Source organism: Hoplias malabaricus, chromosome 6, assembly GCF_029633855.1.
Source record: "Hoplias malabaricus isolate fHopMal1 chromosome 6, fHopMal1.hap1, whole genome shotgun sequence".
Taxonomy (NCBI): Eukaryota; Metazoa; Chordata; class Actinopteri; order Characiformes; family Erythrinidae; genus Hoplias; species Hoplias malabaricus.
The window spans coordinates 23550555-23611502 of NC_089805.1; the positions used below are offsets into that span (position 1 = coordinate 23550555).

A 60948-nucleotide genomic window follows, 5' to 3' on the forward strand; every position below is an offset into this window, starting at 1 on the left:
GAAAACTCACCACTGTGGGTCTGAAAGAAAGTTGTTACCAAAAGTAAATAAATAAATAAATAAATAAATAAATAACATTTGCAAGTACAATGTACCCACTACCCCAAGGCCTAGACCTTGACTTTATATAATATCCTTTGGATTATTTGAATTGTGAAAAATATTAAAACACAACTAACTTCTAAAACTTTGGAGTGATGGAAAAAAATCTCCAGATTTTTTTCCAGAGAAACTTAGGGAAGGTCTGTAAAAAAATGATACAAGCAAAGAAAGAACACAGTGAATACTGAAACATTTTTTATAATAGTTGTTTTTTTTCTTTGTATATATTTTCTTTTTATTTTTTCCTGATGCCAAAGAATGAATAGCTTTAAGTGACCTGTTGACAGGAAATGACTGCATTGTACACGCACACAAACTTGAAGCATTTCCTTTGTATCTGCTTGAGCCCAGTAAGAATCAGTTCATGTGACTGAGGTCACTTCCTGTCTAGTTCTCTTATGAATTTTTGTACGGACCCCTGAATAGACCAACACAGCTGTAAAAGCCAGTATATGTGTGTGCATGTGTATGTTTGTGTGTATGAGAGAAAGAGAGAGGCTGGACACTGATGGATGACTGACTGTTGCACTCTCCTGCTACCCACTTCAGATTGGCTGCCCACACTCCAGCTACAGCCCCTTGCCTTGGACTAGCTGCCTATCCTACATTGACATTTTCATGGACTCCTAACCATTATTACTAGTACTAGTACTAATCTTACTCTTTATAGTAATGGTAAGTTTTAGATTTAGGAAGGCAGTAGATATAATTTAAGATTAGGGTAAGTCTCAACACGATGAATGGAAGCCATTATTTTGTTATTCGCAGTATCAAAGAGAGAGAGAGAGAGAGAGAGAGAGAGAGAGAGAGAGAGAGTGAGAGAGAGAGAGAGAGAGAGATTAGAAGGCAAAAAACAGCATAAACCAGTCCAAAGAGTTTAAAAAGAGAGGACTGAATATGATTTGCAGAGGAAGAAGAGTGTGGAACAGATGTGGCATGTGGCAGGGAAAGGGGGAAGGGAAGAAGAGAGGAAAAGATCGAAAGAGATACACAAAGATTTGTCTCCGATTATAAGATTCTCTGCAGGTGCTTCCTCTGTGACTTGTGAAGCCATACACAACTTCTTTTTAAACCCCATTAGACTGCTCAGCACGCTTGGAGGAGAATATTTATTGACCAGGGCCCAGTTTCCCAAAACCATCTTAGTGTTAACACAATCTTAGCAGGGAAAGACTGTTCAGTGTGACGCTCACCCTACTATATAACGATCTCCTTTGTTCTAATAAGGTTTTTCTTATACACAGCCCTGATCTGTTGTTGGCTAACAGACTACCCATACTGAGAGAGCAAGGCTTGTTTGACTTCAGGACTCAAATGGCTGAGACACCATGGTGATTGGGCCAGGGATCACATGATGATAAAAATAATCTGTTTAGCAATGTTCACCATCCATTCAGTTGATTACAAACAACCTCTATCTGTTTATAAACAGTAAGTGAGTAAATATTGTTTGTGGCAGAGATGCACATTTTCCTGGTATGAGAAATATAAAAACATAATGTATTACATTGTGGCCCACTCTCCCTGGCATAAACATAAGTGTAATTTATATAAATCTCATCTCTGTGACAGAAAATACTCAAAATATTCATCTAAACATTTGGAGACACATTTTCTAAAGTATGAAAACAGTTATTTTAGTGTGCATTCATTTTGAATACTCAGTTATTTCCACATGGCTTGTACAAACCCCATTTCCAGAAAATTTAGGACATTGGGCAAAATGTGGGGCAGCATGTAGTGTCGCAATCACACAGCTCCAGGGACCTGGAGTTCGATTCCCGCTCCGGGTGACTGTCTGTGAGGAGTTGGTGTGTTCTCCCCGTGTCCACGTGGGTTTCCTCCGGGTGCTCCGGTTTCCTCCCACAGTCCAAAAACACACGTTGGTAGGTGTTGGTAGGCCAATGCTGCTGTAAACCATGCACAATGTGGATCAGCATTGCCTTACTAAAATAAGAAAAAGAAAATCCTTGAATCAGACATCGTCTGGATGGCAAGCAAGTTACTGCAAAACTGTAAATATCATTCTGCATTAACAGTGCCTTCACAGTTCACAGATGCGAAAGTCATTCATTCCCCTTCATAACATCATAGATGCGGGCTTCCTCTTTTAAAGAGGATACTAATTTTGATTTTTCTGACCTCAGGACACTTTTCTACTTAAATGAGCTTGGGCCCAAACAAAGGCAGTGGTGTTTCTGAATCCTGTTTATATGTAATATCTTCTTTTGAATTGTTACACTATTTGCCCATGCAGTCATTCACAGAGTGGTGAATCCCCCTCTCCATCTTTATTTTTGTTAGGCCCAGCCTCGTTGAGATGCTTTTATAAACCCAATAATGTCACTGGCCTGTTGTCAATTAAACACATTTTTTATTTATTTTTATTGTAGCACGACACAACCAGTCTTCTGTTGCCCCATATCAACGTTTTGCCATGGCTGCTGGCATCAAATTCAAAATAGGACCACCCCTCAGTTCTCAGTTCTCAGTTTCTCAACATCAAACATGGGCTTTGTTTGGTTTTCAATTAAATACAGAGTTTGAATTATTTGCATATAGTTGCCTTCTGTTTTTATTTACATTTTGCACAATGTCCCAACTTTTCGGATGTAATTTGCAATCATTTCCACCAAAGAGCACAAAATAAAAAGAAGGCCATCGTGGACCAGCTGCATATGAGCATAAAGTCGCCATGCAGATATTGTGTTAGCTTAAATAAAGTGCTGGCTAGATGAGTACGAAGGCCTCTGAGACGACAAATAACCACTTCACAGCACAAACATTTGTCTTTATAGTTTATAAATGTAGTGCGTTAATATGATCAGAATGCCCAGCCAACATCTCTATCTCTTTCTCAGAGAAGGAACTCCAACTTATATCAGTCAGCAGTAATACAACACCAACATCAAACACTTCAGCTATAAAATGGGTTCAAATTCACCATGCAATTCCACTGAAGATTGCAATAATATACTTAACACTGCTCTGATTTCAAAAGGTTCTCAGTAACCTCAACAATGGCACACGAATGATCACACACACACATACACAGAGACACACACACACATACACACACAGGGGAGGGGGTGTCTTTAGTCATGATCTTTGGCTAAGAGAATGCTGAAGTAGAGTGTATTGGAAACACATGCTGTATGACTACCATCACTTCACAACACAGACACACACACACACACACACACACACACACACACACAAATGCAAATTAATAAAACATTTTTTATCCTGTATTCTTCCTTATGCATTTCATCAATATGCCATTGCATGTATGTGTCTGGAGCCTTTGTCACTGTTGTATGTGATAATTCTTATTGTGATATGACAATTTTCGTTCATTCATTTATTTGCTATAAACACTTTATACCTTTATCTTGTTTAACTATTATTTTGGGGATTTTAATATTTGTAATTATTATTATTATTATTTTTTTCATTTAAGCAGTTACAGTTGTAGTTGTAGTTACAGTTTCAGTAGTAGCATCTTATCTGTAGTAGTAGTACTTTTGTATATTATCAGCAGCTGTAGTACTAGAAGCAGTAGTAGTAGTGCTGATAGTGATAGTTTTAGCAGCACTTTTAGTAGTAGTATTTCAAGTAGTAATAGAAATGCTAATGGTAATTTTGGCAGTAATTTACTAGTACTGGTAGTATTTTAAGTATTAATAGCAGCAGTACTATTAATATTAACAAATATATGTAAACAATAATAATGCAAACTGTGGTAGTTTTAGAAGCATAGAATCATATCAGTAATTAGCATTACTTTTAGTAGTAGTAGTAATAGTAGTAGTAGTATAGTGATTGTTGTAGCTATAGTACCATTTTTAGCAGTAGTAGTGACAGTTTCAGTAATATTATAGTAGTAAGTTAAGCTTTATTATTTTTATTTATGGGAGTAATTATAGTAAAAATCCACATGGAGGAAGAATATAAGTGGGATTTTAATTTTCGTTGTAGTAAATAGCATTAACTGTACTACAGGAGGTGGTAGTAAATTGTTTTAATAGTGAAAATATTAGTATTAGAAGAACAAGTTTAACTCTTACTGGTATACACGACAGTTCCAGAAGTCTGTAGACACATCCCCATTGTCTTCTAAAATGAAAATGGAAATGGAACTCCTTTATTATTGCTGATACAACTGGAGTCTAACTCTTAATGTTGGAACATTGCTTCAAACATTTGATGGCATTCAACCACACGAGCATTACTGAGGTCAGACACTGTTGGAGGATTAGTTCTGGATCACAAACAGCACTCCAGCACATCCCAATGCTATTAGAATATGACCCATGGAGACCTTAGGTCATGTGTGGTCCTTTACAATGCTTTTCTATAAATAGTGTAGATGTTTGCTTTTTACATATATTTGCAGCATAAAGGAACACAGCTTGCTGCTTGGAAGAGCTGTGTGGATGCTCTTGTAGTCACAGTACCAGCTCACTGAATAAAACTCACTGAATATGTGACAGCTCATTTTTAATAAAACTTTGTTTATACTTAACTACAAACAAGACTTTCGTTTTTAACAAAGTGGCCCAAAAAGTGGACTATTCTGTCTTCTCTGCACATAAAGTGTACAGAACTGAATGTCGTGACAGTGAAGGAAGAAGGGAAAAGGAAGGAAAGACACAGAGGGGAGGGAGAGAGGGATTTGGAGGGTCAACCCCAGCAGCAGCTGCTCCGGTCATTAAGGCCTTTCAGCAGAAATCTGCTCCAACTGCATTAACTCCCTACTACCCTCACATAGCCAGAAAAAATATATATCTTTATGTGTGTATGTAGTGTAAGGTTGTATGTATATGTGTCCATATTTTTGAGTGAGAGAGAAAGCAAGCGAGAGTGAGTGAGAGAGAGAGAGAGAGAGAGAGAGAGAGAGAGAAACTGTGTGGGCACTAATATATATAATATACACTACATTGAATTGTATATAGAGTGTAACATGATTGTATACATGATAGAATTAACCTTATGTCATGATGACATCTACTGAACTCTCTCTCTCTCTGTGTGTGTGTGTGTGAGAGAGAGAGAGAGAGAGTATGGTAGAGTTAAAACAAGAAAGTGGGCCCCATACTGGACTTCCTTACCTCCAGGTGGAATTCATTTTAAAAAGGACTGTGTCTCACAAACACACACACACACACACAATAACTGTTTACAAAGTGTAACAGTATTTTTACGTCGCACAAATATTACAAGCAGGAGCAACTGTAGCCACAATGTTGTTTTATTTTAAAAGACATTTACTCCTTATTAAATAAAATACAATTAGTATTACACTGAAACAAGGACAGTGACGGATTGCAGATAAAGTAAGTAGGACAGTCTGTAGTGAATAAATAATAAATATCTTCTCACTATGCTCCGCTACACTTCTATCACCATTTCTCAAGTATACGTACTGTTTATTATACGTAAAATACTGCAATCAAATTACACATACATCTGTTTTTTATTCTTATGATTTTCTTTCTCTGCTATTGTTTGGGACATAGGTGTGAGATCAAAATCTTGCACTGAACTAGGAATGGAAATGGTCTTTTTATTTTCTTGTTTCCCCTTTAATGGCACTTAAACATTTAATATAAAGTGAATCCTCACAAATCCTAGACCACCATGCAGATACCAAAAATATGCTGATTGCCCAGTCCCTTATCTAACATTGTACTGAACGATCACTGGATTAGGAACACCTACCTGGTATCTCTCTCTCTCTCTCTCTCTCTCTCTCTCTCTCTCTCTCTCTCTCTCTCTCTCTCTTTCTCTGTCTCTCTCACACACGCACACATACAAATTATTCAAAGAAACAGCTGGACTACAGTCTGTAATTGTAGAACTATAAATTGCTCTTGTATAGTGGCGCTAATAAAATTCACAGTGAATATAAATGCTACGCAGTAGATCCTAATCCGGTGTCCAGTCAGTGTATAACCCACACACATCCTCCTGTATAATTTGATCATTTCTAGATTACAGTAGAAACGCGTAATGAAAGAGTATAGAGAAAAAGAATGACAAATACAAAATTTCGCATATGGTCAGACAGAGGCAAGTTGCTAACAAAGGAGATGTGAGGTTGACAATGATCAAACGAAGAATGCTGGAGAGGGTGATGATCATTTAATGGTGGTAGGGTCCAACAGGGCATTCCTACACATTACATCATTCATGTGGATTCAGTAGGCACCGGTTTTAAAAGTTTGGAAAATTTCAGGAAAGTATCATATTTTTTAATACTGTCAATGGTTTGTTGCATCAGTGGATACAGAGTGTTTACTGGCTGCATTTAAACTCTGCAATTGTTGAAAATTTAACTGGAAATAAGATAGTTAAAATCTTAAAATGCTCAGTGGAAATGTAGCTAATCAGGTTTTACTTTTTCAGTTGCATCCATGTATATATAGCCAAGCAACCTCTCCCGTTCATTAGGAATTCAGGAGATTACCTAAAGGCCTAAAGGGGTTCAATTAAATCAGGCATATAACACTCAACGTTCCACAAGTTATCACAGTTCTCTGGGATCTTGATGAAACTTCTGTGAAATGCTTCGGATAAAATGTAGCAAATAGTGTCGCTGTCACACAGCTCCAGGGACCTGGGGTTGGGGGTTCGAGTCCTGCTCCGGGTGACTGTCTGTGAGGAGTTTGGTGTGTTGGTCTGTGTGGGTTTCCTCCGGGTGCTCCAGTTTCTTCCACGGTCCAAAAGCACACATTGGTACGTGGATTGGTGACTCATGTGTCCATAGGTGTAAGTGCGTGTGTGTGTGTCACCCTGTGAAAGACTGGTGCCCCCTTCAGGGTGTGTCCCCACCTTGTGCCCAGTGATTCCGGGACCCACCGTGACCCTGAATTGGATAAGCGGTTACAGACAATGAATGAATCATCAATACTCTTATATCTTCACACGTTTGTTTTGCTCTATTTAACCTTGTTTTTGTGCCCTCACTCAAATGCAGGTCCAGTACTGTGTGTGCAAGAATATTTCAGAATATAACCCCTTGAATACCCAGCAAAAAACACATTGACAGTGGAATGCCAGTCTTTTTTTTTTTTTTTTTAATTGCCAAGAGATGACCTTCTGGAAGTCATGGCTATGTAACAGATCCATTATCCAAAGTCTACTCAGGTTTCATTTAAATGTTAAAAAGACGGCTCTATTTTAAATGTGAAACTATATTAGCTTAGCATTAAAATAATTGTGGACTGGCAGAAATTAACATTAACATGTCAAAGTAAAATATCTTTTTTTTTACTCTTATCGTCTTCATTTAGACCTTCAGATATGTCATCAAATTTGCCCCTTTCTTTTGCCATACAATTTGGAGTGTTTTATTAAAACTTGCTAAAATCTTGCTAAAAAGTCTTACGTCATGTACATTTTCCACCCCTTGCTGCAACAGAGCAAGTAAAGTAAAGCTAACAGAACAGGGTAAGGCTAATTGACTTGATTATTTACATATTTTGTTAAATAAGAAATAAAACTGAATTATGTAAAATTAATTTAAACTTTTTTTTAATAAGAGCAACTTCAGTGCCCTCTTTTTTCCTCTATATTCTTTGCTTTCAGTAAAATGCTAAAGGAAGTCACTTATAACATTTTCAGCAAATGCTCCAGCTACAGACGAAAGCTGTGCGAATCGCTCTCCTGGGGGGGAGAACAAGAGGGGGCAACATCTGGAAAACATTAAATCTAGTGCAGACACAGAGGGGGGAAAGAGAGAGAGAGAGAGAGAGAGAGAGAGGAATGTTATCCAGTGTTTCTGAGGTACTTCTAATTATATAGTTGTTCCACACCATTGCACTGCATAGCCTTTTTGCCTTCTTTCATCTCATCACAGCAGCCTTGTAGATATAAAACACACACACACACACACACACACACACGGATAGAAATCTGGGGGAATGCAAGGTAACACATGTGAACAACATTTGAGGGGAAAAAAGCGCTTTATGTTTCAGAGCAACAGAACGAAAGCAGCGACATCTGTTGGCCATTAACACACTGCTCATAGAGCTGAGCTCTACTACATTCCTTAAACACATTTAGAGCAAATGTATATATATTATATCGTCACTGTCATTACATGATAAAATATGACATTCTGAACATTAATTTGAGTTTTCCTTGTGTGCATTATACAGTCTCAATTTACTGTTATTATTTCTCTAACTGTTCCAAAACTACATGTTGAATAAAATAATAAAAAAGGGAACGCCGTAATTACTTTATCTTTACCCTCATACAGGTATTTAATTAGGGTGACCAGTCTGAGATGGTAAAAAGAATGCCGTTGTATGTTTAGCTGAACCTATGTGTGCTCTTAGGTCCTTTACACCTTTATTTGCTACACAACACATGGGAATTTCCTTTTTTAATTCACCCGAGAACTTACGTTTACGTTTCGGCATGAGCTTTGCCTGACGTAAACAAGGACTACTGACGTGCAGACTGAACAATTAAATGTTTACAGAGAAGGTTATCGACCAATAACGGTAGCTCTACAGTCAGACCGACCAATCAGAAGATTTTAGGCTACTTCACCACGCCCCCTTCTCACTCAAGCGAACCAATCGGAGTAGGGGAGGGCGGGACTAGTTTGTGAACGAAACGTTTCTCGAAGTTCTATGTAAGCTCTAGAAAAACAAAATCCTGGACGTTTGTGAAATTCCGACCGGACATTTTTTTAAGTCTAAAAAAGAGGCCATGTCCGGGTAAAAGAGGACGTCTGGTCACCCTAATTTAAGTTGTACAAAACCCAGCTCATAATTCAATTTAGAGCATTTTCTAATCTAGTACTTTTAGCTTATTGATATCCACTGTTCAATTTAAGTGGCTGTACTTAGGAAAGCACACTGTGGTAGCGCTTTTTGTCAAGGTAGCACAAGGTGCTCTCTTCTTTGCAGTGGGATTTTGGAGTGCCAGGTTGTCCCCATTGGAAAAGTCTGAGGACGTAAAAACCCTCTCTAATACGTTAGCTCAGTTCTCCACTGCCTTACATACACACCTCTTGCCATGTGCTGATCACTGGAGAACATTCCAGAAACATTTAGCATTTTGCTCGATTTCAGTGTTACATCTTCAGCTTGTTTTTAAATTCAACATTTAACATGGGTCTCTTTCACCAACGGGTCAGAAGACTGGATTCTGTGTGATGTGCACAACGGAGAAACATATCATTCAGGTCTTTAACTACCCAAAGCAGCTGCACTAAGCTCATGAGCTGTGAATGCTGTATTTAACAGATCTCATGTGTACACTGAGTGTGAACTATTTCTCCCTGTTTGTGAAAGTAACTATTGGATAGACCGTGTTTGATTGGACAGTAATTAAACAAGGGGTTCAGCATGATGTCTATCTACGTGTCCTTTGAGCATGTCTTAGAAGCAACGCATTAAAGCTCCTGGTCTGTGTCACGCTTTTGACCAGTTTCATGTTGTTCTGCTTTTTTTGTGTGTCTTTTCTGAGATTCCTTGTTGTGCTCCTTTTAGCTCATGGCCCTGTTTGGTTTGTTATCTCCTCCCTTGTCGCCACCTTAACCCCGCCTTGTCATTAGTGTTTCCACCTGTGCCTCCATTGTGGTACGGCCCATTTCATTATCCTTCCAAGGTGTTGCTTGTCTGTGCTCCTGTATATATAGCTCTTTGGTTTCAGTGTGTCTGGCCTTGTATGTAGATGTATGTTTATTTGCTTATGGTCACGGTTGTTTTCTGTTCGTTATTCTTCAGCTTTTAGTATACTGTAGTCTGTGTTGTGTTCAGCTTGCTTTGTTTTTGTATAATGTTGTTTGTGTTGTGTCTAGCTTTTTCAGATTGTGCATTGTGTTTGCTTTTGTTTGTTTAAAAAATGTTTATAAACTGTGAAAAGAAACTGTATTTCTTTATTAGCGCAGACAAAATACAGTGAAAAACATTCCACTGTTATGCTAATAGGTGCTAAATAATAGAATTGACCAAGCCTCTGTGAAAAGCACTTTCCCTAACATCTCAAAAGTGCTGCTAATCAAACTGAGGTGGTCTAACAATTAGAGAGGTCAAATGAGAAATGTAATATCAAACATGTATTTTTTACTCAAAGACTACAATGTACTAGATTTATGTACAAATTGCTTATTAAATGCTCGGTTTAGGCTGAATGCCCCTTTAAATGATGAAGTTGATGCTTACAGTCAAAGGCGTAGATTTGCTCTTGACATTGTTGGGGACCGTTGATTCTACCCCAGTACATGTCTGTCCTGTCCTCAGCCAGATATTTAGGAACTGTATGGAGTGCTGGTTCACTCTGGCCACAGTTGTGATGCTTGACATTGCCACTTCAAGGTCTCTCACACTGCACCTGTCCACAACAAAAACCTGTTCTGTTGAGTAAAACACTGCTCAATAACATTCTGCTGCCAAAAGTAACATTACATTCCCACCTTAATCTGTTTCAATGCATTTTTTAAATAAACGTGCCTCTTAAAAGGGACCTCAATTTTGTCTGAATGTTTCTTTTTTAAAACAGACGACAGATACACAAGCCTTAAAGGAGGATTAGGTTAGGAACTGTTGTTCTGTAATAGATTCTGTCCAAAAAAGATTTCGGAGTTTATAGCTTTCTTTAATTTGACCAAAGGGTACTGAATACAATAAAATAATGAACACATTTATTAGGCATACAAATACATTTCAAAGCCTTGTGAGCTATGAAGCTATGAATGCATGGCTGTCTTCCACTCTTCATCATACAGTCTGTAGATCTTACTTCAGATATGGTTGGGTCAAGAAAAGAAAGAGATAGGATCTAATTGTTAAAATGTTATGTATCTGTTAAGCTATCACAAACAGCAGTAAATTGTATGTCCCCTTAATGCCATTCTTATAACATCATGTTATGACCAAGGGATCTTGTGCTGACATCCATGTATTTAAAATAAAGGATACATGGGGAACTTCTGCATTTATTTTGGGAAAAAAAGTATGCCTTGTTTTGAACGCAATTGTATTTTCTGAGAACACAATTTCAAGTGCCTTTAACCCATTATTTCTTAATTTGTGAACAGGTGGTTATGAAAGACTATGGTTATGAACTCTGGCATAAAGTGAGCTGTTTTTGTTTTATGGAGGACAATGTGCTAAATATACACTTGTAGCAGTCACATTCAAAAGAAGTAAAATTAATGATATTAATAAAATGAATGCATAAAAGGTTTTTAAGTAAGTTGTTCACACCAAACCACCACCCTCACTGTGTCTGAATTCAGTCAATAGGAGACCACCATGGAACCATTTATTCCCTATCTGTAAATATTCCTGTAAAGCATCACAATATCTTCAGTCACAGTGGATTTTATTTCAGTCCAGATGTTTTTTTTTTTTTGTTTTTTTTTGCTTTACCAATAATCAGACTGAAAATGTTTCATTAGACAAGATCTGACATGTAAGGATCAATGACAGCAAACCAAACAAAAATGGCATAGAAATGTAATATAGGCTCATAAATAGAAAACACAACAAGAGCAAACAACAAGACTGGTGTACACTGCACTGAGAATAAATCATGATTTTTCAGTATGTAATCGCAGGTGGATGCTAGTATATAGTCTTGGAAAGGTTACGCTTAACTATGGGGTCTACATAGGTGCAACAATACCTGCTGACTGAACATTTATGTGCAACATGTCATGCAAAAATGGCTGCTACATATATAGGATCACCAGTACTGCCCTTGGGGCATTTCACAGAGTCTGTCTGAATAAGGCACATTTTTTTCAAACAATTTTTGTTGGTGTAGTGTAACAGGTAATAACACTGTCATCTATGTAGAAGACGAGTGTTTAATTCTCCTCCCCTAGGCAACTGTTGTTAGAAGTAATCATAGGCTAATCATAGTCATAGGCTAATGAACCATAAAGCGGTTTAGAAAAAAAACTTGAAGAATTTTACTGAACTGAAAGGCTGGGCAACGTTTCTTGTGTTTAGAAAATACAGTTTTTCCACATATACTTTGAGAGAAAACAGCATACGAGTTGAGGGCTAGCTGTTTTATCTTTATGGTCCCTTGACCTACCTCAAGCCAAACCATTTGGCCAGCTCTGATTTATTAAAATCCCCATCAAATGAAGCTCTAAACCAGGGGTAATTAATTAAAATTGAGTAAGGTCCAGTTAGAGAAAATTTTCTCAAGCCAAGGTCCTGAACATAATGTATAACTTGCATTAATGATCAGTGCCATATCAAGCGTATTGAAGTAGTCTTGTAGTTATAGCAACATTGTATGTACATGGTGGGCCATTTATATGGATACATCTTAATAAAATGGGAATGGCTGGTGATACTAACTTCCTGTTTGTGGCACATTAGTATATGGGAGTGGGGGGGGGGTCTTTTAAAGATGGGTGGTGACCATGGCGGCCATTTCGAAGTCAGCCATTTTGGATCCAACTTTTGTTTTTTCAATGGAAGAGGGTCATGTGACACATCAAACTTATTGGGAATTTCACAAGAAAAACAATGGTGTGGTTTTAACGTAACTTTATTCTTTCATGAGTTATTTACAAGTTTCTGAACACTTATAAAATGTGTTCAAAGTGCTGCCCATTGTGTTGGATTGTCAGTGCAACCCTCTTTTCCCACTCTTCACACACTGATAACAACACCGCAGGAGAAATGCTACCACAGGCTTTCAGTATCCGTAGTTTTAGGTGCTTCACATCTCGTATCTTTACAGTATAGACAGTTGCCTTCAGATGACCCCAAAGATAAAAGTCCTTGAGATAAAAGTGAGACCTTGGGGGCCGTTCAACTTCAAGTTTGCTGTGAATTTCTTACAGCACCTTTATCTCAGTCAGACCCTTATAGAAATGTAAGTCAGAAATAAACTAATTTTATAGTTGACAAGGGTATGTATTTTGGGTGTTTCTGTTTTTGAAATACCAGAAACACCTCTGTGACAATGGCTGTATGTCTAATGGCGTTCTGGAAACACTAGGTTTGCCTAGTTTCTCTTTGCTCTTGTTTTCTCCGTACCATGAGGTTTGATTGTTATCTGCCTCCAATTAGTCTTCCTGTTGCCTCCTATAGTCCCTTTTGGGCATGTAAACTCCCTTCCTACTAGACTACTGTCACTCAGTGGCCGCAGTAGGAATTGCAATGGCAAAATATGTGCCAGTTGTCACAAAAAAATCTTGCTTTTTTTGTTTTGTTTATTTTACAAACTATTTTTTTAACTAAGAAGAATCACAAATACTAAAACCCATTTTATTATACTATGCACTTATTTATCTGAACTAAGCTCTGACTGACTTTGCAATTGTTCGAAAAAAAAACCCCAAAAAAACAGTATATTCAACAATAATGGCAGACTCTTTTTCCCAGTGACAGAAACAGTAGCTCATGGAATGAACTGATTCCACACCCTGATATGATTTACAATGGCAGGATGCTGCAATAAGCTTTGCTCATGATGTTTGAATCTCTTGTTCTAAAGTTTGAAATCACTTTTTAATATTATGATTAGATAATATCATAGGACATTAATGTGCTATTTTATATGTGATAATAATGAAAACAATGCCAATTTAAACATTAGTATTTTAGGTGTTTTATTCAACATTTTATTGATATACACATTTAATTCTTAGTAGTTTTATGATCTTATAATTATAATGCTCATTATTATTGTAAAGAACATTCTTTGCATTTCCTTGTGTGTGTGTGTGTGTGTGTGTACTGTGCTAGTTTACGTGAAACTCTTCTGAACACTTGTGCCAATTATTCATGTCTCTCTCTCTCTCTCTCTCTCTCTCTCTCTCTCTCTCTCTCTCTCTCTCTCTCTCACACACACACACACACACACACACACACACACACACACACACACACACACACACACACACACACACTGGAAAGACATTCATTCATTCATTCATTATCTGTAAGCGCTTATCCAGTTCAGGGTCAATGGAAAGACAGTATTTAAGAAATTTGTATCAAGTACTATAATTGTCTGCACATGAACTTTCCTTAGTCCCATATGCATTTGTGGGTTTCTTCGTTTAAACATAAAAGACAAACATCAAACATGTGCGTACACACAGTTTAATAATATACTGTACTGAAATCTGTTTCTTTCAGGAGACCCACTCTACCAGTTAAACTGGCTGTGTATGTGTCTCTTCCTAGCCTCATGCTTCTGCAGAATGAGAGAGAGGAAGAGAAAGAGAGACGGGTTGGGGATGGGGTGGTGGGAATAGAGCGAGAGACAGAGATTATGCACTGACAGCTTGTTGCTGTGCTCTTTTTGCTCTTTGCTGATATGTCTCCATTTATATTATGTCCTTGGAGGAATTTGCATTAAACTATCCATATCATCCAGTTCACAGGCCTCTAAAGAGACAAAATGGACATGTTCAGTGAGCATGCTCTTACTGCCTCCCTTTGTTCAGTGTAAATGGCGAGATACTCCCAGTGATAATACAGTGGATGTTCAGAATTCCCTTGTGTTCCATATAAGTGAATTCAGTCTTTAAAAGTGTCGTTCACGAGTGCTCAAATGACAATTTTTCTCAAAAGGTTTTCTCACTATTTCTATACTACTTTCCAGTCTGTGCATTGAAAACCGGTTTAATTTGTTTACAGTAAACAAGTAAATAAAAAACAAAGCGTATCCCTCAGGCATGCTAGGCGTCCACTCTCTCTCATTGCTTTATTCCTCCTCCTTAGGTGAGTAATACTCACTTATTTTTGCAGTTTCAAATTATTCAGGTAGGAACTGATTCTAACTGCAAGAAAGTAAACACAGACCAAAAGTACAATAATTTTTGATAAACAAAAAGATAATACTACAGAACCCTGTGAAAGCACAAAGAGTAACAAAGAGACAATGTGACTCTCTAAAAGTAACACAAAATACAATATACCACAACATGAGATCACAAGGACAGAGCTTATAAAGGGACATTCAATTAGGAACAACTTTGAGCTTGGTCACATGACTGAATTCAGCTCACAGGTGTGGGGCGTAGCTAAGGAAAACATGAGGGAAAGAGACAAAGCAAACAAAAGACTAATGCTGTGTTCCATTTTCCATTTAAGTTGGATTTTGGAGCTGGGAATAATGTCCACTTTCCAGTGAAACATTCAGAAAAAACCTATGCAGTTATGTGATATTTAGGCATTCACACCCCTTGGAAACATGTCCATATACAGCAGTATTATTATTTTACATTAATATGTGTAAGACTCTGCAACCCTGAAATAATATCACAATATTTCAGGGTATTTTGGCGATAACGATATTCTTGGCAATATGAAAAAACACTGAAAATAACAGTGTAATAATAATATGTTTATTTAAAATAAACAAAATGTTATATTAGTATTAATAATTTTAAATAAATAATATAATTAATTTCTTATTTAAATTATACTTAGGGGCGGCACGGTGGTGCAGCAGGTAGTGTCGCAGTCACACCGCTCCAGGGACCTGGAAGTTGTGGGTTTGAGTCCCACTCCGGGTGTGATGTTTTTTCACATATCCTATTCAAGTGATTATATCAGTACCAGACTGAGATAACAGCAATGCTCTTGTGGTGGAATGTGGTTGAATGTGGTTGAACGTAATGTCTATCGGTAAATTAAAATCCTACTAAATCCTACTAAAATCATTATTTTTCAAAAATTATGGGATGCGTGTATCTCTAAAAGTCAAATTTGTCAACAATGTTCAGGGTTTAGTTTGGTGTTTCCTAGTTTATATACTGCCTTGACTTTCTCTAAGAGACCCACTACAACTCAGTAAGGCCTTTTAATTTAGCTGAATAGATCAAGTGTATTTTTCTGAAAATGTTTCTTGACAGCAGTTAAGCTGCACTATATCACAATGTCTGTATTAAAGTAACACTAGGTAAGATTTTGTATTTTTGCTTCTGGGCTTACCTATAATGTAAAGATACATTGTAGTGTTGCTTTAAACCTCTATGATGTCTCTGCAAAAATATAAACATTACAGGACAAACATAAGTGTGTTATTTGCAAGTGTAGAAATTCTTGTGATAAATGTGATAAAATTAATGAAAAATTTATTTCAGAATCATGCCAGTGTGTCTGAGTGATACCCACTCATTTATATAAGCGAGCACGTAAGTAGTTTTGGAACCTGTGCAGGACAGGGAGTCCCCAGGTATGCAGCAGCACCTGTACATTTTTCCAACACACTATTCTCTTCCCTGGTAACCAGCTCAGGGTGAAACAGCGAAAACCACATTCCTGGATATTTCCTCATGCTCATTCACCCTCTTGCTCTCATTCTCATTCCTCAGGTGCACTGATTTGAGAAACCGTTAGAGGTGGCATTCTTCACGATACCTGGCTCCACATCCTATAGCAACAGAAACTATTTTAGCAGCATTCCTAAGGCAACTCTCTCTGTGTTCTCAACACAGAAACTGTTTAGATATGCCAAGGCCGGAAGTATTGGCGTTTCGCTTAAACAGTATCTGGAGGGACCAAGATGTTTCAGACTTTCGCAGTCCCATCTGGATAACTATGATGACAATTTAAAATGTATAATGGAGTCAAACAAAGCTAGACAATGTATGAAAGGTACTGTAATCCGGCAACCTGTAATTATCCAGCAATGTTACCATTCATGCATTGTTGGGTTTTGTTGGTGTTGCTTGGCAAATCTATCCCTTTAAGTGTCAAATGATGGAAAACTATGTGTATACACTGTATACCGGCACATCTAGCATTTCGTCTAAAATAAAGAGCATAGGTTTCCGCCCTACAGTAGCAACAATCTGTTTTCTGCAAATATATACACAAGCTGTGTGAATATTTCTGTGGAAATTGATGGCTGAGAACTGCAATAAAATCTAATATCGATGCTGGTTCTGGATGTAACATGTCACTCCAAATCATTTCAAAGGTATTGTATGATGCTTCAATACACAAGAGAATGCAATTCCACAGGCCATGTGAGATTTGAACCTCTCTGGTCCACACTTGGCCCTGGCATGGTGACCTTAAACCTGTGCAGCTAGTCCAGAATGTCCTTTTCCATTTTGTGCTTTAAAATATATAAAAGCAGTGCATTACTGAATCCCATCTGCTATTTATTTCTTTTAGCTCAAAAAGCTTTGTCTTAAGGATCTCTCTGGGCACAAAGTCATACATTTTCTAATTCAGTTCCTCAAAAAATATATATGCAATCTAAACTGAATAAATATGCATGTTCATTGGCGATTTTGTCAGAAACACACACTTTTTTAATGTGCAATTTGTTGGTTTATAATGAATAGCTGTAGCTTGTCAGTTGTACCATGTCTCAGTTACCCAGCTGTAATAAAAATGATGTTAACACTAATTCCACCATTTTAAGCAGGCATGTTTATGGTGTAAGTGCCTCCAGATATCAGTAGATATCATCGGCTTTGTGTACTTTGCATGTATTTGTCCTTTTCATTGTCAAAGATTAGGAAAGTGGTAGCTCAAACCTCAGGGTAAGCGAACATGAATAACGTAACTGACTGTACAAACCAAAGTCCATCATAGACGATCAAATAAAAATATTAAAAAAGTCGTAATCAAAAATATATGTAATACAAAATGGAAACAATACAATTTTTGTCAAATTTTAAAATTTCCAGTCACAAGGAAGTATTATTTAGTATTTTTCACAAATCTTAAACTCTGAAATCGTACACACACAATGCCATAGATGTGAAACACTCAATAGTACCCTTTGTGGAGAATTGTGTTTAACATGAGTGAATATATGAGTGTGAGTTAGAAGCCTGTTCCATGAAATGCTTTGTATCAAAAACGGCATATTCATAAGTCCTCTAAACTTAGGTCTAAACTTAAGTACTCCTGGACAACTATTATCCACAAGTGATTATCAGTGTCCATCATCTGTGCTTATCATTGCTATTGTTGCAAAACACTTCTACCCAATCTCCACACCCATAAAAGACAGATATATGCGGAGATACAGTATGTAGAAAAAAAGCTCAACACAGATAAAATCAGAAAAAAACACTAATGCAGGTCACGTCAGTGCGTGGAATGTGTGGAATGTGAATAGACAGAAAAGCAGAAAGCCAAAGAGAGAGAAAAAGAGATGAAGGGAAGGAAAGAGGGAGGAACAGACACAACAACATTAATAGCTGATTTAAAGAAACTGACCTTAATCCCTAGAAGATCCAATGTGATGAAATGAAAGTTGTGGAACGTGCTCGGCTGCTAGCTCCACTGAAACTGGCAGTATTCCAGTTGTTGGTTCAAAACTTACGTCAGGAGCAGTCATGAGTGACAGTATTTTGCTAGAGTGAAACATGGGAATCCTCTCAGTTTGTAAATATCTATGTGATGGACAAATTGCTTCATGTCTTCCACCCTGTAGTTAAAGAACTTGTAACATATATCCCTAAGGAAATATGCTACTAACGACTATGCTAGAGATAGTTAGATAGAGAGAGAAAGCAAAAAAGAGAGGCCTCAACGTTAATTTATGAAGTGAATGAAGTATAGAACAGAGGCTTTTTAATGATATAAAATCAGTAGTATGAATAATAGGTAATAATAGAAGGATCTTGAAGTATTCTCAAGAATATTTTACTATCAGAAACAACACTGAAATTACAATTAATTCCAAAACTTTATCTCAAAATCTTATCTAAACTTTGCAGTGTTTTTTTTTTCATTTTTTCAAGTGCATGTACCTAATCAATATATAATACATTTAGATTTACAACTTTCTCTATTTTATTTAAGCAATAACAGGAGATGGAGTGTTATAACATGTTATATTATTAGCCCTGGTGGCAGGCCAAGTGCTGAAGATCAGTACCCCAGTTCCAAAATCTTACATTAAAGCATGAACCTCCAGTGTATTTTTGTGATTTTTCCACAGAAAGAATTATTTCTGCAAGATAAAACAATTGCATTCTATCTGTCTCATAAGATTTGTGTGTATGTGGCAGAGTAATGTTTGAACAGCTTTGTCCTAAGTGCCATTATATTGCAATTTTGGCACTCCTAGAACATCTCCCAGCCAATCATATTGCTGGGTCAGAACTAACTGTGGCATAATAGTGAATATATGCTATTACTTTTAAGCTGTTCATATTTAGCTGCTAATATATAGTGGAAAGTCACCCTTTTATCTAAATACCCAAGCAAGTAATGGGTGAGAGGTCCTATCTTTTAAACTACGTCTGGAATATGGCTGCCATCTTGAAAGCCGCCATATTGGATCAAGGGCAGGTTTTTCCAATGGGAGGGTTGTCATGTAGTATATCAAAGAAATAAAAAACATCCTGTATGATTTTGCAAGGATCCGTTGCAAGAATTCTTAGCTTTAGCATTTTGTTTCAAACCAAAAGGTTTAAAAAAGGAGAAAAAAAATGTATATGTAAAAACATTATGTCATATAATAGTATGTATGAAGAATATCCATAAAGTAATTATTTAGTCCAACAACAATAGACTAGTTTTACTTTGAGGACAGAGTACACATCGGTATTTAGGCCTTGTTTATGCATTTGTTTCACATTTATAAAAACATTTCAATCACATCCTAGCGTCTCAATGATAGTTAGCAGCAAATAAAAAGAGAGTCAGGCTAGAATGAATGTCTAACACACTGCATGTCAGTTGAGTAAACTGTTCAGTCATTCACAGTCCTGTCAGAAATAACAGAGCACTGCTGCAGCTCTACCCACTCGCCACATTCTGTATTCACCACAGCTATAATACAGCCCTTGTACTGACTGTAGTCTAAAGTGGCTATGATCTGGACGAGACATTTTAGCTGTACCCTTGTGAATCGCTAGTCCACAATGTTCAAAGCCTCCTCAATGCAACTTTCGACAGCCTCTAGAACACACGTCAAAGATGATGAAATCCTATCTGTAACGAGGCAGCTTCTATAAACTTTAACATGAAGACTCAGTAACAGCCCACATTGTAGTTAAGGGCTGGGTTCATGTGTTTAGAATGTTGAAAGATTGCTCCCCACCTAGAAAGATATATATATATATAGATAGATAGATAGATAGATAGATAGATAGATAGATAATCAGGAAAAAATGTACTGTATGTAAATTATTGTTCACTAAAAGTTTAACTAATATAAATTTACTTTTAAAGACACAACAGTGGTTTTAATGTCCAGTCGTGTTCTCTAAAGGTAAATTTGTGTTCTCAACTAGAATAAATATAGAATATAGTACAAATCCTTAAAAGTACTGTACTTTGAGCGTACCAACACAGTGACATATTTTCTGCGTGTAGAGAGAGAGAGAAACGGAGTGTATGTATGTGTATGTGTGTGTGGTGTGTGTGTGTGTGGTGTGTGTGTTTGTGAGAGAGAGAGAGAGAGAGAGAGAGAGAGAGCATACAAAGTTTCACAGAGGGGAAGGAAAGCGACTCTTGCTTTGTTGCCTGGTAACAGCAGGCGCCGCCCCACGCCTCTCTCAGGCCTACCTGAATCCAGCCCACGTGACCGATCCTCATACTGCTCGTCCAATCGGGAGAGGGCTCAGGTGTGCCGATGCCAGTTTCGGAGGTGTATTCTAAAGAGCCGAGTTAATCACGACGGCGCTATAAGAGTCCAGAACCGGAGATTCGTCCGACCCCTCCCGAACATTTCCGAGGAAGACATGCGCTTCATTTTACACAGTGCCTCCGGTAACGCGCGCAGTCTCTGTGTACGAAGAGTGTGTATACGTTGCGTGGAGTTTTTCTTCCGTTTCTCCAGTTTCTTCAGCAGCTGAGGATTGAGGGAGCACTGGGGCAGCCCACCTGTCCCACACCTGAGTGCGACCAGAGCTTTGACGTTGCCTCTCCTCAGAACGGGGGTTTATTTTGTTCTTATAGCTCTTCTCGTCGTCTCTTTGCAGGTGAGTCGCTGAGGCAAACGAGCAGCTGCGTTTCTGCGTCATGAATCACTGCCTATTACCGCCTCAAGGGCTTTTACCAACAAAACAAAAACCTCAAGGGGAGTATAGGCGAGCTAACAGCCTTCAAAAGAAATTTTAGGCTCCCACTCTGGTCAGGTTCAGCAGGTTTAGACGAGGCCAACTGTAGCATTTGCATTGAACAGAAACTTTGCTTACCCGCTGGAGTAGCTTCTTTAAAATCAGTGTTACACTACTGGTAAATCGTCTTGGTGAGTGAACACACGTGTAACGTTTTTAAACAGGCCAGACAGGTACACGGACTACACACGGTCAAGAGAAGGTATGATACTAAACTTAGAAAAGGATTCAAATAAACAGAAATAAATAGAGTAAAACTCTGAATAAGGGAGCCAAAAATTGTACATGTTAGTATGAAGAAAGCTGAGGAAACCTATCATTAGTAGCCTGTATTATTTACAGTAAATTAGAGGTGTATGAACATTGTATACTTGCGTATTATGTTACATGCGAGTTGGGCCACAATAAGAGAGCTCAGTGAGATTTTGTGTAAAGTGCACTCCTCTGGGAAGATGTTGGCAAGTATTGTTGTGCTGGCCTTGATGGCCCTGAGTCGTCTCCCATGTGGAAGTGGCTGGAATAGGGATGTCTGGGATAAGAGGGATCGGCAAATATCTTGTAGTGAGCTTTGTGACATTTGCAGAGTACAGCCCAAAACTGACTGCCCCATCTACAAAAGCTGCTGACAATGTTTACAATTTGTGACCAAAGTAATTCATTAAAATTCTTTCAAAGGAGGCTGATGGGAATCTACACAGTAGAAAGAATTAGACCTGCAATGTAATCACAAAATATTAATAATAAAAAATGATTTTCAGATTTATCTGTAATTTTACAGTTATCATAATTATATCACGCCTAGATTTGGATACTTGTGGCTTTGGAATATGAATCAAACTTAAATGGAAAAAATATGCTTATTAGATACTTTGACCCCTGGTTGCCATCACCACCACTGAAAAGAAATCAGATTAATATCAAAACACTCTCAATGTCTTTGTTTACATATTGATTTCAATTAAATTATTTTAAATTCAGTAGAGTTCTTTTAGTAAACCAGTGCTGTGTCCACAACTGTGCAAACTGTGTCCAAAACAAAAAGGAGTTTACACTTCTGTACATTAATAGTAGTTCTTTACAATCTTCCCTTGTACATGCTTTGTAAATTCTTTAAAATTATTTTAGTTTTTAGCTTAAAAAAACAACTTCAAAGCATCAAATATTATAGATTACATATGGAGGTCAACAGAGTCTTGTTACTTTCCAAAACTGAGCTCACGTTCATCTACCCTGCTAAACATCAGACCTTGCCTTTTCTTCTTTCATGCAGAGCTTCAGTCATCTTTATACAGGTCAGGTTCAAAAGACATTCATGAAATATAACAGGCACCAAATAAATAACCATTCATCAAAATTTTGGATCATTTATAAACAATCTGTGCATTCATAAATCTGTGCGTTTAACACATTCGTGGCAGTGAACTCACAAACGCACAATAGAGAGCAATTCTTTACACACACTAGGGGCAGTGGACACACACACAACCAGAGCAGGGGGCTGCCAACCACCTCACTGCCTAGGGAACTGCCTTTGGTGGTTAGGTTCCTTGCTCACTGAACTGTGATTAGTTTATATATTTTTCTATTTCTATTTAAACAGTGTCTGTTAGTTACTCTTAAAAAGGGGCTACACTGACTTCTGAATTGGCTCAAACGTACATAGCAGGTTGACAGAAGATTCCCAATATTGTTTAAGCCATATTATCATGTTCACGCCACTGATATTATTAATTGATGGGGTTCTAATCCTGATAAATCTTAACCAACTGTAGCCTAAGAGGTCTTAGTTCACTTTACACAGCATGGAACTGATCAGTGTGTGTGTGTGTGTGTGTGCGCTCAGGGTGTGAAACATGACTGAGAAAATTCCTCCGTGGTGGAGGTCGTTTGCAGGGAAGAGGAGGAAGGCGGCCAGAGAGTCAGCAGCCACGTTGGAGCAGGGAGCCTATCCTCCCTGGACAAATGTCACTACCATCACGTCCAACACAAAGAAAAGCACCCCCAAGCCAGAGGAACAGAAGGCTCCACAGACACATCAGAAAGCTGAAGGGGGCAGTTCGATGCTGACTGATGAAACATACGACGACTCTGCCATGCAGCCCACGTTCAGTGAGGATACAAGCCGCCGCCATCTGCGTGTGTCCCGCTCAGGACGTTTCAAGGAGAAACGCCACAATCGCGTCAGTCTGCCACAAAACCATGAGGACTCACCAAACCCAGCCAGTAAAGGAGAGTCAAAGCCTCCACACTGACTAGAAGACCACAGTTCCTGTGGTATCATTGCCTTAAATGTTTTGTAAAAGGTTGTTTGCCAATTCTACCAGCCTTGATTCAACTAATCCATGTAGGTTTCCCTGAAGTAAGCTATTGTTCCGATCTTGTTAACAGGTAGAGAGTGACGCATGCTCTGCAATTTAGGATTCGTATTAGTGCCAAGATGCTCTTGAGGAAATTCTACCCAGCTAATGTACAAACCTTTCATTAGTGTCAGTCTACTCTTAAAAACAAAGGTTATTTTAAAAATATATATTTTGGAAAGTTGTTTAGTGACTCCTCTGTACTTTTATTCCAAAAAAATCCTCTCTTAGCTAGAGCAGGCAAGACACTGTACAGGGCAGGGGTCCTTCAAAACCGGCTGTTGATTTTTACCTCTGAGGAACTGAAACATTGCACTTACGTTATTGTAGTATGCACTACAGGTTTATATGAAGATACAGTTATATATGAAGATAGTCATATATCAAAATACAGTGTATGGAGACCGATTTGCAATAGTCACAATGTTGCTTTCTAGATGTTGAGTATTCTGACATTAACACACGTGAGCAGAAAACTTTCAGATAGAAAGCAATAGTTGATTGTGAACCATATACGTGCACATAAACAAACTGTCATGTGGTTCTTTGAGTGATGTCAGAAAGAAGATTGTTTGGTTCACAAGAGAACAGAGTTTGGAAAAGAGATCTGTAAGTATGAACACGCTTTTAAAGGCACCATCACTTCATTTAAACGTTTTATACCAATTTAAGAGCTCTTCCTTGAAGTTGTACATTGTATTAGTGTAATTAACACTTTAAAAACTTATTTCCATTGAAATCTAATAAAGTTCTCTGGGAAACCATATATGGTTCTTCTAGCATTGCGCAAATGGCCTGTTTTGGCAGTTTTATTTTTAAATGTATGTCTGTGATTCACGTTTTCTCTTTTAATTAAGTTAATTCTATGAGTATATTTTTGTTTCATGAAGGATTTTTATATAATATATATTCATTATACTGTATTTTTATGAAGGTGGAATGATTGTTGTGAAGGTTCTTGTGAAATGTTTTATTAATAAGGAAATTGTTTTAATGAATTAATCACTTTAATCAATCAGTGTAAAATATGTACTTGCATGGCTCACGTGTTGATAATATCAGGTCAATGTTAACTTAATAAAGCCTTAAGTCTTAGATGAGACACGGCAAACATCTGCAGGGAAGCCAAGTCTAATACTGTTTAGCTAACTTGTAAGAAGTGTATTGAAGGAATCATCAGCTTGACTGTACAAATATACCTTTGTATGAGTAAGATGCCCTCTTGTTAATGCATTAATCCACTGCATTATGTGCTAGGAAATGATGGGACATGTATGTTCAGAGAACAATACAATGCAGAAAGGTATCAGAAGAATGGACAAAAGAAAGTGAGCTTAATGCACTTTGTATGTGTGTGTATATATGTATATTATTATTTTTTTTGTAAAACAATCCAAAATCATGAAGAAAATTAAACATGAAATCAATATTGAGAGCCTACAGAACCTTGTTATGCTTCAGATTTCCAATATTTTTACATGAAGGATGAACAACACATGTCTGTCATTGCCTGCCAAAATTGTGACCGGTGTAGTTGTAAAATATCTGCTGAGTCTGTTTTCTTATTATGACTCTGTGAAATTTGAATAAAGATAAATGCTGTTTTGGATTACATTAGAAGGCCATCTGTTTGTGTGGTGTGTACTCATTTGTGGAGACGTGAGATGACATTAGAGTGGCGTTATGCAGATTATACAGGTTAGACAATGAAACTGAAACACCTGACATATTAGTGTGGGAGGTTTCATAGCTAAATTGGAGCAGTCTGGTGGCCAATCTTCATTAATTTCACATTGCAGTAGTAAGACCATGTGCATCCAATGGTTCAAACATTGTATCCTGAAGGCGGTGCCGTGTATCAGGATGACAATGCACCAATACACACAGCAAGACTGGCGAAAGATCGGTTTGATGAACATGAAAGTGAAGTTGAACATCTCCCATGACCTGCACAGGCACCAGATCTAAATATTATTGAGCCACTTTGGGGTGTTTTGGAGGAGCGAGTCAGGAAACGTTTTCCTCCACCAGCATCACGTAGTGACCTGGCCACTATCCTGCAAGAAGAATGGCTTAAAATCCCTCTGACCACTGTGCAGGACTTGTATATATCATTACCAAGACAAATTGATGCTGTATTGGCTGCAAAAGGAGGCCCTACACCATACTAATAAATTATTGTGGTCTAAAACCTGGTGTTTCAGTTTCATTGTCCAACCCCTGTAGGTTTCTATTTATGACTGCAAAAATGTATCTGGATTCATTATAATGGGTGGAGAAGCCAGACTGGTCATGAACAAGCTGTTTGTGGTTTTTAAAACTTCATTAGGTAGCAATAATGGTTGTCACATTGCCCACAGCTGTCATCTTTAGGCCTGATCCACCCTGTGTCACAGCATTCTCTCTTTCTGTCTTTCGCAGTCTCTCCCTCCCTGAGGAAGCCGGAAATAGGTATCCTACAGGGGTGCCATCAACAAATTTAGAATACACCAGTTCCATTAATATGGTCTAATATGCCTGTAATTATATAAAGGGGGGAGAAAAAAAGTGCGAAAAGTGACACTATATACTGTTAACAGTCTACATTTAATAATTAAACTCATTTCAGTGTTGGAACATAGAGGTTTGTGACTGACAGCTTGGTGTTTATTTCAGTGATCTTTCTTTACTGACCCACTTGCTGTTTAAATATGGTTAGATTTAAATAGACTCCCGCCCCTCCTGTCCTCTCTCTCTTGATATCCACCACCACTAGAGGTCGAGCTCGTTTTGCTCCTGAAGAAGCTGAATGAGGCGAACCACTGTCAAACAGGTCTTGTGTGAATCCGTCATATCACAGATTTTGTCTGTCTTTGGAAAATGAGAAAAAATTACATTTATTTAGTTCCACATTTGTACATTTGCAGGTATTTAGTCAACATTTACTTAGTTCCACTGAGTCGTTTTCATTTACCAGCTTTACCCTTTGGATGACTAGGGATTCAAAATGGGAGTTGGAAAGATGAAATAAAACGTGTTGAACCTATAAATGAAGATAAAAAGATAATAGTTGCATTATTATTTTCCAAGGAAAATACGCCCCTTTTAACAATTTTTTAAAAAGATGCATTTGTAGCTAATTTTATACCATTTATTATTCACAAAAAAATCGCTAGGAAAATTTAGACTACCGGCCATTCTATGAAATATTAAATGTGTTCTCTGGCTATTTCTATCATATTACCAGGTCAGCTAATGTCTAGTGTAGGTAGAACATTTAAGAATATTTTCAAAGGAAATGTATTAATGTAAGTGTATAATGACGTTAGCTTGTAACGGTGTCACTCAAGATTTTGTTTTAATTTCACGGCTAACTAGAGTTACAAATAACCCAATCCTGGCCCCGCCCACTTTCCATTTCATTTGCATACGGAGCTGGGCTGGGGTCGTGTGTCGAAAGTGGACGAGGCTTGAGAGCGGAGCTGACATCTGACTTCAGAGGGTTGGGTTAGGGTCTCTACAGACAGACTCAGTGTTTTTTTACCTGTTTTAAGCAGAAGCCGAGCGGGAGGACTAATTTCTTTTCTTGAGAAAAATACACGACAGTAAGTAAGCAGAGAATATCTTGTAGATTCGGAGCTGAAGTTTTGAACGGCGTTTGTCTAATTTTAACCCGAGCTCGTCGGCGGCAACAGTATCTCGCGGGTGAGCGCGCGCTATGCGGCCACAGCCTCACACCGGAGCCGAGAGGAGCTCAGTCTTCGTCTGTTAACTGAGGTAAATATACTTTAAAATGTACTGTATTTGTTTCTAACGCATAGAGTAATGAAGTAGCCTACACTGCTCGAGCTGTCTTTATGAACAGAGCCCTTAGTTGAGGCCGGTGTCCGAGAACTGGAGTCAGTCATGATAGTGCTCCTCAGAACATGGACGAGAAATGACTATTACTATTAATTAAGTCGGTTGGCCCCTCTGATAATTTACCAAAGACTCTCAGTCTTATATTTTCAGTATCATACACCTTATGGCCAAAAGTTTGTGGCCATTACGGGTTTCCCCTCCCTGAAAATGAAGGTATTAATAGGGAGCTGAGGTGGATGAGTTCTGAATCACAAAAAGCACTTTAGCTCATCCCAGAGATGTTGTGCGTGTGAAGAGCACTGTGCCTGAAGAGTTATAGCCCTGTAGCTCACACGTTGAGCCTAAGGACCTCGTGGAGATTAAGCTTATTGCTACTAACCCTGGGTTTACAGGGGAACTTCTGTGTCATTAATGGACATATACTACAGCTGTTGCATGTGACATTTTGAGTACAAGATTCTTCTCTTATACTGCTTGTTGTTCCTCATGGCTGCTACATTACTGGTCACACCATGCTTATTAAACTGAATGATGTGGAGAGGTCCTGTCTTAATATTGTCAAGTGCCACAGGGAACTCTCAATTCCAGTTGGACTTTGACACAAAACCAGGCTTCTTGAGTTGGATGTATGTTGTTTATGTGTGCTCCAAAATGACAAAGTACCTGTTTTGGGGCAAGACAAGTGCTTTCATACAGTTTATTTATTCTTCCTCTCTTAAAGAAGCTTGTCTCTTTAAATAGGAACCTTAAATGCAGTACTATTGTATATTTTTGAATATATAACAGTGAGTATTATCATTATGGATACCTACTTGTTTCTACATCACTGTCCATTCTCTCAGTTCTACTGACCATTCAGGAGCACTTTGTAGTTTTGTAGTTAGACACAATACAGACAGAATTCCAAACGTTGCTCCTGTATGGTCAGTGGAACTGAGAAATTGCACAGTGATCTTAGAAACTAAGTGGTGGTTAGTGCTGGGAGGTATTTGCACAAATCAATATCACAATTAATTGTATTTTACCACGATTACGATTAATGAATGATTATTTTGTTTTTGTATTGTTGACCCTGGGCGGCACCGTGGTGCAGCAGGTAGTGTCGCAGTCACACAGCTCCAGGGACGTGGAGGTTGTGGGTTCGATTCCCGCTCCAGGTGACTGTCTGTGAGGAGTTTGGTGTCTTCTCCCTGTGTCCACATGGGTTTCCTCCGGGTGCTCAGGTTTCCTCCCACGGTCCAAAAACATACATTGGTAGGTGGATTGGCGACTCAAACATGTCCATAGGTGTGAGTGTGTGTCACCCTGTGAAGGACTGGTGCCCCCTCCAGGGTGCATTCCTGCCTTGCTTCCAGTGATTCTGGGTAGGCTCCGGACCCACCGAGACCCTGAATTAGATAAGCGGTTTTAGACATTGAATGAATGAATGAATGAATTTTTGACCCTCATAGTTCAGGGAGGACGAGGCTTGTACTGTAAATATACTCTATTTTCTATATTTCTAATGTTTTTGGGAGCTTGTTCCTCTCTTCTTGTTTTAATTGTAGTCAAAATACAGCACGTCCAAACCGCAGATGTTGTATTTTTCTTTGGTACAAGCTGCTCAAATCGCTCGGTCGGCCTCTACGTTTAGGTCACTTCCATATGGCAGATAGGGGCAGAATCACGTGACTACATCTTGGTAGCGTGGTTTTAAAAGGGACAGTACATGAACACACAGTGGGGACATAACAGATTAAAAATAATCGATATAGACAATACTGTGTCGATTAGAAGTTCTGAATGTCGATTTTGAGTATTTTTTGATTAATTGCCCAGCCCTAGTGGTGGTCATAATTTAATGGCCAATTCATGGTTGTGCTAAACATATATGTTTGCATGTCTTTTATATGAAACTGCAGAAATGTAAGATATCTGGGGGATGTTTCTTTAAAGGATTCTCTAAGTATAAGGATGTTTACATATGCTGTCTTTTTAGACTTTACATGTTTTATTCAGATTTATTTTGGCTCAGATCTTTGCAGGTTTCCAATAGTTTATTTCACTTGCCAAACGGGGATGACAGTGTTGCGTGAGCTGGTGTAACCTCTAATAAGCCCAACGTCTTGGCTCATTCTAAAAAATAAAATAAAATCTTCATTTATGCTACTTCCTGTATTAAATGTAATGTATTATATAATATGTCTTCTTATATCCACACATATCATTTACTGCATGGGTGCATCAGAAGAAAGCTGTGTCTGCACAGCACTGTGTGTAAGTTCCTAATGAGTCTCTGTGGAATCACTTGGGTGTCGTCAGGAGGCAGGCTGTTGTCAAGTGGCACGCTGCCTCTCCAGATCCAATACAATGAACTTACGCAGTGAGCTGGAGGCTGTGCAAATTAAATGATTCATATAAGCCATTCACATCAATTCCAGCAATGTTCCTAGAACGCACAAACAACCACAGGATTTCCCCTCATTCATGTTCACCAGTTTATTAGGTTTATTACCTTTAGAAGCATTTTATTTTGATTTAAAATTTAAATATATATTTACCCCTCAAAAACACACAAACATGAAATTCTCAACATATTTACAAAAATGACATATTAAAGAACAATAGACTGAACCGTTCCTAAGGGAGTCAAAATTTGTTTCTCTGCAGTACTGTTCAAAATTTAGAAACCACCCTTCATTTTTTTAGTTTTCAGTCAAAGCAAGCACTAAGTGGAGAATCAAAGGGAAAAAGTGGAAAAGAGTTTAAAGTATTACATATTAAAGAGAACAATTGGAATACAAAACATTGTCAATACTTGTTACACCAGCTATTATGTTCAAATTTATTTACCCAAACATGCTTACTTTTTTTACCACTAGCCTTGTCTAGTTAATATCAGATTCTTAAGTTAAACTTGACACTTTACAGACAAATTACTGTTTTAATGGCTTTGCAGCTGAACTTTTCAGCTATGTATTTACCCACAGAATGTATCTCTTCTACTACTGAGAGACTGTGGGCCAGAGGTTAGGCAGCTACACTTCCAAACAACAGCCTCCATTGTTAATTTCTGATCTCTCTTTCTCGGAAGAAGTTCCTCTTTAACGCTGGTCTGAGACCAGTGTTTTCAGCCTCACTAAGGGCTAAGGTTACGGCCTGCATGGTGAGAAGCATAATATACAAGGGCAGGATTTGTGCTGATCTCTCCGGGATCTTTCTGCCGGCCATTGTAGAAGAAGTAGCTGGTTGTACCCCTGAGAGGAAGCAACATTCCTGTTGGCCGCATCTCCTGATGGACACACTTCCTGCCAAGCTTAACTCAGAGTCTCATGGAGATAAAAGTGAGGGAGGTCACCATGACATGAAGAAACAATGGACTTCATCATGTTCATGCTGATGTTTGGAGTGTGTAACTGTGCAGAGTGATAAACAGACGATAAACATAAAGCCATTAGTTCAGTGGTTAACGATGTGGAATAGTCTTATTGTATCTCAATAACCACTATTTGTTAAATGTCAGAATACATTCTCATTCTCAAGTAAACGCTATATTGGCTTTGAGTGAGTAGTCAAATGTATGCTTTTTTTGGTGGGGGTGGAGGGGGGTACCTATATAGGTACCAGGAGAAATTGAACAAAAAAGAAATTCCTATCAGTACACACAGTAGAGAAAAACAGAAGGAGAAAAACTATGGGAATGCTGAAGAATATCTGAGGCCAGTGATGGTGGAAGACAGAATGTAATGATCAGTTTTTTCTCTGGCATTCCTGATATGTCAGGATTCCTAAAAATGCACAAAACTTTTCAAATTATTCAGAAATTTACAGCAGTCGGGTTACAAGTACAGATCATTGCAGGAGATATGGACAGGAGGTGTTTATTTGGTTTGACACAAATACAGCTTGAAAATGTTTTTATTCAGGAGCAATATTCTTAAAGGAGCAATCTTTAATACTGACACCAAGCATTTAAAATCGGAACTATAATACAGTTTCAAAACTGGAGAGCGCAGATGTGAAGTTCGAGCAGGTTGCCAGTTTGAGGAAAACTGAACGAACAAGCAAGAAACGAGTTTAAAAACTCGGGCAGTAACAGCTAAGACGAATGTGCCTTAATCAACATATTTAGAGAAGTCCATCCATCCATTTTCTGTAACCGCTTATCCATTTCAGGGTCACGGTGGGTCGAGAGCCTACCTGGAATCATTGGGCGCAAGGTGGGAATACACCCTGGAGGGGGCGCCAGTCCTTCACAGGGCGACACACACTTACACATTGACACCTACGGACACTTTTGAGTCGTCAATCCACTTACCAATGTGTGTTTTTGGACTGTGGGAGGAAACTGGAGCACCCTGAGGAAACCCACGGGGAGAACACACCAAACTCCTCACAGACAGTCACCCGGAGCAGGAATGGAACCCACAACCTCCAGGCCCCTGGAGCTGTTCCGCCCTACACAGAGAAGTATTTCACTAAAACATCTACTTACGCAAAAAAAAAGTGAACATGCGGCTGCAATTTCCCTGCATTTACAAGCCTTTACTGTCCAAAATCCACCTGAAACATTTCGACTAGACAAGGCTGGTGTTACTTATCAATTTTCCCTTCCACCATAAATGTTGTTTAGGAGGAAGATCTTCTTATACACAGTTTTTGTAGTCAAACATTTTGTTCCACCTTTTGCCCATAATTTCAACCTTAAACAGCTATGCGAAACTAAAGGTAGCGCCAGTTGTTATAAACATCTCGTGTTGAAACACTTCATATTTCCTATTTTATCAATTTAAAACACACAACCAAGTGCACATCATGTCACCTCTACCTACAAGTGAAATGCTTATATTTGCTGTCAACTGTCAAAATTTCTAAATTTAACAGTTATAAGAAATTATAAATAATAATACAATTGCCTAGCTAGTTGCCTCACAGCTTCACTAGAACCAAGCTGTTTAATTTAATGGACGAGTCTGTGTGAATGGGGCTGCTGCCTTCTAACACACTTAAAATTATGTACAAGGGTTCTTTAGTAAAGAAAATGGTTCTATATAGAACCCTGAACACCTAAATTAATTAATTGTTTTTTATATTTTTGATCTGTGTTTGGTTGAATCTGCTTATGTGGAACTCAAGGATATGGAGGGTAGACTAAAACTGTTAATATATTACAAACAGTATTAAGTCTTATGTAGTTTTGAGTATCTTATGCCCTAATTATGTTTTGGGCCAGCCCTACTGTTTAGTGCTTTGGTTTATGGGATTGTTTTTGTAATTATGCACTTTAAGTGTCTGTCTATTTGAACTGTAGTCAGAAATGTACAATCTAATTATTCAGGTAGTTACAGAGTGAAATCATATATAGTAAACCCATATAAAAGGATATTATAAACAGCCAGTACTAGTGGGTCTGTGTTATGTGTTTCACAATCTTTATATTTTGCAGAATTTTAAAGGCCAGCTATGCCTGTTCCTCCCCCTCCACCTCCTCCGGCACCTCCACCACTACCACCAGCTCAGTTACAGGTAACACACACACACACACACACACACACACACACACACAAACCCATTTATTATAACAGATAAACCACAGACATGCAACAGTGCATATGTATGTAAACTTTTAGAGTACACATACATTCTGTCATTCCATGTCACCACATTCCGCTTGTGAGCCACCTGGACAGATCTACATTATTAATTAGAGATAGAATGACACGTGCACACACACACACACACACACACACACACACACACACACACGCACGCTGGGGCAGACGGCACTCAGTGGTGTCACATTCTCAGAGCTGGCTCATCACAGCCTCTCATTTTTAATTCATGTTTCCTTTGAACTCTAGCTCTTTGTAGCGCCTCTTGTGGTCATTCAGAGCACTGCAATCTGTCACTTTTACCTTTTAAACCCTAAAGACCTGTATGTTGGTTTGCACTACCACATTATTTTACTTAAGTAACAATAACAACAATAATAGTAGAAAGTTACTTAAGTCACCCAAGAATATTGTAATATGATGTAAAGCGTAGAGCAGGCCAGTGGTGCAACAGGTAGAGTCACTGTCACACAGCTCCAGCTTTCTGGGGTTGTGTATTTAATCCTTGCCTCAGTGGTGAGGAATTTGGCGTGTTCTCCCTGTGTCTGCGTGGGTTTCCTCCTGTTGCTCAAGTTTCCTCCCACAAAAACATGAGTATGTTAAATTGGCTGTGCAAAAGACCACATTAAGGTGAGTGTGTGTTTGCTCTCTGATGGGCTTACTCCCCATACACGGTGTGTTCCTGTTTTGTGTCCAATGTTTCTGGGACCCACCATGACCCTGAACAGGATGAAGTGGTTACAGACCACTTATTTAATGAATGAACAAACGATAGGATACTAGCAAATAAAATAAACTGTGGAAAAATTACATTTAAACAATATTAGTAACAAAAAATTATCATCAATACTGTGATACAGATGAGATAAAAGTGATAGAATTTATAATAGAAAATATACAGAGGAGTAGAGAGGTATATAAACATAAAGTTTAATTAAAAAATGTCTTAACAAATATTAAACCAATTAAGTTACATTGAAATATAGGAAATGCATTGTGTAAATGAGTTTTGTGCTGCTACAAGATTATTAGTTAAAAACTCTGTAAATTAACGGTAACAATTGTATTTTTAATGTTCCAGATAATGAAAAGGGTTGTAGAATACTTTAATTCATTTCAACTTGTCTTCAGGATTTAGAATTAAGTTAATGACTGTCCAGAACAGTGCTGTAAATCCTGAGGTGGATAATTTCATATTCTGGATAGAGTACAGAATCTACAGTTGGTAAAATGAGTATAGAAAATTGTTTAAATATTGAACAAAACATCTGAAAATGCCTGTTGGTATCTAGATTAGAAAATGTAGATGTTAATTGTATTAGCCATTATTGTATACACAAAATAATATATAAGAATTATTTCAGGTGATTCAAACCTCTTTGCTGTGAGAAGGAGAACATTATTAGGTGTCATTAAGGCTGTAAAATTACCTGGAAGACCATGCATACATAGAGTAAATTTATATAACTTGCTAATAAGCACAGAGCTCAACCGGTTAATGTATATTTGTTAGAGTTACCTTAGTGGTTGAATGCCCTGGAAGTAGTGCTGGGTGATATGAGTGCAAAACAATATCATGATTAATTGTATATTTGACCACAATTACAATTATTCATTCATTCATTATCTGTAACCCTTATCCAGTTCAGGGTCGCGGTGGGTCCAGAGCCTACCTGGAATCATTGGGCGCAAGGCGGGAATACACCCTGGGGCACCAGTCCTTCACAGACACACACACATTCACTCACACCTACAGACACTTTTGAGTCCCAATCCACCTACCAACGTGTTTTTTTTGGACTGTGGGAGGAAACTGGAGCACCTGGAGGAACACACGAACTCCTCACAGACAGTCACCCGGAGCAAGAATCGAACCCACAACCTCCAGGCCCCTGGAGCTGTGTGACAGCGACACTACCTGCTGCGCCACCGTGACGCCCATAACGATTAATTAACAGTTATTTTGGTTTTGTATTTTTGACCCCCAATGTTAAGTGACGAGGCTTGTACTGTAAATATGCTCCTAAATTATTTATTTCTAATGTTGCTGGGAGCTTTTTCCTCTTGCTAGGGGCTTGCTTTTTCTCAGCGTTTATATTTGCCTTCTTTTTGTTCAGTGTTGTCTTAATTATAGTCAAACACAGCACGTCCAAACCACAGACACTGTGTTTTTCTTTGGTATGAGCTGCTCGAGTTGTTCAGTCGGCCTCTGCATTTAGGTTGCTTCCATGTGACAGAGAGGGGCAGAATCACGTGACTGCAGTTTGGTAGCGTGGTTTTAAAGGGACAATGCATGGACACACAGTGGGTACATAACAGAATAAAAATAATTGATATTATTACAACATTATGTCGTTTAGAAGTTCTGAATGTTGATTTTCTTTTAATTGCCCAGCCCTACCTGGAAGCTATGATAAATATACATTATAATCAGCTCACATATATCCTTGCTTGTCTCTCTCTTTCTCTCCCAGCCACAGTCTGGGCCTCCTGAAATCCAGCGCTCTGATGGTGGAGGTCGCAGCGCGCTCCTGTCAGACATACACAAGGGAATCAGGCTAAAAAAGGTCCCTCAGGTTAATGACCGCAGCGCTCCTGTTCTCGACAGTGAGTGCTAATGTTACCACTGCACATTAAGTCTGCCTGGTTGATCCAATAATGCAGGAATAAGTCATAGTCATCAGCTCAGTCTGTTTGTTTACAGGTTTAACTCTGTCTGTGTGTCAAGGCCTAGTCCTATGATCATGTTTAGGCCACGTAATCTTACATAAGCGAAACATCTCTGTGGTCTGACTGGATAGTTTAGAGAGCTCTGCATTTTATTACAGCGTAAGATCACAATAAAGCATTGATGAAGTTGTTTCCTGGTGACTCGACAAACCAGTTAACCAAAGTTATAGTTTTAGTTTCAGTCCTACAGTAAATGGTACACATTTCTGGGCCAAGGTCAGAAACAGTGTCAGCAGATAAGTCTCCACTGCTCGATTTCTCATATTTGAAGATGTGAAAGAGAGTGATTCATACAGTGAGAACGAGGAGAGAAGAGAGAGGGAGAGGGTTTCATCTGCTGATAAGTCCTGGCTTATCTGTGACAGAGCTATATTTAATGTCAAGGCCCACTGGTGGCTCTCTCACACGTGTGTCATAGGAAGGAATGCAGAGTGGTGGATTAAAACCAAAGACAGATGAAAAGAAGTAGTGGGGAAAGTGAAATAGAATTTGGGGAAGGGTGCCAGACCCTAAACTCTAACCTGCTGGTTGTGGTGTGTGTATACCCATCTATCTTTAGAGCCCAAAGTAAGCAGTGGGGATGGTGCTGGGACTGGTGGAGGCACTGGTGGTCAACCCACTCAGGGACCTACCTTGAGTGGTCTTTTTGCTGGAGGATTTCCTGTCCTCAGGCCTGTTGGACAGAGAGAGAAAAGCTCACACAACAGCTCAGGTACCCAGGTTATTTCCCCTTATATTTTTCACATTGCTGACAGCAGCTGAGGTAGATTAGTCGCTAGTGTCTATGATTTTTTTTTTATTTTTATGATTTATTTTGACATTTTGATTTTTACTGTTAAAATGTCATTGGTTTGTAGACTCCTCCTAATAATACAGTGTTCAGATTTGTTCAGCAAAATCCAACAGCAGTAACAAAGAACAGAGGATATGGTAGACTTTGAGTTTGTTGGTTTCTCTTTCATCATGGGAATGATATTTTCTTTGATTTCCCCTAGTGTCTCGGACTGGCTCTACTGCCAGTCTGAAGCAGCCTTTGTGGAACCTGCCTTCTTCTCAAGGGGAAACATTAAGGCGCAGCACCCCAGACCTCTCTCCTTCCCACAGACCTTTAGAAAGGGCCTCCTCTCTGACTAAAGCACGCCCCGCCTCCTCATACACAGCTCCACCTTCCCCCAGCCAGCCTGCTCCACCATGCTTTAAACCTCCAACCGCTGCTCCCACTACAGCACCTCCTCCTCCTCCTCCTCTTTTTCTTCTTCAGCAGACCAGCAACAGACCTCCTCCTCTCCCTTCCTGTCCACCTCCGCCCCCTCCTTCTCAATTCACCAAACCCACCTGGCTACCTGTCCAATCACATTGTATCCCCATGCCCACCACCCCACCTCCACCACCACCTCCATCAATCCCTCCGTCCACTCTTCCTGATAGGACATCGGGGTTCTTCTACCCCCCACCCCCTTCTCCTGTCCTATTGGAAGCTAAGTTTGGTAACTACAGGGACTGTCCTTTAGGCTCTCCTCCTCCACCCCCTACTCCTCCTCTGCCCACCTCTTTTGCACCAAGTCTCCCTTCGTCTCTACCCCCACCTCCACCGCCACCCAAAGTACCAACTCTGCCCCCACCAACATACAGGCCAGCAGTTCCCCCACTCCCCCCATCCTACCCTTGCACAGCCCCCAGTCGGCGACCACCTGCTGTACCCAGGAATGCAGGTATTTCCTAGAATTTGAAGGGCTTTCTGTCAGATAAGGACAGGCTGAGTAACACGTAGATGAAACTAGGGCTGCACCATACAGTCTTGTGGTCAAAATACTACGTTCTCTTTATTTGCTAAGTGAAAGTAGATCAGCACATTCTCTACAGAGAAAACACTCCTACACCTTTCAGCCCACAATTGGTCTGTCCCAAAACCTAGTGAGCTGTCTAACTAGAGACCATTGTACGTCACAGTGTGCGCGCTTCTAACACGTAGGCTGTCCAAATTCCTAGACACCTCATTATACTGTCTACTAAGATATCTTATTTTGGCTGAATTTTAAGGCATCATCAAACCCTTCATTAGCAGCGAAGGCTATCCCAGGATGTAACGCAAGAACAACTGTCCATTTTGCTGTTCTCCCAAATAATTAAACAACTAATTAAAATCATGCTAAAAACGAGAAGATTTGAATCCACCGCGTTGAAACACTGAGGCAGCGGTAGCCAGTGAGGTAAACAAAAAAAAAAAACACCAGTTGCGTGTAGTGGGTGGGAACAAGCCGAGCTTCTCAATAATCTGCTTCATGAGGAAAGATGGAGGTTAGTATGCTGTCTACTTAAACAGCTGTCTATGGAGTCACTGCAGCTCACTAGGTTTTGGGACAGAACCAATGACCCTTTATTTGATGACTTTAAAGGAACACTAGGTAAGATTTAATGTTTTTGCTTTCAGTCTATTTCTAAAGTGTAATCATAATATTTACAGCACTGCCCTGAAAACAAGGGGGAGGATTTGGAGGAGGGTAGGAAACCACAAGGTACATAGTGCAGTTTCTGCAGTGCTGATCTCAGAGTAGCAACAACAGAGGATCTAAGAGGGTATGGTTTCCTACCCTCCTCCAACAGTTTCATAGTGCAGTGCTCATCCCAGAGTAGCAACAACAGAGGATCTATTCTCACTATTACAGGTTCATAGAACATCACTATGATTTGGAAGCGGTAATTTTAAAGTAAAATACTACATAGTGTTCCCACGGTCTGTGCAAACATTATACAATCCAAAAATGATACCAATCCAATAGTGTTTCTTGTGGAGGATGTTTTTCCCCCACGTCATTTGATATGGTGGCACTGCAGGTAATATGATTAGTTTCTGTAAACATTCTGATCAACCACAGACACTCTAGCCACGTTTCTGGTCTTTCAATGGTTTAACAAATGTAAATTAAACTGGTCAAAATAATGCAGGTCAGTCTTTTTAATGGTTTATCACTGGTTTATATGGCAAATGAAATTGTGAAATGTAGCTGTGGCCCATTTTGATTATATTTTGATTGGTGTATCTTGTGTTTAATGAAGTATTCTTTAACAATGACTGATTGGCAGGTGTAGGGCGATTGGCTCCTCCCCCTGCCCCTCCTGTTCGCTCTCCCACAACTGAATTGTCCTGCAGAATCCCACCTCCTCCCCCACCTCTGCCTCTAGCTCCACCCAACTCTCTGAGGAATGGGCACCTACACAGCCTGGGTAAAAACACAGAGTAATAATGACTGTATAAATGAAACAAAACTAGCTCATGTTATGCTTTAGTGACAATGTAACACTTTGGATTATGTATTATAATTATTATTTATTACTACTATTTATTAATATCAGCATCATCCACTGGAGGACTTCAAATTCAGATCTGATGTTGGGTTTTATAACTGTTAGTAGTCTAAGAGTTAACATAACTAGTGAGCACCATTGCCATCCCACATAACTCAGAGGCCCTGTACATATCTGGTATAAACAGTTGGCTTGAGTGATGATATATGAAAGGCACATTCTGGTGTACTGACTGCAGTTATCAGAGGAGTTAGCCTGGGGGCTTATTTGATGAACATAGAAGAGTTGTGTTTCACTCTGTATTGGCTGCATTTTAGAGACTATTCATTAGGGGAGGAATAGCCAAGCAGACATTTCCTAAACTGGTAGGTAGGCTATATATTATTCTTCTGCAGATTCCCTCCTGAATGTGGACAGATCTTTTTAACATCGGAAAGCTTTCTCTTTTGAATTCCGTCCCCAGTGACTAGTGTAACATTGTCAGTTACACACCGGTGTCATTGCTTACAAAAGCAGATTTCAGCCCTTTGCCCTTATATCTATCTTATTGATTAATGGTAGGTCATGAAATGTTTTTCACCACAAATGTGGGTCGAATTGTGAAAACGTTTAACAAAACCTGTACTGGATGCTGTGACTTCTGTGAGGAAACTGTCTACACATATGCCTTTCTGAAAAGCTGAGTGAGAAAATTTAACTGCTGTTGATTGCTTTCATAAAGTCACAGTCCTTCTTTTATGCCATTTTCCAGATGACTTTGAATCTAAGTTTCATTTCCATCCAATTGAGGACTTCCCTCCTCCTGAAGAGTTCAAGCCTTTTCCAAGAACATACCCCAGCAAAGAAAACGGAAGTAAATCAAATCTCTGTCCTTGTGTCTCATTGTTTGTCAGGGTGTTTGGTGTGTGATAAACAGCTCACACTAAACTGTGTCTATGAGTGTTATCTCTTATATACACACCTTATATACAGGATACACTTGTGTATAAGTTTTTTAAAAGGTAATGAATTCAGCACTAACAGTAGACACCTAAAAACCTGGAGGAAACATGAATGACGCAGACCCATAGCGCTCATTTACTCTTTGCCAAAACAATGAACAACTGTGTGCTCTTTTTTCCCCAGTGACATCTCAGCCACCCGGCATGAGGACCCCCTTGAGATGAAAAGGACGGATGTTACGCTTGGTGCTAAATGTCTTTAGACCACTTATCTCCTCACCATCTTCACTGATGAGGTGAACACAGCAAACCCGTATTGCAGTGATTTCTAGAAAATGTGAGCAATACCTTTTCTCAAACTCTGAAATGACTGTATTGACTTCTGGATGTGAAAAATGTACTTTTGGCAATAACATGCAAAATCCTAACCACTTACCAAAGCTGCAGACCTCATTCTGGAAGAGCTCCTACATTCTTGGGATACAGAATTACTGACCACCTCTAAAGTCCATAATTCTTTTCACTGACATATTGACGTCTTGTAGATGCCTACAGTGTGACATTTGCCTTTTCTAACATCTTTTAATCGGTCTCTATCATTATCTCTTTACATTTTAACCCTATGAGTCCTTTGAGAAGGACGATAACTAATGCATGGATAAAGGGCAAATAGGTTAATGGTTATAGAGCAAATTAAATCACAATCCGTCACAATATACCTTTACAATAAGTGAACGGCTTAATGCTGTAATGAAGGACACTTTCCAGAGTTCAGAAATTGGTTGTTTTCCAGTTTTCAGAGAGCTGTTTGGTTTTGTTTTCCTATTTTGTGAAATGTGTTCTAAATTAGGGAAATCTGGAAACACAAACTTGCCTGCCTCTTTCAGACTTACAAGACAGTATAATACAGTGTAGCACCACAATTTTCTTACTACCAATGCCTGTTAGATAGTATGGTGCTTGATGCTCAAACCTGATAAATAACAGCAGACATGTGACCAAATCGTTTTTATAAATAATTAAATAACAATTTTAGGGCGGCACGGTGGTGCAGCAGGTAGTGTCGCAGTCACACAGCTCCAGGGGCCTGGAGGATGTGGGTTCGAGTGCCGCTCCGGGTGACTGTCTGTGAGGAGTTGGTGTGTCTGCGTGGGTTTCCTCCCACAGTCCAAAAACACACGTTGGTAGGTGGATTGGCGACTCAAAAGTGTCCGTAGGTGTGAGTGAATGTGTGTTGCCCTGTGAAGGACTGGCGCCCCTCCAGGGTGTGTTCCTGCCTTGCGCCCAATGATTCCAGGTAGGCTCTGGACCCACCACGACCCTGAACTAGTGGTTACAGATAATGAATGAATGAATGAATAAATAACAATTTTACTGTGTAGTTTGTCAGTCTCCTGTTTTCAAAGTCAGAACACTAGTTCTCAGGCTAACAGCTTAAATTAATTTATGCAAAATCTATTTCACATAATACACACAGTAGCCTGAAGACATGCTTATGAGAATACAAATACAATCATTTAAATGTGTTAAATATTAATTTAATATATATGAGCACATCTTAATTAAACATGGAGATGGAAGCTGTAAAAACGTCTTGACTGCCTGAACCACTACTAACCTTCAACTAAACTTGATCTGCATTAATATCCCTTTATTCACACCACCTAAAATGATAATGTATGAGATAGACATTTGTTATATTATTTGCATACTAAAATGAGTGAGAGTTGGTATGAGTGTGTTTGTACCTTTCCTTTTATTCGTGTATTCTTTTTGCTTTATTAATGGACAAATAAGAATGAATATCATAAGATGGAGGATGATATATTGTATATTCAGTTTGTTAAAACACTCTGGGAAACAGTGCCATCAGGTGGACGTAGCCTGTATGTAAATCATTGTTATGACTGAATAAATAAACTCTAATTTCAGCAAATATTCCAGAATCTCATTTCTCTACGTGTAGTAAAACACACAATGGGAGAAGATTAAGACTTTAAGACTGATCATTCTTGCTTATTTAATTCAAACATACACACACCAGCAGAGTTATCAGCCATAGATATGCATGCAACAGTGCAATATTATTTAGCTACTGCATATACATATATATATAGATATTTTACTTTGGGCTTCATGCAACACTGGACCGTCACTGATTTACATTTCTCAATGAATGCTGATCTCAAAACGTGAAATAACTTAATTACATCTCTGCCGCAACAAAGCACACTATAACAATGAGGAGGAATAAAATTATAAATAAATAATACAAAATATTTTACATCTTCTGCATCCTATCAACATGAACATGTTTATAACATGCACCAGCACCAGGAGCTGCCAAAAACTACTTTAAAGAGAAAGGAGAAGAGGATTGTAAAGACTTGTGTGTTCCAGCTTATTTGCTGTAGTTGAGTGTGTGAAAGAACATTACAGTACCTCACAGCATCAGATACTCCACTCAGAACATTTTACAGTGAAATCCCACAGGGTATAGCAGTCTCTCTTTGTACTCCCATGTATGTGCACATGTGTACGTGGAGCTCAGGTGAAGTACTTGCAGCCAGTCGAATCGATGAAGCAGGAATCAGTACATTTGAGCTGCCCAAATGTCCTGAGGAAACAGAAGGAAAAGAAACATAAAACATCAGCTTTAAGAGTACATTTAGCGTTTAAAAGACTTCAATCAATGTAGTGGAATCTAATGCTTTACGAATATGTCATATATAATAATAATAATAATAATAATAACAACCAATTATATTTCTCACTTCCACCACCCCCACATTTCACTGAGGAAAAGTCCCCGAGGCCCCTTTCCCTAAGGCCATGGCTCTCTGCTTGGACAGCGTTTTACCTCCTAATGTACACACTTCTGAAATGAAGGCTGTCTCAATAATTCCTTAAGCATGCTCTCTACTGAGAAGCCTTAGAGTTTTTTCACTGCATGTTATCTACTTGACTTGGCTTTTCACCGCTTCAGTCTGGCCCCTGGCCCCTGAAACTGGGTACTTTTTTACTCCCTTGCTATCGTTTCCAAGCGAGACAATTACTGACTAAACATGACGTGTAATCATTGCAGAGTGCTGATTGGCCAGAGAGACTTGTCAATCACAACGAAATGTAGACATCAAGCACAAACAAGGCATTTGCAAGATCTCAAAGCTACAGCAGATATCACATCAGTTTTTAATCAGACAGAAAAGGGACCAAAAGTGAGCAGAGTTAAACCGAGTAGGCAGTGGAAAAGCTCCACTACTGTGAAATAATTTTAAGGAAGCATCAGGTGCATGCCAAGTTGCTTTATATTCTGTAGACAGCTGAATGTGCTGACTGTTGTTACTCCTCATGGAGTGTTTAGAAGAAAGTTACCTCAGAGAAGCTCAGACCGAGAGCATTAATTAGCTCTTGTGATTTTAAAATTTAAATTTTCTCACCGCAGCACATCAACGATATGGTGATATATCTAATACCACTGGAAAGCCTATTAATTTCCCTTTTAAATGGTGCCTCATTTGTAAGGAACATGCTTTTGTGGGATGAGCAGTAGAGATGAGTATGTGGGTTGCGCCCATGAAAAATTTGCCAAATCCTCTCTGCCAATGCCAAACGGCTTATTCTGCCACTGAATCGTTTGGTGTTTGGTGACTGGATGATTGAAGTTTGAAGAAACAAGACGTATTTGTAATTTAACAATTTATTATTTTAACAAACAGCAGCCTCAATAGCATGTGTAAGAACCATACACAGCCACAACAGTCTAGCACCTCCTGAATGTACTGAAATGTACAGGAGTTGGACAATGAAACTGAAACACCTGGTTTTAGACCACAATAATTTATTAGTATGGTGTAGATCCTCCTTTTGTAGCCAATACAGCATCAATTTGTCTTGGTAATGATATATACAAGTCCTGCACAGTGGTCAGAGGGATTTTAAGCCATTCTTCTTCCAGGATAGTGGCCAGGTCACTACGTGATGCTGGTGGAGGGAAACGTTTCCTGACTCGCTCCTCAAAACACCCCAAAGTGGCTCAATAATATTTAGATCTGGTGACTGTGCAGGCCATGGGAGATGTTCAACTTCACTTTCATGTTCATCAAACCAATCTTTCACCAGTCTTGCTGTGGGTATTGGTGCATTGTCGTCCTGATACACGGCACCGCCTTCAGGACACAATGTTTGAACCATTGGATGCACGTTGTCCTCCAGAATGGTTTGGTAGTCCTTGGCAGTGATGCGCCCATCTAGCACAAGTATTGGGCCATCACTGATCCACCCCCATACTTCACTCTGGGCATGCAACAGTCTGGATGGTACGCTTCTTTGGGGCTTCTCCACACCGTAACTCTCCCGGATGTGGGAAAAACAGTAAATGGACTCATCAGAGAACAATACATGTTTCACATTGTCCACAGCCCAAGATTTGCGCTCCTTGCACCATTGAAACCGACGTTTGACATTGGCATGAGTGACCAAAGGTGTGGCTATAGCAGCCCGTCCGTGTATATTGACCCTGTGGAGCTCTCGACGGACAGTTCTGGTGGAAACAGGAGAGTTGAGGTGCACATTTAATTCTGCAGTGATTTGGGCAGCCGTGGTTTTATGTTTTTTGGATACAATCTAACATCCCTTTCAGACAGCATCCTCTTGTGTCCACAGTTAATCCTGTTGGATGTGTTTCGTTCTTCTTGGTGGTATGCTGACATTACCCTGGATACCGTGGCTCACGAAGACTTGCTGTCTTGGTCACAGATGCGCCAGCAATACGTGCACCAACAATTTGTCCTCTTTTGAACTCTGGTATGTCACCCATAATGTTGTGTGCATTGCAATATTTTGAGCAAAACTGTGCTCTTACCCTCTGCTAATTGAACCTTCACACTCTGCTCTTACTGGTGCAATGTGGAATTAATGAAGATTGGCCACCAGGCTGCTCCAATTTAGCCATGAAACCTCTCACACTAAAATGACAGGTGTTTCAGTTTCATTGTCCAACCCCTGTATGTCTATATTGGCAGTGAATAGACACTGCATGTTTCACTCACAAATACATCAGGAGATGTTAGCTGTTATTCATAATCAGCAGAAGCTGATTCATCCACTGAAATGTTGTACAGTTTCATGAATCAGATTTGGAGCAGGTCCTCCCATGACTCTGTGCTCTCACCTACGCAACCATGAGTTTGTGCTCTACCCAGGAGAACAATTGCCTACAAGGACACATGTTGTGAACTGGAGTGTGTACGAGAGCCTCAGATTTACACTTGTGTGTGTTTTTGGATACGGCACATACCCTGGTAGGTACGTCTTGCAAGTCTGATAGCCAAAATCCTTCCCATCACACTCCTCAACCCCCTCACGACGATATCCATCTCCACAGTAAGCTTTCTTACAGCCTACAGAATAAAAGAATTGAGCTGATAAGTGTCATCTTATACATAACAATCCTATAGAAAACACTCTGTGGTCTAGAATAGAAACAGTTAATGGCTGTACAATGTCAGTAACCTACCCACACAGTCATCTGTGACCACCTTGTTTCCATCATCACATTCCTCCCCATTAAGTGGCTGCACCTCTCCATCTCCACACAACCACATTCCTTCCCTCGCCCTCTCTGTTGCCTGGAATGGGAGCAGCTGTAAAAAAATAAGTAAATTAATAACAATCCAAACAATGATTTTATTACAGTAGCAAACAGTTACAATGCTACTGTCACAGTTCTCACTGCAGACACAGACATGAAACAATACCTGAATTGGCTGCCATCCATCAATGTCTTTAAAGTACAGAGATCTTTGATCCTTGCGGAAGGCAAGAGCGTTGTCTGTGTTCAGGTTATTCAGCTCCTTCTCACTGTTCACCACAAATATCTGTCAAAAAGTACATTAATACTAAGTGATTCCTACAGACACTGAATTGGATCTACAATGATCAGCTGTAACATAAAAAAACCTTCTTGTCTCACTGTTCATTCTCTCAGCTCCACTGATGATGGAGGAGAACTTCAATGGTTAGGACCATCGCAGAGCATTTATTTTTTAGGTGGTGGATCATCCTTAGGGCTGCAATGTCGCTAACATTATTGTTGTGCATTAGTGTGAGTTGTGCTGGAGTAAGTGGATCAGACTCAGCAGTGCTACTGGAGTTTTTATAAACTTCAGTGTCACTGCTTGATAGAGAATAGTTCATTCATTCATTCATTATCTGTAACCGCTTATCCAATTCAGGGTCGCGGTGGGTCTAGAGCCTACCTGGAATCATTGGGCGCAAGGTGGGAATACACCCTGGAGGGGGCGCCATTCCTTCACAGGGCAACACAGACACACACTCACACCTACGGACACTTTTGAGTCGTCAATCCACCTACCAACGTGTGTTTTTGGACTGTGGGAAGAAACCGGAGCACCCGGAGGAAACCTACGCAGACACGGGGAGAACACACCAACTCCTCACAGACAGTCACCCGGAGCGGGAATCGAACCCACAACCACCAGGTCCCTGGAGCTGTGTGATGCGACACTACCTGCTATGCCACCCTGATAGAGAATAGTCCACCAGCCAAAAATAACACGGTCCTGTGGGCAGTGACCTTTGACCATTGATGGACTACAAAATGATTGACACTAGCTGAGGAGCAACAAATGAGCTACAGTCTCAAACCACAAGGTATGTGTGTCTAATAAAGTGGACTGTGAGTGGACGGTGTTTGAAAAAGGACTGAAACACCTTGTCGAATCAGTGAGTTCAGGTAGTTTAAGGTGCACACATTGCTGACACAGACATGGAAAGTGCAGTAGAATGAACAGCATTTTCATCCAATATTAACCTCTTTTTATTCACTGCCAAATTCACCTGTTAGCTATGACTCCCCCAGTCCCACCATGCTAAAAGGCCTGGAGGGTGAGATGAACATGTTTCAGACTAGAAGCTCACCGCAGAGACTTTGTCGTGTTTCCCACGGCGCTGCAGTGAAGCGCTACCAGGGGAATTCATATTAAAGGAGTTGCAGTCACACTCTCCAGGTGGACCTGGCATCCCCTTCTCACCTTTCTCTCCGACCAGATACAGGCCTGTATCACACAAAAGTCATACTTATTCACAATCCCAAACATATAAAAATTAATTCATTATACCTTTCTATGTCTGGCCACCTGAGGCAGGAATTCCAGGGGGTCCTGGGTGTCCAGTAGGTCCTGGAGGGCCTGGTGGCCCAATCACACCTGGAGTGCCAAGGTCTCCTTTAGCTCCCTGTGTAAACAGTAGAGCTGAAGTTTATTAACATTTGATATCTGACTGTCTGAATGAACACAACAACCGATACAGGAACTGGACCAAGTTCACATGCAATGATATTTGTCTATACATTGTTTGGCAACAACATCCTCTGGTAATACACTACATTTATTGGTAGAAGATTTGCTCATTGTGGTTCATTTAAATAATAAATGTATATTAAAACATTACTGAACACATCAATAACAATATGATTTATTTTCTTTTAAATAAAAAAGACCTGCTCTACAAAGATGTTCATACTTTCTGCATTCTCTGCTTCTCCTGTCTATGACCACACTTTAACAGCGGATGGATTATTGCTCGACTCACTCTCACCAATTTAGTTTTCAGTGTTAACATGTCTTTCATGTGAAAATATAGACACTGAAGCTTTAAGGTCAGGGCACTAAGCTCAAGCTCACTGACCCACAGAGCAGAACGAAGTAACTGTTAAAGCCAGAGTCAGGACAGGGACACATACAGGAAAGCTTCTCTGGCATGTAATATTAGAGTGTTGAAATATAAGAGACTGTCAGTCATGTCCGGCTAAATTGAGACACTAACATACTAGCTGCTCAGGTAATTTAACACTTACTTGCTTTAGGGTCAGTCTCTCTCTCTCTCTCTCTCTCTCTCTCTCTCTCTCTCTCACACACACACACACTCACACACATCTAATAATCTGAGGTTCTCAAATGTACGTGGTTATATTCTCATATTAAGTGCATTCTTACATCAGCACAGGGAGATGTACTGAACGATTTAGCGCAAGCAGGGCACAGTCAGATATCTCTGGATGTAACTCTGTATGCAAGTTCAAGCATGGAAAGGGTGTGTGTGTGAGACTATGTCCGCGTGTGTGTTCTAAAAATGTGATGGGTCTCTGGTGCCAGTGACCCTTATGCCGAACAAATACTGAAGGACTCACCGAGTGTTGAGTAATCACAAAGGGATTTATCCAGCCCAAAGTAGCTGGTGTGTGTATGCTGGGTTTGTGTTTATTTGTATGAGTGTATTTAAACAGAACAGAACTTTGCATATCAGCCATTGAGTGACTCAACAGAAAATATAACTCTAGAATAAACTTATATTTTATACATATGGAATATACTAAGTGTTTAAGCCAATCAGATTTGTCAATAGCATCCATTGCAATTTGACTTACCTCAACATTCTTTCAAATCTGAACAAATTTACCAAGAATAAAAACACTTAATAAAGATGACAAAGCTAAGCCTGACCCAACCCTGAGGTTATATGCAAAACAATCTGTTCAAACTGGATCTGATAACCCACATTTGTTGGGGCCTCAGGTTGGGTATTAGACCTATAAAATGCATGAGACCTCTGCATGGTGCTAATACTTTATAAAAACAAGGCTGTGTGTATGCCTGTTTGTAAGTTGTGGATAGTGTTCTGTGAATGTTTGTCGTCACCTGTTTGCCTCTTTTGCCCGGACGTCCTGTAGGCCCACGCTTCCCAGACAAACCAGGCTCTCCCTTTGGACCTATTTCACCCTGAGAGAAACACACAGGCAAATAGATAGATATTTTACATGCCTTGTTTCCATATGCAACACAAATATCCCAAGTATTTCCATAATATTCCACAGCTCATAAGTTAAAAAAAAAAGATGTTATAGTTCAAAAATAGCTGGAGGCAGCATGAATCCAGCAAAGCAGGCTACATTTAATGGCTGATATTTAGCAATGTTTGGCCTTTGGTTTATTTACTCTTCTGATACAAAGTCCATGCACATTTCCCTCATTTTACAAAACTTAGAACCAAGTGCTGGTATTAAAATCAAACACCAATGTACACACAATCAGTGAAAGATTAATAACATTTTTACCTAATTCTTCAGCCCTTACCTTCTGTCCCAGCATTCCAGCTAGTCCATTCGCTCCCTACAAATAGTCAGTTTAGACTGTTAGAAAAATATTAAACACAAATTTAAATTTAATCCAAATGTAGCTGAGCAGTTTTTAGTGCAGCTTCTCTTAGAGTTCTTTTGGTTTTTCACTGTATTTCTGAGACTAATGTGGTTAACAAGCAGTGGACACCTCAACAATTAACAAACTTGTAATAAGAGTACAGTGCATATATATATATATATATATATATATATATATATATATACACACATCATTCAGTGTCTTTACAGATCTGTATTTCTCACCTGGTCTCCCTTTGGACCTGGAATTCCAGGCTCCCCCAGCGATCCCTACAAACATCAGCCAAAAAGCGCATTAATAAATGTTTGTAAGAGAACTGTATTCACTTCTTTAATAGCAAAACCATTCAGAACCACACAAAAATGATCAAGGATGAGAAACCTTTTCTCCCTTGTATCCTGGGTGGCCCTGCATAAAAAAAGACAGAAATGGCACAAAAAACTCTTTATGAACCAATGTAATAGAGAAGAAAAATATGAAATAACTTTTTTTTATAACACTTTTTCTTTAAACTCCTATTTTAGAAGATTCCGTGACCTGAAATAAAGCTTATTAAGGAATGAGAAACAAAAGAAAGAGGTCTGCAATCAGCACTATCTTTACAAGACTACAGTCATTACAGCCTACAGACAGAGCTCTAGTCTCAGTACAAAGCTGGCATTTATGTGAAATGACTGACAGCAACCTGGAGCAGGATCCCTCTTAGCCCTCCCCCTTGTTACTATCTAATGTGCACTGCTACATCCTGCCAAATGTCTGTGGAGCTGAAACACTCAAATTAACTTAATCTCAGCTCAGCACAAGCATACATCAGCCTCTCCAACCCCACAATCTAATAACATGCAACATCAGTCATGACATTATTGTAGTATGATAATAAAGACTATAGCAGCTCAGCTACAAGGCTATCGCACAGAACAATCAAGCATTTCATATTTATTCTTAAAACGCAACTGAATGTACTTTCCTTGTGCATTTATACTTTATTATTGATGCTTAATGACTATTCCTTTCAGTAATCATTAACATAGTGGACAACATTAATACTTACATTATCTTATGTCACTCTATATCTTACCTTGGGCCCTGTTGGTCCTCTCATCCCAGGCATTCCCATTAATCCAGGATCTCCCTTCTCTCCCTGTCAGTCACAGGGAACAGGAACAGAGCTGATATGAGACCTTTCATCTGTTTATGGTTCGCCTAACGTGTGTGATGTCTTGTTTAGTTGATGCTGATTAAAACTAGGCCACACTATTGACATAATAAAGGACATACTATTTTGGGATAGCTCATGTTGTCTTTAATTCACTGCTCAAGACGGGTAACATGTCAAAGCATGTTTATTAGTGTGTCAACTATCTTCTGAGTATCTACTCTTGAAACTGGGTCATTTTATACAATACTGTAACCTACTGTAACCGTACTTTCACTTCCAAATTTAAACCTGCAAGCTACTTCCTTCAATATTTTCATTTTAATAAGAAATAATAAGAGGATATGTCTTAAATCAGAATGAGGTGACAAAAAACTGTATGTAACAATCTTACATAATTGGATAATTATAATTTAGAAAAGACAATCCACTTCATATTTTGGAACATGCATCCAACCTGGCTCACGACTGACTACCCAGATATTCAAAATCATTACTGAATGATATGTCAGTAGCACTGAAGAAATTCTGATATTCCACCACTCAACATTCTTCACATAGTAGAAACAGAATAATTTTGTATTTGCTGACTATTAAGCCTCGTGATTATTAAATAAACAATATGTTTAAGTGTTTAAAGTGTAATTACTCACTTTAGGACCCTCTGGCCCTGGAAATCCTGGAACCCCTGGCCTCCCAGGAAGACCCGGACGGCCTGTATGACCCTGCAAAACCAATGTCTATGTGCAATCATGACAAAATATATAATATCAAATAAGTTATGCTACTTTGCTAATGTTTTTAATAAGCTGGCAATGAAGCTTTTGATTTGTGAAATACATTTTCTTCACATTGATTCTGAGTTTTATGTCTTAGAGCAGCTCCTGGTGTGCCAGATGTCGACAGTAACAGTTTTAGTTGAGATGTGTACAATGTTGGTATGTCAATGCTGGTATGTCTCGTGTATCCACTCTCCTCATATGTTCCTCTCGTTTTTATGTGGACTTTTTTATTGTGCCTCTGTACAATGACAGATGTTGGCTTTTGCATCTTTCACTGATAACAGCTGACAACAAACTGGATGGTCGAGTTTGTCTTTGGCACAGATCATTTGACATCAATTTTACCCCAAAAACAATCTGAAACAAGAACTCATATGACCGTTTCACTATATGAACACATTTCCACAATCTTTCCGGCCATCCAAGATCAGCTTTGGCCCAGAGAACTCGACAGAATTTCTCTATAGAGATGATGTATGCCGTTCTCCTTCCTTATTAACGTTTCAGGTTACATTTCTTGATACAGTGACCAGGGTTCGTACAGTTTTTCCAAAGTGAAATTCAAGCACTTTTCAAGGAATTTCTAGGTCCATTTTCAAGCTTTTCCAGCACCTTACAGTTGTAGTAAACTGCAGATTTATTCAAATACATACACACTCAAAATAATAACTTCACTTTTTATATACTTTTATAAAAGGGATAATAAAAATTCTTAACTGTATTTGGTATTAACATAACAATAAGGATTTAAAAAAGAATCGAGGTTTCAAAATGTGTCACTTGTTTATAAGTAGACTTTCCTTGCTATTTTGAATGAGTCTACGTGTTAATCTTTTTAAAATTATTATTATACATTTTTTTTGCCCTGTGCTTTTGAGCATGAAATATTTAAACGTGTACATTTATATTTTCACTGAGTATTTTCCTGTATTGGCACATTCACATGTTCTCAAAAATTTTCCACTATGTACCTTGAACCTCGAGCGTGCAGACTCTCCCATTGTGAAAAGCTGCAGGTGCCTTTTGTAGACTTTGCAGAGGGCTACTCGTGGGTTTTGTTCTTGTCTTATCCATTGTTTGTATTTGTTGTTTTGCAGCTATGCAGCGCTAATTAAAACAGCTACTTTCCGATTTTTTAAGGAGTTCTCTCTAACACACTGGCAGATAACAGTCACATATTAGGTATTAGCCATCTTAGTCACGAAACGGTAGACAATTAATTAATTACTGTAACTTCTGCACCCCAGATGATATTAGATGAGTAATTGTCTTGCTACTGTGACAGAAAATAGCCACATGAGCTAGGAAGTAAAAATCCTTGAAAATGCTTGAATATTAATGGTGTTTTCCAGGTTTGAAAAGTGCTGGAATTTTGGAGTGCTTGAAAATGCTTGAAATTGTTACTGTATTTCTTTCACAAGTCGCAAACATGGTATTGGTCGCAAACATGCTATTTGAGCCAGGCCTTTTAGGTGAACGATAGAATGAACCATTCCTTTCTTTCTTTCTTTCTTTCCTGTAATCAGGGCAGAATTTTATGGTGATTTTATCCTGTGGTATAATGAAGAGCCTTAGGAACCCAAAGAGTCGGCACTTCTGGGTGAGACGAGTCAAATGATCTTTACCACATGCATTGGCGCTAGTGAGTTCGGTTTAGGCTCTGCGACTTATTTTATTTTTCCATCTAATAAGTGACCTATTCAGCCATTTGTTGTGAAAGAAATACAGTAACAATTTCAAGCATTTTCAAGCACTAGAAAATTCCAGCACTTTTCAAACCTGGAAAACACCATTAATATTCAAGCATTTTCAAGGATTTGTACTTCCTAGCTCGTGTGGCTATTTTCTGTCACAGTAGCAAGACAATTACTCTAATATCATCTAGGGTGCAGAGGTTACAGTAATTAAACAGTGGTGTCTACCGTTTCGTGACTAAGATGGCTCCAGATTTCCTGACTCTTCACAATGTTTTGACCAGTAGACCTAATTTCTTTGCAGACTTTACAAAATGTTCAACAACTTGAAACAAACTCATGGAAAATGATGACAGTGCCAATTTTCCTTTGTGTCAAGCAGCAAAAATATTATTTAGTAAATTAGGTTGTATGTAATATTGATGGGTTGGTCATAGGTGTTTACAATGCAAAATGTTTTTTACTCAGATAAATGTTTGCTTCTATCTATTGGCTCAGCTTCTCACTCAACATGCTCCACTCCCCTTCCCTTCCACTTGTTTGCTCTGTTAAGGCCATAGAACAGAGTCTGAGAATCCATCTTTCTTTTCTCAATAAGAAAACATTAATATCGTATGCAGATAAATGCAAAGCCAGCCCCATCCAAAGTGTCATTTTATGCAACTGAAACTGTTTTTCCATTTCCCTTTGTGAAACTATGAAATCTGTATTTCTACTTGGTGTACTGATGTAAAACAAAAAGTGTCTTGGTATCTATCGCCTCTGCTCCTTGTGACACTGCACATACTAATTATTGTGTATGTGCACACTGAGATGATAAAATTGTGCAACCCTAGTCCTAACCTTTCCTGTAAAAACTTTTTGGATGCTCCTTTTGTACCTTTTGTATTTACTTGCTTTTATGGTGTAACACATACTGTATGGATTTTTCATCCTTTCTTGCATTACTCAAATATAAGTATGTTACAAGCATCAAATGTATAATTTACTTATATTTACTAAATTTAATCGTTAGTCAGTGAAAACATTGGACATCTTAGCAGTGAATTCTGAAAGTAAAATAATAAAATAAGGAAATCACAGATTTGTTTTTTATTAAATCGCATTTCACAAAATGATTTTTTTCTGAAAGTGGATTTGTAAAAGACCAAGCTGCATGTCTTAAAATGGCAAGAATTGCAAAATGGAGTTTATATTTTCATGTGTTTAATATAACTAATTTGTCAGTTAAAACACCAGAAAGTTAATTTCATTTTTCATTTCATTTCAATTCAATTCTCTCTCTCTCTCTCTCTCTCTCTCTCTCACACACACACACACACACACACACACACACACACACACACCGAGTTCTCAGTATAATTAAATAGCTGTGTTCATTCCGATCTGCAGTGCGGTAGGGAGATTAATGTCTTGGTTGAGCACTAAGTGATATTGCCAGACAGTGCTGCAATGGAACAAAGCCAAGCCTTAATAGACTACAGTAATAAACAGTAAAGTGCACATCCTTCACTGCAAAATGATGCTGGGCAGACATGGGGGGGGGAGGGGGGTTGAAATGTGTGGTGTTTAAATTACTTATTTCTTGTCTTTATTTTATTACAATAGGGAGCAAATGTGGTGCAGATTATAATGTTTCAATCAACGTCACATTGTTTACAATATGATTCTGGTGAAGAAGAGTAGTTATGTGTATACACTTGTTTTGTATAGTTTTTTTTTTAATTTTGGACATATTTATCCGTGACTGACATTGAAACAAGAGGAAAATTGAGTGCAGATACAAACCATAATGCACACTAAATATCAATGTGACCCAGTGCCTAACTAGTACAATCTCTGTGGTTGTTTTCTCTTTTACATCCTAACCTCAGCCATAGATTCTCCACCCACAAGTTGACAGAGAGTCTGATACCTTCAGTGCACAAACCTGTCCTCACTGCCAGTTGCATTCTCTGTACCTGCGCATATATGCACTTACGTGTATCATTTTATACTGGCTCTGCTACTGGTCTGAAGTGAAAGACTGCCTCCACACTTCATGCCAAAATAGTAGACTCGTGATTGGTCCCCTTTTGTGTGTCAATCAAATTTCTTTTCCTGCAGTAAGGTACCAGACTCTCCAAAGAGAGATTTTAGCAATGCTAAGCTAACACTGCTGCATACTAAAATGATGTTGCCCGGAAGTAGCTAAACTACTGTGTTTGACATATTTTTAAGTACATTTACAATTTTTGTAAGCATTGCTCAATATCATAAACTCTTACCTTTGACCCTGGTCGTCCTATGTCACCCTGGAAAGAATAAGAGAGAAAGGACCACATTGTTACCACATTGTACCAAATTCAAATTGTTAAAATCTGATAACTGAATTCTTACAGATAGAATGCCTTTAATCCAATAAACACTCAAACCTTATCTCCCTTGGGTCCCTGTATTCCTGGAATGCCACTGTGTCCCTGAAATAAAGAGTGTCAGCTGTAAAAACTGTGACTAGCTATACAACTGAACAGTATGGAATACTACTCTTCGTACCTGTGGTCCTGTAGGGCCAGGAGGTCCTGGCGGTCCTGGCAGACAATGTTTTATGACCTCATCTTCATCTTTCTGACTTCCTTTTTCCACCTCCACAGATACTTGGATAACCTTAACAAATAAACACAGAAGTGATCATACTACAGCCATGTATGACCAAGAATGATTCTGACTGAGCTTTACACTGCTTTAGCAAATTCAGAAATGAACCAACAGCTCTGAGGACATGAGCTCTGAGGATCTAAACATGAGTTTGATTTAGTTCATTCCTCTGTCTTGCTATAGCCAGGTGCACCTTATGAAAAAATGCTGCTTTTGTAATTCATAGATTTTCCCCTCATTCTTCTCTTTTTTATGTCTTACAAAATATTTTACAAAAAAAAAAAAATGACCTCACCATTACTAGCAGGTACTAACTAGCACACAGTCCACAGCAATTATAGAAACACATGAGAACACAGTTATTACAAATCAAATTTCAGCATCTGGTTTACTTATGCCTGTGCACTGAGATTATACAACTATACTGAAAATCATAATTACAGCAATTGTAGTAAACATGAATTAGACAACTGTACATATACTGACACTGAAACACATTTGCTTAATTAAAATCACTTACATGTCCTCGTCTCCAGATGCTAGGAGGGGGTGGGAACAGTGGAGGTGGTGGTGGAGTCATTAGGCAACATGGGTCAAATCTTTTCAGTGAATCCAGTGAAGCCATGGCTATAATAACAAGCATGAAGATCACAAATATACGACCACAACCATAAGACGACAATGAAAGATTTAAAAGTCTTTAAAAACAGCGATGCCCAAATATGAAACTGTGGGTTGATATTAATCATTTTTATTATTTATTGTAAAAATGTTTACCCCTACCTACATAAACCTAAGTAAACGATCTGCAGGGTTACAAACGCAGTTATCTCTATGATTTTCTGCAGTAATCTAGATAACATGATACATCTCTACTTCAAAGGAAACTAAAAAAGATCATAATGTTCATAGTGTGCATATTGGCACCTTTGTATTACAGCCACCTTTAACTTTTCAGCAGTCCTTTTGTGGGATTGAACCAGAAGGGCAAGTCTTTGCTCCCCATGTGCATCAGTGAACCTTGAGAGGCCAGACTCTATTAGATTAGCGCTGAAGGAAGCTGAAAATAGACAAAATACTCAGAAGACCGTTTACTCGACTTTATCCTCCAAGGTATGAGGCTTTAACCTCTAAATATGTTCGATTTGAGCCTCAGTTCCCTGGAAAAACACCTGCTGTGTTGTGCTAAACCTCAAGTGCCTGTTAGCTGGTCAGCTATCCTTCTAAACGGTGTTGAACCGGTTTTATTTCCTGTTTTCCTGTTTTTTGTTTTTTTTTATCTTCAACACATGTCGGTATGTGCTGAGCTGAACTGTACACCCCAATACTGTATACTGTGTTAATATAATGAGAGGATATGACAAATGTGAATAATCCCTACTAACCACTACATACTGGGAACACCAACGCACAATGCTGTTTTGGAGATAATAATTATATCATAATAAAATAATATGAATATTAAAATTTGTCCCTTACTAAAATCATTCATATACTTACCCTAGCCCATTTTTTCCTGCTACCATGTGATTCCAATTTCCTATCCACTTGTTGCCTAAAATATGCCTCCCCTGGACAGGGGCCAATGTAATGAAATGTTCAATGTTATTCACTTCATCTGTGAGTGGTTTTAATTTTGTAGCTGATTGGTGCATTTTGGAATGGGTAACACCACTGCAGGAGAACAGGGTTTATTTTCTCCACTGGGCAAACACACCAGGCAAGAGTCACTGGCCAGAACTCCTAACTTACTACCCCTGTAAGACACTTTTGACACCCCTGGTCACTTCATGTGACTAATATCTGAATTGTATCCTGATAAGATATGACCTACATGCATTTACACTTCATAATCAAATGCGTCTACTGTTGGTCAGATGGGAATCTGACTGCTGTGTGGAACGAAATGTACAATTATACAGAAACCAGATACTGATCTGTTTAGTCTCTTCCTGTGCTCTGCTCAAATTCATATTAGTGTCTGTCTATATTTCTGTTAAGCATTTGTTTCTTCCAGTCCCCACCATGTGCATCCTCCATGATCCTCTTCCTCGCAGAGACAGATCACACATCCAGTGACAGACTTCATGGGGATTCAGTTGCCAAGTGGGTCTTGCAGAGACGGATGCACTTGTGCTGCATTCAAGTGATGTAGGAAACTGAGAAATATTAATTTTTCAAATTTGGACCTGAAGGTCAAGCAAAGCTGTGGGGATCATTGAGATTCTTGATGATACACGAGTTTACGAGATGTGACGTATAACGCAAACTTGTACCTCTTCTGTGGAAAATGTAGCAAATTTGCATCTGAATAATTTCATTATGTGTTTTCTGTAGATAAACGTCAAATATTTTGATCAGATTTATTCATTCATTCATTATTCATTCATTATCTGTAACTGCTTATCCTGTTCAGGGTCACAGTAGGTCCACAGCCTACCTGGAATCATTGGGCACAAGGCAGGAATACTTTTGAGTCGCCAGTCCACCTACCAACGTGTGTTTTTGGACTGTGGGAGGAAACAGGAGCACCCGGAGGAAACCCACGTGGACATGGGGAGAACACACCAAACTCCTCACAGACAGTCACCTGGAGCGGGAATTGAACCCACAACCTCCAGGTCCCTGGAGCTGTGCGACTGCGACACTACCTGCTGCGCCACCGTGCCGCCCATCAGATTTATTATTACTCAGAAAGTGTTTAGTTGTTATTTAATGATAAATCACTTTTTTGTGGGGGCTGTGCTGAGCCTTATATCTGTGAGCACAAAGTTGAGTGAATTTAGCTAAACACAGCCCAACAGTGCACACCGACACACGCGTTGACGATAATAATCCGTTTCTGAGAGAGAGCAAATTTCAGCAACTGGTGCTGGAGGAACAGAAAAGTTTGAAATAAGACGGTTCTACACCGTTTAGATGCACAGCTGGTGCTAACAGGCACTTGTGGTTTAGCACACCACAGCAGATTGTTCCGCAAACTGAGGCTCAAAACACACATATTTAGAGGATAAAGCCATATACCTGTGAGCACAAAGTCAAGTGAAGGATTTGGGGAGTATTTTGTTTATTTACATCTTTCTCTCTCTTTTAACCCAAATTCAGTGCTAAATTTACAACTGCGGTGGGCTACTGCACTTGTGTTTTTCTCCGCCCATTTTCAGTCCGTGACATTAGCAGTCATTGAGTTCCCACAGCGCCCCCTCCCTGTGGCCCTCTTAAATGACAAACATTTTAGCTGCATTCTTATAGACACAGAACAGAAATTTGACACCACACACACACGCCATAGATATTTAAGCTACAGTCCACATTTTTTAATACCGTGGTAAAGGATATTATCATTATTCTGCCCAACCCTAGTCCCACCACGCGAACACAGTCAAGTACTATATAACCACCTGGTATGTACAACCATCCGATGAGCACCCGAACACAGCATTACAATGCCATAATGTGGCTCAATTGCACCACTTCCTAAAGTGTTTCTGAACGATCAGATATGTATCTGTTTTAAATTGGTCTTGGTTCACTTACACTTGCATTTTTATATTGCAAGGCCTTATCCAGTTATATTCCTGATACTCAAGACAGATCAGGTGACCAAGTATAAACAGGGTCTAAGTGACAACACAGTTGGGATCATGTGATACAGTCAGTAAATCACTTAATTCTTAATTTGTTTTATATTTCAGACATATTTGTAGATGTTTGTATAGAATTGTGTCAAGTATTCAAATTTTTTGTTTTGCTGTATATCGGGTGCAAAACACCCGTCCTGGAGGGTGGTATATCCCTGGCATAGTGCAGGGATTTTTCTGCTCACACACACTTGTTAACTACAAGGTTTAGTGGGTGTGTTTCAGCAAGGAAATCTCCTAACTTTGCTGGATACTGACCCCCCAATACAGAGATGTGCAACCCTGCAGTAGTCTAAACATTAAATCTAGCTTTAGGAAAGGCTCTGTGCAAGCAAACCTTGAACTACTATCACCGACATTCTTCTTCTGCTTAACATTTTTATCATTAGTGATGTAAAATGATACTGAAATCATATTCATATTTACTTCCAAAAGATAGATATTTGTCCTTATCTCATTAAAGGCATTTAAAGGTGTAATACGCACACAGCTTGGCATCTTCATGTTTTAACAGTTTTCTAAAGGGATGCTTGAAGACTGCAGTTTTGTACATTGTGACCCACATTATCTCAGTTTTAATGAAAAAGGTAAAGTATATATACAGAGAATTGCATAATAAAGGCACCTGGGACAATAAGATCCCACTGTTTCATTCTGCAGTAAGAGCGATGGTAAGATTATTATAGACTGTGAACTGGAACTGTTGCCTTTGAATCATACCTTAAAATATTATACATACTGCAGACAGCAAACAGCCTGAGTCCAGACAGCCAGTCTCTCGTGTGTCTTACCTGTGGTAGGAGGCAGAATATTGTCCATGTCGCTTGTTGAGAAGCTCGACACGGAGCAGAACAGAGAGAGCAGCTTTAGCGCAGTCCTAAACAGAGCCATGTTTCTGTCCGCTGTGTGTGTGTAAAACGTCCAGAAGAGTGTCTGAGCGCTAATAAGGGACCCTCCGCCACTTCTCCTCTCCCATCTTAACGTGCTCTTCGTCCCTGTTCCAGTCTAGTTCGTACTCGTCTTCGTAAAAAGACCCCGTCTCTGAGAAAAGAGAAATGTTTTCCAGCTCTGGGAACACGAATATTATTATTACACACGGAGAGCTGACACAGTAGCCGACAGACAGCCGCTGCCAATATTAGACTCTCTCAGCCCAGTGTACAACTGGAACCAAGCCAGCCTCCACTTGGAAATGCTTGGTCAAACTAGTCCCCTCAGTGTTCTGGTAGAACTGCGGTGAGAGCGTGTAGAGGAACGGATTTCAAAAGAAAAGCCACTAGTTATTGACACGATATGGATGTAAAACCTAAATAAATACAAAAATAATACATGAATTAATAAATAGTGGATGTAATGAACAGAAGATATCACTTCAAAGTAAAGGTTCTTCAAAGTATTATATTTCTGTCACTTTAATTCCAAATTTAGATAATTATTAAAAGGAAACCGTTAGTTTCCACAGAACAAATTCACTGCAGAATGAAAGTACACCATTTGAACATGTCACTCACTTATTCATTCATTCATAACCGCTTATACAGTTCAGGGTCGCGGTGGGTCCAGAGCCTACCTGGAATCGTTGAGCGCAAGGCGGGAAAACACCCTGGAGGGGGCGCCAGTCCTTCACAGGGCAACACACATTCACTCACACCTACGGACACTTTTGAGTCGCCAATCCACCTACCAACATGTGTTTTTGGACTGTGGGAGGAAACCGGAGCACCCGGAGGAAACCCACGTGGACACACAAACTCCTCACAGACAGTCACCCGGAGCGGGAATTGAACCCACAACCTCCAGGTCTCTGGAGCTGTGTAACTGCGACACTACAGTCACTCTGTATGTTGAGATTGTTATTCAAAGAAATCCTCCAGTATGCACACACAACT

General features: G+C 39.1%; 3 protein-coding genes across 3 annotated transcripts; 2 read left to right on the forward strand and 1 right to left on the reverse strand.

Annotated features, from left to right (window-relative positions):
• The first annotated feature begins 22998 nt into the window (after nucleotides 1-22998).
• Nucleotides 22999-23397, forward strand: LOC136700198 (proline-rich protein 15-like protein). The gene has a single exon (XM_066675478.1). The coding sequence runs from the start codon at nucleotides 22999-23001 to the stop codon at nucleotides 23395-23397; it is 399 nt and encodes a 132-aa protein (XP_066531575.1).
• A 3551-nt stretch (nucleotides 23398-26948) lies between these two features.
• wipf3 (WAS/WASL interacting protein family member 3) lies at nucleotides 26949-41861 on the forward strand. Its single transcript, XM_066675138.1, has 8 exons — nucleotides 26949-27258; nucleotides 32768-32847; nucleotides 35408-35540; nucleotides 36223-36375; nucleotides 36659-37375; nucleotides 38748-38888; nucleotides 39721-39822; nucleotides 40095-41861. Exons 2-8 carry the CDS (start codon nucleotides 32785-32787, stop codon nucleotides 40133-40135), a joined length of 1350 nt encoding a protein of 449 aa, XP_066531235.1. The 5' UTR covers nucleotides 26949-27258; nucleotides 32768-32784; the 3' UTR covers nucleotides 40136-41861.
• Nucleotides 41862-41958: 97 nt separating this feature from the next.
• wu:fc38h03 (acetylcholinesterase collagenic tail peptide) lies at nucleotides 41959-60292 on the reverse strand. Its single transcript, XM_066675137.1, has 17 exons — nucleotides 59851-60292; nucleotides 55939-56045; nucleotides 55317-55427; nucleotides 55196-55240; nucleotides 55049-55075; nucleotides 50959-51030; nucleotides 50228-50290; nucleotides 49531-49557; nucleotides 49374-49418; nucleotides 49066-49101; nucleotides 48631-48711; nucleotides 47071-47167; nucleotides 46853-46989; nucleotides 45670-45789; nucleotides 45429-45555; nucleotides 45210-45312; nucleotides 41959-42527 (listed from the first exon to the last, which is right to left on the reverse strand). The coding sequence occupies exons 1-17, from the start codon at nucleotides 59948-59950 to the stop codon at nucleotides 42458-42460; spliced, it is 1368 nt and encodes a 455-aa protein (XP_066531234.1). The 5' UTR covers nucleotides 59951-60292; the 3' UTR covers nucleotides 41959-42457.
• Nucleotides 60293-60948: the final 656 nt, after the last annotated feature.

Excerpts from the sequence above, each read along its gene's own strand:
- LOC136700198 (XM_066675478.1), top strand. The coding sequence starts at position 22,999 with ATGACTGAGAAAATTCCTCCGTGGTGGAGGTCGTTTGCAGGGAAGAGG.
- wipf3 (XM_066675138.1), top strand. The coding sequence starts at position 32,785 with ATGCCTGTTCCTCCCCCTCCACCTCCTCCGGCACCTCCACCACTACCA. Across the intron at positions 32,848-35,407 it reads TACCACCAGCTCAGTTACAG|CCACAGTCTGGGCCTCCTGA; the intron begins GTAACACACACA and ends TTTCTCTCCCAG. Across the intron at positions 38,889-39,720 it reads TGGGCACCTACACAGCCTGG|ATGACTTTGAATCTAAGTTT; the intron begins GTAAAAACACAG and ends GCCATTTTCCAG.
- wu:fc38h03 (XM_066675137.1), bottom strand. The coding sequence starts at position 59,950 with ATGGCTCTGTTTAGGACTGCGCTAAAGCTGCTCTCTCTGTTCTGCTCC. Across the intron at positions 49,102-49,373 it reads CAGGTCCAAAGGGAGACCAG|GGAGCGAATGGACTAGCTGG; the intron begins GTGAGAAATACA and ends GACTATTTGTAG. Across the intron at positions 45,556-45,669 it reads ATGGATGGCAGCCAATTCAG|CTGCTCCCATTCCAGGCAAC; the intron begins GTATTGTTTCAT and ends ATTTTTTTACAG.